Below are 69,695 nucleotides of genomic sequence, written 5' to 3' on the forward strand. Positions count from 1 at the left end.
CGATTGTGGTTGTTGCGAAATCTTAAATTAAAGAAACCACCGAAGACCACCGAACGATGTGTGATCGTTACACTTTTTTTTTTTTTTTTACAAGAAGTCCACAGCTGAGAATCCTTACCCAACAATATGGCCAGGCTACGATAGACCTCCAGAGAAGAAACGGTGACAACAGTTGTCACTGACAACACTATGACAGCAGGTTGGTATTTTCAGCTGAGCGACCAGGCGAGCAGTTTTTACGAGTTGACTCACAAAAAATTTAAATGTTATTAATTAGATGTTTCAGTGTCATTGCATGTCCAACCTTACAATGACAGCTATTGCTTTGTGCTTAACCCTTGTAGATGACTGCAGTCAAACAGGGACGAGTGGTGGACCTCCTCCACCCCAGGCCTCTGATGCTCAAACACAATGGATGGATCCTGTCCCGGAGGACCAGAGCAGTCAAACTATCCAGATCAGCAGTAACCGTGGAGATGACCCAAGTATCCAATGAGGGGTCGAAACCTTTTTTTGCCGACAGACTGGTTGCCAAATGTGCAGATTCTATTGTATATATACAGGACTACCATTGCTTGCCTTTCATACCCTTGTTTACAGCCTTTTTGCTCCTACATCAATTTCAGTGCATGTAGTGGACCAGGTATGGATGACGAGACTTAGACTCAACTTGGTCACGGCGCTTTGGTGTGTCACAGAGTCTAGCCGTAGTCAAGACAGTTGGAACTAGACTCAACTTGGTCACGGCGCTTTGGTGTGTCACAGAGTCTAGCCGTAGTCAAGACAGTTGGAATTTGGATAGATCACATGGTTGAGCATTGCAACTCTCTTGTTCCATGGCTGCCCAGGGACATAATGGGCTCCACCATGACACAGGTATTTAAGGAAAGATTTCCCAATGTGTCTAATTGACTGTTCAGAGAGTATTTTACAAAGAAGCAAAACATTTTGGAGTCACGGAGTGAATCTTACAGCCACTATTATGCCAGCAACACTGTAAAGTATCGAGTGGCTGTTGCCTCTTGTGGAGTAATTATGTTAATTTCAGAAGGTGTGGCGGGTGCAATGTTGAATACATAACACAGGACATGACATCATAATACCAGTGGTGGGAAAAAAAATCTAGATAAAATGTCATGTTATTTGTCACATGCAACAGGTGTAGAACTTACCGTGAAACGCTTCCTTACAAGCCCCTAACCAACAGGTGTAGACTTTACCGTGAAACGCTTCCTTACAAGCCCCTAACCAACAGGTGTAGACTTTACCGTGAAACGCTTCCTTACAAGCCCCTAACCAACAGGTGTAGAACTTACCGTGAAACGCTTCCTTACAAGCCCCTAACCAACAGGTGTAGACTTTACCGTGAAACGCTTCCTTACAAGCCCCTAACCAACAGGTGTAGACTTTACCGTGAAACGCTTCCTTACAAGCCCCTAACCAACAGGTGTAGAACTTACCGTGAAACGCTTCCTTACAAGCCCCTAACCAACAGGTGTAGACTTTACCGTGAAACGCTTCCTTACAAGCCCCTAACCAACAGGTGTAGACTTTACCGTGAAACGCTTCCTTACAAGCCCCTAACCAACAGGTGTAGACTTTACCGTGAAACGCTTCCTTACAAGCCCCTAACCAACAGGTGTAGACTTTACCGTGAAACGCTTCCTTACAAGCCCCTAACCAACAGGTGTAGAACTTACCGTGAAACGCTTCCTTACAAGCCCCTAACCAACAGGTGTAGAACTTACCGTGAAACGCTTCCTTACAAGCCCTTAACCAACAGGTGTAGACTTTACCGTGAAACGCTTCCTTACAAGCCCCTAACCAACAGGTGTAGAACTTACCGTGAAACGCTTCCTTACAAGCCCTTAACCAACAGGTGTAGACTTTACCGTGAAACGCTTCCTTACAAGCCCCTAACCAACAGGTGTAGACTTTACCGTGAAATGCTTCCTTACAAGCCCCTAACCAACAGGTGTAGAACTTACCGTGAAACGCTTCCTTACAAGCCCCTAACCAACAGGTGTAGACTTTACCGTGAAACGCTTCCTTACAAGCCCCTAACCAACAGGTGTAGACTTTACCGTGAAACGCTTCCTTACAAGCCCCTAACCAACAGGTGTAGACTTTACCGTGAAATGCTTCCTTACAAGCCCCTAACCAACAGGTGTAGACTTTACCGTGAAACGCTTCCTTACAAGCCCCTAACCAACAGGTGTAGAACTTACCGTGAAACGCTTCCTTACAAGCCCCTAACCAACAGGTGTAGAACTTACCGTGAAACGCTTCCTTACAAGCCCTTAACCAACAGGTGTAGACTTTACCGTGAAACGCTTCCTTACAAGCCCCTAACCAACAGGTGTAGAACTTACCGTGAAACGCTTCCTTACAAGCCCCTAACCAACAGGTGTAGACTTTACCGTGAAACGCTTCCTTACAAGCCCCTAACCAACAGGTGTAGACTTTACCGTGAAACGCTTCCTTACAAGCCCCTAACCAACAATGCAGTTTAAAGAAAATAGATTTAATATAATATTTACTTAATAAACTAAAATAAAAAATAATGACTATATACAGGGGGTACCGGTACCGAGTCAATGTGCAGGGGGTACAGGTTAGTGTCACACCCTGACCATAGTTTGCTTTGTATGTTTTATGTTTTGGTTGGTCAGGGTGTGATCTGTGTGGGCATTCTATGTTGTATGTCTGGTTTGTCTGTTTCTATGTGTTTGGCCTGATATGGTTCTCAATCAGAGACAGGTGTCAGTCGTTGTCTCTGATTGGGAACCATATTTAGGTAGCCTGTTTTGTATTGTGGGTTGTGGGTTATTGTCTATGTCTATACGTTGGTTGCTTGTGTCTGCACTTTCGTTATATAGCGTCACGTTCGTTTTGTTGTGTTTTGTAAGTTTGTTTAGTGTTTTTGTCCTCGTTAAATAACGATGTATGTATTCATTAAACCACGCTGCGCTTTGGTCCGATCCTTACTCCTCCTCAGACGAGGAGGATTACGACGTTCGTGACAGTTAGTCAAGGTGAATTGTACAGGTAGGGGTAAAGTGACTATGCATAGATAATAAACAGCAAGTAGCAGCAGTGTAAAAACAGGGGTGGGGGGGGAAAATGCAAATAGTCCAGGTGGCCATTTGATAAATTGTTCAGGAGTCTTACGGCTTGGGGGTAGAAGCTGTTAAGGTGCCTCTTGGACCTAGACTTGGTGCTCCGGTACCGCTTGCCGTGCGGTAGCAGAGAGAACAGTCTATGACTTGGGTGACTGAAGTCTTTGACAAGTTTTGGGGCCTTTCTCTGACACCGCCTGGTATATACAGTGGCAAGAAAAAGTATGTGAACCCTTTGGAATTAACTAGATATCTAAATAAACTGGTCATACAATTTGACCTGATCTTCATCTAAGTCACAACAATAGACAAACACAGTCTGCTTAAACTAATAACACACAAACAATTATACGTTTTCATGTATTTATTGAACACTCCGTGTAAACATTCACAGTGCAGGTTGGAAAAAGTATGTGAACCTTTGGATTTAATAACTGGTTGACCCTCCTTTGGCAGCAATAACCTCAACCAAACGTTTTCTATAGTTGCGACCTGCACAACAGTCAGGTGGAAGTTTGGACCATTCCTCTTTACAAAACTGTTTCAGTTCAGCAATATTGTTGGGATGTCTGGTGTGAACTGCTCTCTTGAGGTCATGCCACAGCATCTCAATCGGGTTGAGGTCAGGACTCTGACTGGGCCACTCCAGAAGGTGTATTTTCTTCTGTTGAAGCCATTCTGTTGTTGATTTACTTCTGTGTTTTGGGTCATTGTCCTGTTGCATCACCAAACTTCTGTTGAGCTTCAATTGGCGGACAGATAGCCAAACATTCTCCTGCAAAATGTCTTGATATTCTGGGGGATTCATTTTTCCGTCAATGATAGCAAGCTGTCCAGGCCCTGAAGCAGCAATGCTCCCTCCACCATACTTTACAGTTGGCATGAGGTTTTGATGTTGGAGTGCTGTGCCTTTTTTCTCCACATAGTGTTGTGTGTTCCTTCCAAACAACTCATCTGTAGTTTCATCTGTCCACAGAATATTTTGCCAGTAGCGCTGTGGAACATCCAGGTGCTCTTTTGCAAACTTCAGACGTGCAGCAATGTTTTTTTTGGACAGCAGCGGCTTCTTCTGTCATGTTTAGTGTTTTACGTATCGTAGACTCGTCAACAGAGATGTTAGCATGTTCCAGAGATTTCTGTAAGTCTTTAGCTGACACTCTAGGATTCTTCTTAACCTCATTGAGCATTCTGCGCTGTGCTCTTGCAGTCATCTTTGCAGGGCGGCCACTCCTAGGGAGAGTAGCAACAGTGCTGAACTTTCTCCATTTATAGACAATTAGTCTTACCGTGGACTGATGAACATCAATGCTTTTAGAGATACTTTTGTAACCCTTTCCAGCTTTATGCAAGTCAACAATTCTTAATCTTAGGTCTTCTGAGATCTCTTTTGTTCGAGGCATGGTTCACATCAGGCAATGCTTCATGTGAATAGCAAACTCAGATTTTGTGGAGTTCATATACTTTTTCCAACCTATACTGTGAATGTTTAAATTATGTAGAGGAGGAGAGAGAGAGAGAGAAAGAAAGAGAGAGAGAGAGAGAGAGAGCCTCTTTCACTCTGATAGAAAATAGAGAACAAAGAGTGTGAAAGTAAGACAGAGAGAAGAGAAAAGCAAGTGAGCAAAAGAGAGAGAGAAATAGAAAGAGGGAGGGACGGAGAGGGAGGGACTCAGTGGATGATGCAGAGAGAAAAGCAAGTTCTCAAGAGTTCTGTGGTGAGTCTTTGAGCGGTCGGGGCAGAAACAGACACCAGACAATCCGGAGCTGTGAGTGACTGATCTATGTGTGAGCTGTGTGTTGGGAGCAGTCAGAGTCGACCGTGAGATGTGTGTGTGTATTACTGTGAGCTGTGTGTGTGTGTATTACTGTGAGCTGTGTGTGTGTGTATTACTGTGAGCTGTGTGTGTGTATTACTGTGAGCTGTGTGTCTGTATTACTGTGAGCTGTGTGTGTGTATTACTGTGAGCTGTGTGTGTGTATTACTGTGAGCTGTGTGTGTGTATTACTGTGAGCTGTGTGTGTGTATTACTGTGAGCTGTGTGTGTGTATTACTGTGTGTGTGTGTGTGTATTACTGTGTGTGTGTGTGTGTGTATTACTGTGTGTGTGTGTGTGTGTATTACTGTGAGCTGTGTGTGTGTATTACTGTGAGCTGTGTGTGTGTATTACTGTGAGCTGTGTGTATTACTGTGAGCTGTGTGTGTGTATTACTGTGAGCTGTGTGTGTGTGTATTACTGTGAGCTGTGTGTGTGTGTATTACTGTGAGCTGTGTGTCTGTATTACTGTGAGCTGTGTGTGTGTGTATTACTGTGAGCTGTGTGTGTGTATTACTGTGAGCTGTGTGTCTGTATTACTGTGAGCTGTGTGTGTGTGTATTACTGTGAGCTGTGTGTGTGTATTACTGTGAGCTGTGTGTGTGTGTATTACTGTGAGCTGTGTGTGTGTATTACTGTGAGCTGTGTGTGTGTATTACTGTGAGCTGTGTGTGTGTATTACTGTGAGCTGTGTGTGTGTATTACTGTGAGCTGTGTGTGTGTGTATTACTGTGAGCTGTGTGTGTGTGTATTACTGTGTGTGTGTGTCTGTATTACTGTGAGCTGTGTGTGTGTGTATTACTGTGAGCTGTGTGTGTGTGTATTACTGTGAGCTGTGTGTGTGTGTATTACTGTAAGCTGTGTGTGTCTGTATTACTGTGAGCTGTGTGTGTGTATTACTGTGAGCTGTGTGTGTGTATTACTGTGAGCTGTGTGTGTGTGTATTACTGTGAGCTGTGTGTGTGTATTACTGTGAGCTGTGTGTGTGTATTACTGTGAGCTGTGTGTGTGTATTACTGTGAGCTGTGTGTGTGTATTACTGTGAGCTGTGTGTGTGTGTATTACTGTGAGCTGTGTGTGTGTGTATTACTGTAAGCTGTGTGTGTCTGTATTACTGTGAGCTGTGTGTGTGTATTACTGTGAGCTGTGTGTGTGTGTATTACTGTGAGCTGTGTGTGTGTGTATTACTGTGAGCTGTGTGTGTGTGTATTACTGTGAGCTGTGTGTGTGTGTATTACTGTGAGCTGTGTGTGTGTGTATTACTGTGAGCTGTGTGTGTGTGTATTACTGTGAGCTGTGTGTGTGTATTACTGTGAGCTGTGTGTATTACTGTGAGCTGTGTGTGTGTGTATTACTGTGAGCTGTGTGTGTGTGTATTACTGTAAGCTGTGTGTGTGTGTATTACTGTGAGCTGTGTGTGTGTATTACTGTGAGCTGTGTGTGTGTATTACTGTGAGCTGTGTGTGTGTATTACTGTGAGCTGTGTGTGTGTATTACTGTGTGTGTGTGTGTGTGTATTACTGTGAGCTGTGTGTGTGTGTATTACTGTGAGCTGTGTGTGTGTGTATTACTGTGAGCTGTGTGTGTGTATTACTGTGTGTGTGTGTGTGTGTATTACTGTGTGTGTGTGTGTGTATTACTGTGAGCTGTGTGTGTGTGTATTACTGTGAGCTGTGTGTGTGTATTACTGTGAGCTGTGTGTGTGTATTACTGTGTGTGTGTGTGTGTGTATTACTGTGTGTGTGTGTGTATTACTGTGTGTGTGTGTGTGTGTATTACTGTGACCTGTGTGTGTGTGTATTACTGTGTGTGTGTGTGTGTATTACTGTGTGTGTGTGTGTGTATTACTGTGTGTGTGTGTGTGTATTACTGTGTGTGTGTGTGTGTATTACTGTGTGTGTGTGTGTGTGTGTGTATTACTGTGTGTGTGTGTGTGTGTGTATTACTGTGACCTGTGTGTGTGTGTATTACTGTGTGTGTGTGTGTGTGTATTACTGTGTGTGTGTGTGTGTGTGTATTACTGTGTGTGTGTGTGTGTGTGTATTACTGTGTGTGTGTGTGTGTATTACTGTGTGTGTGTGTGTGTATTACTGTGTGTGTGCTTGGAGCTCAACCTGCTGCTAGTAGACAGAAGCGCTGTGGACGCATGAATTTCAGGTCACAATTTTCAGTCAGGACTGAACTGAACTGAGCTTGGATGAACTGAACAAGACTGGGCTTGGTTCATGCTGGGGCTGGAGTGGGCTTGGATGAACTGAACAAGACTGGGCTTGGTTCATGCTGGGGCTGGAGTGGGCTTGGCTGAACTGATTCGGTTCGGGCTGGGGCTGGACTGGGTTTCACTGGTCTGGTGCTGGTCTGGTGAAGACTGATAGCTTGTGTGTCGTGCCCTCCATGTCCTTTTCACATTGACAGTGTGGGAGAGCTGCGATCTGAGAGGGAAAACACACTAGTAGACGAACACACACACACACACACACACACACACACACACACACACACACACACACACACACACACACACACACACACTGTGGAAAGGATGCACACACACCGAGGAGACGACACGCACACGTCCTAATTTTGTCGAGACGATATTGACCTCTTGGGGAATCCCCCCGTATTTCTGTGCTGACGATGGCATCGTCGGTGGCTTATGTGTTGTTGCTGGTGGCCGCTGTCGTGCTGGGATTGTACCACATCTTGGTGGAAGGGGGGTGTGCTGGGAAGTGCTGCGGGGGTTCTGACATCACCTGTGTAACGGCAGACTGGAGGATGGACCGGGTATACAGAGCCTGCTACTGCGACGAGGGCTGCTTCAGGACCAAAGACTGTTGCTATGACTACCCCACCGAGTGCCCAGGTAAGGACGTATGGGATCAGGACAGGTCAGGAGGATGGATGGGGTCAGGACAGGTCAGGAGGATGGATGGGGTCAGGACAGGTCAGGAGGATGGATGGGGTCAGGACAGGTAAGGAGGATGGATGGGGTCAGGACAGGTAAGGAGGATGGATGGGGTCAGGAGGATGGATGGGGTCAGGACAGGTCAGGAGGATGGATGGGGTCAGGACAGGTCAGGAGGATGGATGGGGTCAGGAGGATGGATGGGGTCAGGACAGGTCAGGAGGATGGATGGGGTCAGGACAGGTCAGGAGGATGGATGGGGTCAGGACAGGTAAGGAGGATGGATGGGGTCAGGACAGGTAAGGAGGATGGATGGGGTCAGGAGGATGGATGGGGTCAGGACAGGTCAGGAGGATGGATGGGGTCAGGACAGGTAAGGAGGATGGATGGGGTCAGGACAGGTCAGGAGGATGGATGGGGTCAGGACAGGTAAGGAGGATGGATGGGGTCAGGACAGGTCAGGAGGATGGATGGGGTCAGGACAGGTCAGGAGGATGGATGGGGCCAGGACAGGTCAGGAGGATGGATGGGGTCAGGACAGGTCAGGAGGATGGACGGGGTCAGGACAGGTCAGGAGGATGGATGGGGTCAGGACAGGTCAGGAGGATGGATGGGGTCAGGACAGGTAAGGAGGATGGATGGGGTCAGGACAGGTCAGGAGGATGGATGGGGTCAGGACAGGTCAGGAGGATGGATGGGGTCAGGACAGGTAAGGAGGATGGATGGGGTCAGGACAGGTCAGGAGGATGGATGGGATCAGGACAGGTAAGGAGGATGGATGGGGTCAGGACAGGTCAGGAGGATGGATGGGGTCAGGAGGATGGATGGGGTCAGGACAGGTCAGGAGGATGGATGGGGTCAGGACAGGTCAGGAGGATGGATGGGGTCAGGATAGGTCAGGAGGATGGATGGGGTCAGGAGGATGGATGGGGTCAGGACAGGTCAGGAGGATGGATGGGGTCAGGACAGGTCAGGAGGATGGATGGGGTCAGGATAGGTCAGGAGGATGGATGGGGTCAGGAGGATGGATGGGGTCAGGACAGGTAAGGAGGGGATGGGGTCAGGACAGGTAAGGAGGATGGATGGGGTCAGGACAGGTAAGGAGGATGGATGGGGTCAGGACAGGTAAGGAGGGGATGGGGTCAGGACAGGTACGGAGGGGATGGGGTCAGGACAGGTCAGGAGGATGGATGGATGGGGTCAGGACAGGTAAGGAGGGGATGGGGTCAGGACAGGTCAGGAGGGGATGGGGTCAGGACAGGTCAGGAGGGGATGGGGTCAGGACAGGTAAGGAGGGGATGGGGTCAGGACAGGTAAGGAGGGGATGGGGTCAGGACAGGTACGGAGGGGATGGGGTCAGGACAGTAGTAATTGTTGTCATTATGTCCCAAATGGCACCCTATTCCCTATGTAACCACTGTACGTCTAAGTCTGATTTAGAACTTTAGGGCCCCTTTAGGTACAAAAAAATATATACAAATGTGATAAAATATTGAATTTGACCTTTACTACTATAGCCCAGAGAAACGCATTGAATAAAACATTCATAAATGGCAAAAAAGACATCATAAGATACAAGGTTTTGAAGTGTCTGTCCTTTATGTCGGAGAGATAAGAAAGCTCAGGAAATTGCGTATATATGCAGTATTTATATATACAGTATTTATATATACAGTATTTATATATGCAGTATTTATATATGCAGTATTTATATATACAGTATTTATATATGCAGTATTTATATATACAGTATTTATATATACAGTATTTATATATGCAGTATTTATATATACAGTATTTATATATACAGTATTTATATATACAGTATTTATATATGCAGTATTTATATATACAGTATTTATATATGCAGTATTTACATATACAGTATTTATATATGCAGTATTTATATATACAGTATTTATATATACAGTATTTATATATGCAGTATTTATATATGCAGTATTTATATATACAGTATTTATATATGCAGTATTTATATATGCAGTATTTATATATACAGTATTTATATATGCAGTATTTATATATACAGTATTTATATATTCAGTACCAGTCAAAAGTTTGGACACAACTACTCATTCAAGGGTTTTTCTTTATTTTGACAATTTTCTACATTGTAGAATAATAGTGACGACATCAAAACTATGAAATAACACATATGGAATCATGTAGTAACCCAAAAAAGTGTTAAACAAATAAAAATCTATTTTATATTTGAGATACTTCAAAGTAGCCACCCTTTGCCTTGATGACAGCGCTGCACACTCTTGGCATTCTCTCAACCAGCTTCATGAGGTAGTCACCTGGAATGCATTTCAATTAACAAGTGTGCCTTGTCAAAAGTACATTTGTAGAATTTCTTTCCTTCTTAATGTGTTTGAGCCAATCAGTTGTGTTGTGACAAGGTAGGGATGGTATACAAAAGATAGCCCTATTTGGTAAAAGACCAAGTCCATATTATGGCAAGAACAGCTCAAATAAGCAAAGAGAAATGACAGTCCATCATTACTTTAAGACATGAAGGTCAGTCAATACGGAACATTTCAAGAACTTTGAAAGTTTCTTTAAGTGCAGTCGCAAACACCATCAAGCGCTATGATGAAACTGGTTCTCATGAGGACCGCCACAGGAAAGGAAGACCCAGAGTTACCTGGGTCTTACCAGCCTCAGAAATTGCAGCCCAAATAAATGCTTCACAGAGTTCTAGTAACAGACACATCTCAACATCAACTGTTCAGGGGAGACTGAGTGAATCAGGCCTTCATGGTCGAATTGCTGCAAAGAAACCACTACTAAAGGACACCAATAATAAGAAGAGACTTGCTTGGGCCAAGAAACACGAGCAATGGTCATTAGACCGGTGGAAATGTGTACTTTAGTCTGATGAGTCCAAATTTGAGATTTTTGGTTTCAACCATCTTAGGTGAACGGATGATCTCTGTATGTGTGGTTCCCACCGTGAAGCATGGAGGAGAAGGTGTGATGGGGTGGGGGTGCTTTGCTGGTGACACTGTCAGTGATTTATTTAGAATTCAAGGCACACTTAACCAGCATGGCTACCACAGCATTCTGCACCGATACGCCATCCCATCTGTTTTGTGCTTAGTGGGACTAATTTGTTGTTCAACAGGACAATGACCCAACACACCTCAAGACTGTGTAAGGGCTATTTGACCAAGGAGAGTGATGGGGTGCTGCATCAGATGACCTGGCCTCCACAATCACCCGACCTCAACCCAATTGAGATGGTTTGGGTTGAGTTGGACCGCAGAGTGAAGGAAAAGCAGCCAACAAGTGTTCAGCATATGTGGGAACTCCTTCAAGACTGTTAGAAAAACATTCCAGGTGAAGGTGGTTGAGAGAATGCCAAGAGTGTGCAAAACTGTCATGAAGGCAAAGTTTGGCTACTTTGAAGAATCTAAATTATTTAAAATGTTTTTATTTTTTTAACACTTTTTTGGTTACTACATGATTCCATATGTGTTATTTCATAGTTTTCATGTCTTCACTATTATTCTACAATGTAGAAAATAGTAAAAATAAAGAAAAACCCTTGAATCAGTAGGTGTATATATTATACTTTTTCTTTTGCACATATTTCAGCCCTTTTTTGGGGGTAAGGCACAAAACTACCTTTATACTTCCAGTCACGGGTCCCGGGGCTCTTGTAGGGGTCGTAGAGCAAACAGACGGGTCCTGGGACTCTTGTAGGGGTCGTAGAGCAAACAGACGGGTCCCGGGACTCTTGTAGGGGTCGTAGAGCAAACAGACGGGTCCCGTGACTCTTGTAGGGGTCGTAGAGCAAACAGACGGGTCCCGGGACTCTTGTAGGGGTCGTAGAGCAAACAGACGGGTCCCGGGACTCTTGTAGGGGTCGTAGAGCAAACAGACGGGTCCCGGGACTCTTGTAGGGGTCGTAGAGCAAACAGACGGGTCCCGTGACTCTTGTAGGGGTCGTAGAGCAAACAGACGGGTCCCGTGACTCTTGTAAGGGTCGTAGAGCAAACAGATGGGTCCCGGGACTCTTGTAGGGGTCGTAGAGCAAACAGACGGGTCCCGTGACTCTTGTAGGGGTCGTAGAGCAAACAGACGGGTCCCGGGACTCTTGTAGGGGTCGTAGAGCAAACAGACGGGTCCCGTGACTCTTGTAGGGGTCGTAGAGCAAACAGACGGGTCCCGGGACTCTTGTAGGGGTCGTAGAGCAAACAGACAGGTCCCGGGACTCTTGTAGGGGTCGTAGAGCAAACAGACGGGTCCCGGGACTCTTGTAGGGGTCGTAGAGCAAAACAGGAAAACACCAATATGTTTGTGAGAATCTCCCCTCCCCTTTCTGTAGATCAAACCGTTCGGACACTACAGACGTTAACTCTAATCCCACTTACCATTTACGCTTCACCTCTGTCCTCTAATAGTTAATGTACTGTACTTGGCCAGAGAGTGTTTGCATCGCAAATGGCACCATATTCCCTATGTTGTGCACTACTTTTAACCATGTCCCTATGGGTCCCGGTCAAAAGTAGTGCACTTATAAGGGTTCCATTTGGGACACATTCGTTATACATTTACAAACAGCATGTACTGTAGGAGTCGAGTCAGACAAGCTGAGTGTACCTGATACACACACACACACACACACACACACACACACACACACACACACACACACACACACACACACACACACACACACACACACACACACACACACACACACACACACGCATGGCCTACATCAAAGACCCAGTACTCAGCGAGCGTGAGGAGAGCATTGAAAAGAGAACGGACTAAATGGGTCATGGACTGGAATCAGCCTTAGTTACATTTAGACCACTCAACGCTGTACAGAACACGAATCCTCTGGTCAAAAGTAGTGCACTACACAGGGAACAGGGTGCCATTTGTGACTCACACAATTCATTCTCTCATTGATTGAGTGTCATTTCTAGAATATTGAGCAGTTGGATGAGCTTACTGTACACACCCCTGGTTTACATTCTTCAGTCTTATGAGTATAGTTTGGTAAGTTACACACCCCTGGTTTACATTCTTCAGTCTTATGAGTATAGTTTGGTAAGTTACACACCCCTGGTTTACATTCTTCAGTCTTATGAGTATAGTTTGGTAAGTTATACACCCCTGGTTTACATTCTTCAGTCTTATGAGTATAGTTTAGTAAGTTATAGACCCCTGGTCGTCAAACAGGGATAGTTTAGTCAGTTATAGACCCCTGGTCGTCAAACAGGGATAGTTTAGTAAGTTATAGACCCCTGGTCGTCAAACAGGGATAGTTTAGTAAGTTATAGACCCCTGGTCGTCAAACAGGGATAGTTTAGTCAGTTATAGACCCCTGGTCGTCAAACAGGGATAGTTTAGTGAGTTATAAACCCCTGGTCGTCAAACAGGGATAGTTTAGTCAGTTATAGACCCCTGTTCGTCAAACAGGGATAGTTTAGTCAGTTATAGACCCCTGGTCGTCAAACAGGGATAGTTTAGTAAGTTTGTTCAAAACTGTTCAACTATTGTCTTTCTCTATCTTTGAGTCAACTACTCACTACATTTTATGCACTGCAGTGCTAGCTAGCTGTAGCTTATGCTTTCAGTAATAGATTTATTATCTGATCCTTTGATTGGGTGGGCAACATGTCAGTTCATGCTACAAGAGCTCTGATAGGTTGGAGGACGTCTTCCGGAAGTTGTCATAATTACTGTGTAAGTCTATGGAAGTGAGTGAGAACCATGAGCCTCCTAGGTTTTGTATTGAAGTCAATGTACACAGAGGAGGACGGAAGCTAGCTGTCCTCCGGCTGCACCATGGTGCTACCCTACAGAGTGCTGTTGAGGCTACTGTAGACCTTCATTGCAAAACAGTGTGTTTTAATCAGTTATTTGGTGACGTGATTATATTTAGTATAATTCTATCTAAAAAGGATAATATTTTAAATGTTTTACTATTTTTATTTGTATGAAATTCACTGAGGAGGATGGTCCTCTCCTTCCTTCTCTGAGGAGCCTCCACTGCTGCACACCCAGCCAATCTGCAGATCCAGGAGTGAAGAAGGAGTGGTCTAAAGTAGTGCACTACATAGGGAATAGGGTGCCATAGGGTCCTGGTCTAAAGTAGTGCACTACATAGGGAATAGGGTGCCATAGGGTCCTGGTCTAAAGTAGTGCACTACATAGGGAATAGGGTGCCATAGGGTCCTGGTCTAAAGTAGTGCACTACATAGGGAATAGGGTGCCATAGGGTCCTGGTCTAAAGTAGTGCACTACATAGGGAATAGGGTGCCATAGGGTCCTGGTCTAAAGTAGTGCACTACATAGGGAATAGGGTGCCATAGGGTCCTGGTCTAAAGTAGTGCACTACATAGGGAATAGGGTGCCATAGGGTCCTGGTCTAAAGTAGTGCACTACATAGGGAATAGGGCATCATTGGGGAGTGACCAGTGTGTCTATGTTGTCTCTTTGTCCAGCCCAGTCGTGTGTGGTGACCGAGTGGAGTCACTGGAGCGGTTGTGCCCAGCCCTGCCAGCGGTCCATGAGGAACAGGTGATTCCTGTGTTTTATGTGTTAGTGTGGTTTTGTCTTCATTTTGAAATGTTTTAAAGGATACAATTATTATTTATTTTTTTACCCAAAATCCATCAATCTTTCAAGGCAGCGCCACATTGTGCAGGAGCCCAAGAACAATGGAGAGCCCTGTCCCAGTCTGGAGGAGCAGGCAGGCTGCATGGACTACCAGTCACACCAGGGAGAGGTCTGCACTCAGAATACTGGTAACACACACACACACACACACACACACACACACACACACACACACACACACACACACACACACACACACACACACACACACACACACACACACACACACACACACATGGGGACTGTGAGGGTCTAGTTGTGGTGTTGACATGGGGACTGTGAGGGTCTAGTTGTGGTTATGACATGGGCACTGTGAGGGTCTAGTTGTGGTGTTGACATGGGGACTGTGAGGGTCTAGTTGTGGTGTTGACATGGGGACTGTGAGGGCCTAGTTGTGGTTATGACATGGGGACTGTGAGGGTCTAGTTGTGGTGTTGACATGGGGACTGTGAGGGTCTAGTTGTGGTGTTGACATGGGGACTGTGAGGGCCTAGTTGTGGTGTTGACATGGGGACTGTGAGGGTCTAGTTGTGGTGTTGACATGGGGACTGTGAGGGTCTACTTGTGGTGTTGACATGGGGACTGTGATGGTCTAGTTGTGGTTATGACATGGGGACTGTGAGGGTCTAGCTGTGGTTATGACATGGGGACTGTGAGGGTCTAGTTGTGGTTATGACATGGGGACTGTGAGGGTCTAGTTGTGGTGTTGACATGGGGACTGTGAGGGTCTAGTTGTGGTTATGACATGGGGACTGTGAGGGTCTAGTTGTGGTTATGACATGGGGACTGTGAGGGTCTAGTTGTGGTGTTGACATGGTCTCTCTCCAGGTCCAGGTTTCATCACCACCATGGATCTGTTTGGTAAAGGAAGAAGACAGCATGACATCACACCTCTGGACCCTGGGTATGCTGCGTCATGAATACTTAGATACTTAGTGTTATGAACACTTATATCAAGTCTTATAATGCTCTTTTTTTGATTCCACCTGCCTACTGTTTAGTTCAAAAGGTTTCCACCGTTTTTCCGAGTGGAAACATAAGCTTTTGCCCTCGTACCCATCATATACAGGAACAACAGTGTTTACCCACCTGGATATGAAGCTGACACACACACACACACACACACACACACACACACACACACACACACACACACACACACACACACACACACACACACACACACACACACACACACCCCTGGCGGCAGATTTAAGATCCTAAACGAAACCCTTTGAAATATAACACTAGTATTTAGCAGCTATGAAACATGAATAACGTCACATGTACAAAGGATGTGGATAACAAAGGCCAAGGTGCTCTGAACGCACAGCAACCACAGACACACCCAGGCCGCATCCCAAATAGAACCCTATTCCCTATATAGTGCACTACTTTAGACCAGGGCCCTATAGAACCCTATTCCCTACATAGTGCACTACTTTTGACCAGGGCCCATGACGTGTGGTCCCAAGTAGTGCACTACGTAGGGAATAGGGTGCCATTAGGGACCCAATCATACTGATGACCCAACCTAGGAAAATTCCTATTACACATACCCATTGATCCTTTGGGACTATATATAGTGCACTAGATCAAAGTTGATATCCATTTACTGCAGACCTACCAGTATGTCAACACTTATGGGGGAGGTCTTGGCTTATTATGTGAAGGTCCAGTCAGCACCCCCCGCCTCGGGCACCCCTTTAATTCAAGCCATCACTATTCAATGAAATAACTTTGTCTGCGTCTCAAAATGGCACCTTGTTACCTATGGGCCCTGGTCAAATCTAGTGCCATTTGGGACGAAGTTATAGTGTGAAATGTCACATATGATATTTCAAAACCCTCTGCCTGTCCCCTTCCTCCGTCCCCTCTGTCAGGTTCTGTATGGAGTATAAGATGGAGTCTCTGACTCCTCACTGTAGGGTGGAGAAGCGACCACACACCCACTGGATGCAGTATCTACGGGAGGGTTACGTGGTGTGTGTGGCGTGCCGACCACCCGCCGTGCGTAACCATAGCGGCAGCTGCCAGGGAGACGGGCAAGAATCCGACAGGTACGGGTCACGGGAGGGATCATTTTAAAGTCATTTGTTCTTATACAGACAGTAAAGTAAGCAATGTTCAAGCCAGAATGGCCCAATGTAGTGCAGATTGTGTAGTGTGAGGCAGCGTTGATGTCCAAGCCCCTGGAAAGGATCTAAGTTGATTTGTTATTGTAAAAAGGCATATTATTGAGGAAATGAGAAATCCACGTTCAAAATGATTTCACAGGAGTACAAGCTGAATCGAAAACATTTCTGTTTTAACATTTTTAAAAAACATGTTCGCGCGAGAAAGGTTTCACACACGGACGCACGGTAGTTGTGTGATCATCACAGTGTTCTCTTTGTGACCCCCTCCCTCACCTGTTAGAATGACCTTTCAGAACAGTGGTATTTCCAGGTATCTTCCTGTATCACTGTCTGTCTCCACCAATCCATTACTATTAGCTTTGTGGGAAGTACTGACCCAAGTATCGAGAAAAGTTTCGCTGCGGGAAAATGGAAACAAGGGTTTCTAACCTACGGTCTGTGGGGAGCTGCTCCATTGGCAGGCTGTGAGCCATACTAACCTACGGTCTGTGGGGAGCTGCTCCATTGGCAGGCTGTGAGCCATACTAACCTACGGTCTGTGGGGAGCTGCTCCATTGGCAGGCTGTGAGCCATACTAACCTACGGTCTGTGGGGAGCTGCTCCATTGGCAGGCTGTGAGCCATACTAACCTACGGTCTGTGGGGAGCTGCTCCATTGGCAGGCTGTGAGCCATACTAACCTACGGTCTGTGGGGAGCTGCTCCATTGGCAGGCTGTGAGCCATACTAACCTACGGTCTGTGGGGAGCTGCTCCATTGGCAGGCTGTGAGCCATACTAACCTACGGTCTGTGGGGAGCTGCTCCATTGGCAGGCTGTGAGCCATACTAACCTACGGTCTGTGGGGAGCTGCTCCATTGGCAGGCTGTGAGCCATACTAACCTACGGTCTGTGGGGAGCTGCTCCATTGGCAGGCTGTGAGCCATACTAACCTACGGTCTGTGGGGAGCTGCTCCATTGGCAGGCTGTGAGCCATACTAACCTACGGTCTGTGGGGAGCTGCTCCATTGGCAGGCTGTGAGCCATACTAACCTACGGTCTGTGGGGAGCTGCTCCATTGGCAGGCTGTGAGCCATACTAACCTACGGTCTGTGGGGAGCTGCTCCATTGGCAGGCTGTGAGCCATACTAACCTACGGTCTGTGGGGAGCTGCTCCATTGGCAGGCTGTGAGCCATACTAACCTACGGTCTGTGGGGAGCTGCTCCATTGGCAGGCTGTGAGCCATACTAACCTACGGTCTGTGGGGAGCTGCTCCATTGGCAGGCTGTGAGCCATACTAACCTACGGTCTGTGGGGAGCTGCTCCAATGGCAGGCTGTGAGCCATACTAACCTACGGTCTGTGGGGAGCTGCTCCATTGGCAGGCTGTGAGCCATACTAACCTACGGTCTGGGCGGAGCGGCTCCATTTGCAGGCTGTGAGCCATACTAACCTACGGTCTGTGGGGAGCTGCTCCATTGGCAGGCTGTGAGCCATACTAACCTACGGTCTGTGGGGAGCTGCTCCATTGGCAGGCTGTGAGCCATACTAACCTACGGTCTGTGGGGAGCTGCTCCATTGGCAGGCTGTGAGCCATACTAACCTACGGTCTGTGGGGAGCTGCTCCATTGGCAGGCTGTGAGCCATACTAACCTACGGTCTGTGGGGAGCTGCTCCATTGGCAGGCTGTGAGCCATACTAACCTACGGTCTGTGGGGAGCTGCTCCATTGGCAGCCTGTGAGCCATACTAACCTACGGTCTGTGGGGAGCTGCTCCATTGGCAGGCTGTGAGCCATACTAACCTACGGTCTGTGAGGAGCTGCTCCATTGGCAGCCTGTGAGCCATACTAACCTACGGTCTGTGGGGAGCTGCTCCATTGGCAGGCTGTGAGCCATACTAACCTACGGTCTGTGGGGAGCTGCTCCATTGGCAGGCTGTGAGCCATACTAACCTACGGTCTGTGGGGAGCTGCTCCATTGGCAGCCTGTGAGCCATATTAACTTCTACTTGCACACAATCCCGGATCCGGGAGCACCCTCATCAGTAAAAAAGCTGACTAGCATAGCCTAGCATAGCGCCACAAGTAAATACTAGCATCTAAATATCATGAAATCACAAGTCCAAGACACCAGATGAAAGATACACATCTTGTGAATCCAGCCATCATTTCTGATTTTTAAAATGTTTTACAGGGAAGACACAATATGTATTTCTATTAGCTAACCACGATAGCAAAAGACACAACTTTTTTTTCCCACCATTTTTTTACTGCATAGGTAGCTATCACAAATTCGACCAAATAAAGATATAAATAGTCACTAACCAAGAAACAACTTCATCAGATGACAGTCTGATAACATATTTATTGTATAGCATATGTTTTGTTCGAAACATGTGCATATTTCAGGTATAAATCATAGTTTTACATTGCAGCCACCATCACAACTCTCACCAAAGCAACTAGAATAACTACAGAGAGCAACGTGAATTACCTAAATACTCATCATAAAACATTTATGAAAAATACACAGCGTACAGCAAATGAAAGACAAAGATCTTGTGAATCCAGCCAATATTTCAGATTTTTTAAGTGTTTTACAGCGAAAACACAATATAGCATTATATTAGCTTACTACAATAGCCAACCACACAACAGCATTGATTCAAGCCAACAATAGCGATAACGAATAAACCAGCAAAATATATTAATTTTTTCACTAACCTTCTCTTACTTCTTCAGATGACAGTCCTATAACATCATATTACACAATACATATAGAGTTTGTTCGAAAATGTGCATATTTAGCGGCACAAATCGTGGTTATACAATGAGAATAGTAGCCAAGCTGCAAAGAAAATGTCGGGAGAAATCTTGGGAGAGGCACCTAATCTAATCAATAACTAATCATAAACTTGACTAGAAAATACAGGTTGGACAGCAAATGAAAGATACATTAGTTCTTAATGCAACCGCTGTGTTAGATTTTTAAAATTAACGTTACTACGACATACAGTGTGCGTTAAAGCGAGACCGCACCGAAATTAATGGCGGAATAGTAGTTTTACATTTTTCAACAGAACAACGAATTAACATCATAAATAGTTCTTACTTTTTGATGAGCTTCCATCAGAATCTTGAGCAAGTTGTCCTTTGTCCAGAATAATCGTTGCTCCGGCTGTAGAATGTAGTCTTCAGCTTAGGAATTAGCAGCAAACATTAGCTATGTGGCCCAGACGTGTCCAACTCCAATTGCGCAGCACAAAGAAAATTCAGAAAATCGCAATATACTGATATAAAATGATATAACTCGGTTTAAAATAACTACATTATGACGTTTTTAACACCTATATCGAATAAAATCAGAGCCGGATATATCTAAGGCCTATAACGAGAGCTTTCCAGAATGCCATCCTGAGGTCTGTCTCGCGTCATGGCGAACGTTGAAAAGAGTGCACCCCACGTTCCAAGACCATTTATATGGCCTCAGATCTGCCTAGCAACTCCATTCCAATTCTCACTGCTTGCTGACATCTAGGGGAAGGCGTATGCAGTGCATGTCGACCAATAGAATACATGCAAATTAATAAACTGACCCTGGAACAGATTGCCTGATTTCAGATTTCTCACTTCCTGACAGGAAGTTTGCTCCAACTTGAGTTCTGTTTTACTCACAGATATAATTCAAACGGTTTTAGAAACTAGAGAGTGTTTTCTATCCAATAGTAATAATAATATGCATATTGTACGAGCAAGAATTGAGTATGAGGCAGTTTAATTTGGGAACGAATTTTTACAAAGTGAAAACAGCGCCCCCATATTGAGAAAAGGCTAACCTGCGTCCTGTGTGTGTTGCAGTGAGGAGCTGCTCCATTGGCAGGCTGTGGGGAACTCTCGCTGTCGAGGAACATGGAAGAAGGTCCAGAGAACAGCACACTGCTCCTGTCCTCACGTCCACAGCTTCCTCTTCATATAAACACACAGCAAACCCCCAGTCCCAACTGGCATCCTGTTCATTATATAGACAGGTTGGCTGACAACGGCACGAACATGATGTGTGCCCATAGATGGGGAAGAAGGCAGTGTGTCATGATCGTGAACGGTCAAATAGCTAGCAACAATGACAAGGAGCTGCCATGTGAGGAACTGTACGTGGCTCATTTCAGGTAGTTAGTGTGGCTTGCGAAGCAAGAGTCCCCACTTTAAATCTTCAACATACACTACATGGCCAAAAGTGTGTGGATAACCTTTCAAATGAGTGGATTCGGCTATTTCAGCCACACCCGTTGCTGACAAGTGTATAAAATCGAGCACACTGCCATGCAATCTCCATGGACAAACATTGGCAGTAGAATGACCCATACTAAAGAGCTCAGTGACTTTCAACGTGGCACCGTCATACGATGCCACCTTCCCAACAAGTCAGTTTTCAAATGTCTGCCCTGCTAGAGCTGACCCGGTCAACTGTAAGTGCTGTTATTGTGAAGGGGAAATGTCTAGGAGCAACAACGGCCCAACCGCAAAGTGGTAGGCCACACAAGCTCACAGAAAGGGACCGCTGAGTGCGTGTAAAAATTGTTTGTCTTCGGTTGGAACACTCACTACTGAGTTCCAAACTGCCTCTGGAAGCAACGTCAGCACAATAACTGTTCGTCGGGAGCTTCATGAAATGGGTTTCCATGGCCGAGCAGCTGCACACAAGCCTAAGATCACAATGAACAATGCCAAGCGTCACCTGGAGTTGTGTAAAGCTCGCCGCCATTGGACTCTGGAACCGTGGAAACGCGTTCTCTGGAGTGATAAATCACACTTCACCATCTTGCAGTCCGACGGACGAATCTGGGTTTGGCGGATGCCAGGAGAATGCTACCTGCCCGAATGAATAGTGACACCTGTAAAGTTTGGTGGAGAAGGAATAATGGTCTGGGGCTGGTTTTCATGGTTCCGGACCCTTAGTTCCAGTGAAGGGAAATCTTGACGCTACAGCATACAATGACATTCTAGACAATTCTGTGCTTCCAACTTTGTGGCAACAGTTTGATGAAGGCCCTTTCCTGTTTCAGCATGACAATGCCTCATGCACAAAGCTAGGTTCATACAGAAATGGTTTGTCGAGATCGTTGTGGAAGAACTTGACTGGCCTGCACAGAGCCCTGACCTCAACCCCATCAAAAACCTTTGGGATGAATTGGAACGTTGACTGCGAGCCAGGCCTAATCGGCCAACATCAGTGCCCAACCTCATATATTCTATTATGGCTGAATGGAAGCAAGTCCCCGCAGCAATGTTCCAACATCTAGTGGAAAGCCTTCCCAGAAGAGTGGAGACTGTTATAACAGCAAAGTGGGGACCAACTCCATATTAATGCCCATGATTTTGGAATGAGATGTTCGACGAGCAGGTGTCCACATACTTCTGGTCATGTCGTGTTTTTCCTACTCATTATAGTTATCATTTGGAACGCTACTCCTCTTAAGCTAGAAAAGTGATTCAAACTTTAAAACGCGTAGACCGGTCTGGATTAATTTGGTTGTATACAACTTTTTGATATATTTTTTAACTATTAAGATTTTTGTATTTCTTTTTGTCATCCAACTCATTGGATTTTCTCAACATTCTAAAGACCCTATTGTGACATTCATTTCCTCAACATTCTAAAGGCCCTATTGTGACATTCATTTCCTCAACATTCGAAAGGCCCTATTATGACATGAATTCCCTCAACATTCTTACAAATGGACAATGACCCCAAGCATACTTCCAAAGTTGTAGCAAAATGGCTTCAGGACAACAAAGTCAAGGTATTGGAGTGGGCATCACAAAGCCCTGACCTCAATCCCATAGAAAATTTGTGGGCAGAACTGATGAAGCGTGTCCGAGCAAGGAGGCCTACAAACCTGACTCAGTTACACCAGCTCTGTCAGGAGGAATGGGACAAAATTCACCCAACTTATTGTGGGAAGCTTGTGGAAGGCTACCCAAAACGTTTGACCCAAGTTAAACAATTTAAAGGCAATGCTACCAAATACTAATTGAGTGTATGTAAACTTCTAACCCACTGGGAATGTGATGAAAGAAATAAAAGCTGAAATAAATCATTCTCTACTATTATTCTGACATTTCACATTCTTAAAATAAAGTGGTGATCCTAACTGACCTAAGACAGGGCATTTTTACTAGGATTAAATGTCAGGAATTGTGAAAAACTGAGTTTAAATGTATTTGGCTGAGGTGTTTGTGAACTTCCGACTTCAACTGGATGTATGATAGTTGAATTCCTCTGTCCCCCCCCCCCTTTTCATTGTGTAACAAGCCGTAATATCGGGTTAGTCCACTAGGGACTTTTCAGTGCATCATGTTAATACTCACTGTATAATCTATCCTGTGTGTGTTTGTTGATGTATTTCTGTGCGATTATTTCATTAGTTAGTAAATAAATAATTATGACAATTTGTGTATCGCTGATTCATCACGGAGACTTGGGTTCATGCAGATTTATAGGATATTATGACGTTCAGAATGGGACTGAAATAGGAGCAAATGATGGATGGTTTATCGAGATATTCTGATATTTTTGAGTTAATTCGGGAAACGGTAACTCGTTAAATAAACTTTTCCCGTGGTGCCCCAGATTACTACTTAATTAATTGTTACATGATTCATTTAATTCATAATGACAAAGCAAAAACAGGTTTAGACATTTTAGCAAATGTATAAAACAATTTAAACTGAAATATCACATTTACATAAGTATTCAGTCCCTTTACTCAGTACTTTGTTGAAGCACTTTTGGCAGCGATTACAGCTCGAGTCTTCTTGAGTATGACGCTACAAGCTTGGCACACCTGTATTTGGGAAGTTTCTCCCATTGTTCTCTGCAGATCCTCTCATGCCATTTTGCGCTGTTCTGTGAAGGGAGTTGTACACAGCGTTGTACGAGATCTTCAGGTTCTTGGCAATTTCTCACATGGAATAGCCTTCATTTCTCAGAACAAGACTAGACTGAAGAGTTTCAGAAGAAAGTTATTTGTTTCTGGCCATTTTGAGCCTGTAATCGAACCCACAAATGTTGATGCTCCAGATACTCAACTAGACTAAAGAAGGCCAGTTTTATTGCTTCTTTAATCAGAACAACAGTTTTCAGCTGTGCTAACATAATTGCAAAAGGGTTTTCTAATGATCAATTAGCCTTTTAAAATGATAAACTTGGATTAGCTAACACAACGTGCCATTGGAACACAGGAGTGATGGTTGCTGATAATGGCCTCTGTACACCGATGTAGATATTCCATAAAAAAATCTGCCATTTCCAGCTACAACAGTCATTTACAACATGAACAACGTCTACACTGTATTTCTGATCAATTTGATGTTATTTTAAATGGACAAACAATGAGCTTTTCTTTCAAAAACAAAGACATTTCTAAGCGACCCCAAACTTTTGAACTGTAGCGTAGGTAGTTCTGTCCTTGAGCTGTTCTTGTCTATTGATGTTCTGTATTATGTTTCATGTTTTGTGTGGACCCCCAGGAAGAGTAGCTGCTGCTTTTGCAACAGCTAATGGGGATCCTAATAAAATACCAAACTTGTCTGCCAGGCTGCTCCTAATCTGCAACTTTTTGGGACTATAATCCTGCAGGGAGAAAGCTATCTATTTAGGCATAATAAAACACGTGTTTTTCCAATCCCGAGTATCAACTAACAATGTACGTGTACGATTACGAGTATAGCAAGGTTGTCACACCCCTAACAACACAGTAGATTAATCTGATACGTAGGCTAATCGGGGAAAACGTATTTCTGTTTATAATTAAAACATTTTTGCGTGTGAAAACTTATTTCAGGTTTCACACGCAACAACTGTAGTTTAGACATTTTAATTCAAATTAGGGTAGTCAGTTCAGTCAGTCAGCGATTCCTACTTTCCTGTAACGTTCTGAAACAGCAACGGACTATCCCTGTCTGTGTGTGTCTCTACTTTGTGTAGTCGTTAACGATGATGCTAATGACGATGTCTCTTGGTAGAGATGGAAAGGCTATCCTAAAAAACCTTCTCAAAATGAAAATGTAAACTACAAAGTACCCTATGCTACCTGGCAGAAAGATATCATGGTTATTTGCATCAATTCAATGGTAATTTGTTTTGCAAACTCTGTAATCACATGAGCGCTACAGAAGCATTGCTAACCAAACAACCGTCTCCTGCTGGTGCACACTGGGTAACTACACACAACAATAATAAGACGTGTCCTATAGAACATCAAATGTTAAAAATAAATAATAAAGTTTGAGAGCGAAAATCCTAAAAACAATTAAAATAAAATCTGAAAAAACTAAAAGGAGAAAATATTTTTGGGGAAAAAAACATAACGGAATCAGGCAAAACATTCAATGGATTTCATAGTTCCCCTATGTATGCTATTGCTCAGTTAACTTGAGCCAGTGGGGCCCTCTTCCCACCGATCCTTCTCTAGCCCAGAGAGGACTTTGTCCAAATACATTGTCACAAAAGTGTATTTATTTAAAACTTCAACAATGCCTCCTTGTCTTCTGTAGTCTATTATTACAGTTATTTTATACTGTGGTAGTGTAGTAGGAGTGTATTGAAGTGTAGTTGTTTGAGTGTATTGAAGTGTAGTTATGTCTGATGAAATGTGTGATCTAACTGCCCCACAACCCAAAGTAAAAAGGTTGATATAGTACTATATTAAAGTAATCAGACCTATTATTGAACTTTTACTAAATTTAACAGCTGGTTTAAATAGCAAAGTGAAACTTTTTAAACTTCTATTACCACAAAATACTTAAGCGCTACTTTACTTAATGTAATTTGACCTTGTTCTTGATACCAGGTATTTTGACTGATTTCATGTCAATGCTAATATGGCACAAATTAGCTAGCTAACTAACAAATCTAACGATATATTTGAGATACAAGTGCTCAGTGTGCAAATGTATTTATGTTTTCAATAAACATTTGGTGCTGAAATATAGTTTAGCTGTTGTCAACAATGTAAGCCAACCCTGTCTGTATTAGTCCATTGTCGGTTGTGTTGCAACCAGTTTAGAACGCCTCAGACACCCAGGCTTCTCACAGTGGCTCTAGTGAACGAGACTAGGGCCCTTTGAGCTCTGGTTAAAAGTTGTGCTAACTCTGTAGGGAATAGGGTGACTTTTCAGACGCAGCCTCAACAAGATATATTCGTACTTAAAACAGTCAAAAATCACACACCAAATCAAAGTGAGCTTTATTTAACAGAATATTTTAAAGAAAACATTTGAGTATCTCCTTTCTATGTACAGACAAGATATGACATTCCAAAATGAGAGAGGACTACTTCACAATAGACAATTCTGCTTTTGTATCATCCCTGTTAATATTGCAGAAATAAATACACTGTAAAAATAAATAAAATAAACACAATGAAATAATTTTTTATAAATGTTTGACCAATTTGTTCAGATGGTTCTAATCTTTGTTTCTTTAGCCATTGATAACTAGAAGGATAAATGATTTTCTAAAAAAATGATTAATATACAAGTTTAAGTTCAGCTGCTATTGTCCACAGAAGGATATGTAGCTCCCTCTGCTGGTCACTGGTAGTAATATCACGCCAGCTACTGGTAGTTATCGGTTAACGGCATTGAAGCCTTGTGTTAAGAAAGGCCGGGATTCAATCCAGTTGCAGGTTGTAGACAATGCAGCTTTTTTAAATGTTCTCCTGTTTGTTTATGGAGAGTCATGGTAAACCCGGCATATTTCCACTCAATGGGAAATCGCCTCCATCGGATTGAATCACAGCCTTAGTTAAACTTACTCTCTCACTCACACACACAGCAACTCTGGAAATACAAGGACCCAAAAGCATAAACTATTTACAATTATATAAAACTGTACAGTGAGCGGTACTAAAACAGAGCTTAAAAGAGAAAACCAAGGGGCTTGAACTTTAACACTATTTATTAAAACTAGGCAATATTACTAACAGAGTACTGTATATAAACCCTGGAATCCACAGACTAAACTTAGTCCCAAGGTCACGTCCCAAACTGCACCCTTTTTTCTATTCAGGAGTTCCCATAGGGCTCTGGTCAAAAGTAGTGCACTTCTTAGGGAATAAGATACCATTTGAGACACAGCCTTAGGGGGAGTTGACTTTATGCGCCTTCTTGAGGACCCTCCAGCGGTCTTTGAGTTGAACCCCTGTGCGACCATGGAAGTCGTGTCCCTGGAGGATACGTGACCATTTCCCCTCCCCGTGACGCTTCACTCCCGCCTTCAGCGCCAGGTCCAGATCCCACGGCCATCTCTACACAGGAAATAGGGGCAATCTGGGGGTTGGTACATCCATTTTGGACTTTTTAAAAATGAACAATAGCCGTTGATACTTGAGGAAAATAACTTCTAAACGCCTCATGAGCTTAATTCAACTGTTGTACGCCATTAGAACGAATATATATAAAACATGTATGCATATATTTTTGGAACATTTAATTGTATAAATGACTAAAGTGTGCCCCCATCAGGGAAACAGTGCTCTAGTTGACCTACGCCATGAGTCTTCCTGGTTGTATTGGTGTTCAGAGTCGTGTTGCTAAGAGTGGTGGTGTTCAGGGTCGTCTCAGACGAGGCTCTTCGGTAGGTCAACCTCGTCGACACTGCATGGACAAACAGCATATGAGAGAGATAGAGAGACAGAGAGCGAGAGACAGAGAGAGACAGAGAGCGAGAGACAGAGAGAGACAGAGACAGAGACAGAGAGCGAGAGACAGAGACAGAGACAGAGACAGAGACAGAGACAGAGACAGAGAGAGACAGAGAGAGACAGAGAGAGACAGAGAGAGACAGAGAGAGACAGAGAGAGACAGAGAGAGACAGAGAGAGACAGAGAGAGACAGAGAGAGACAGAGAGAGACAGAGAGAGACAGAGAGAGACAGAGAGAGACAGAGAGAGACAGAGAGAGACAGAGAGAGACAGAGAGAGACAGAGAGAGACAGAGAGAGACAGAGAGAGACAGAGAGAGACAGAGAGAGACAGAGAGAGACAGAGAGAGTCAACTTCTCTTTTTTATGGTTTTATTTTTGGGTCCATCCACCCTCCAGGAGGACAAAAATAAACTTGTTTTCGTCTTTTATACATTTGACATACATGGCATTTTTGTCCCCCCCAGTTATTACATAGAAAGAATAAAGTAATTTGCTACATATTACATCTGGATAGATAGTAATTAGACATTGTGTAACTATTATAGAACATGCTCCTTTTGACCAGGGCCCACAGCCCGCTCCTTTTGACCAGGGCCCACAGCCCGCTCCTTTTGACCAGGGCCCACAGCCATCTCCTTTTGACCAGGGCCCGCAGCCCGCTCCTTTTGACCAGGGCCCGCAGCCCGCTCCTTTTGACCAGGGCCCACAGCTAGCTTAATGACCACATGAGGTTTGACCACGCTGGCACATGAGGGCCTTGTTTATAAGCGTTGCAAAATATACCCCAAAACATGAGTTCACCAGCTCAAGCAAAAGTTTATAAAGACAGAACTTCACGTTAGAAATGTGCTTGTCCTCCCACAAACGTCAGACCATGCGAACACACAGTTTCTTGTGGTTGTGTAACTATTATAGAACATGAGCATTTAAAGCCAACTTTACAGGGACAAACAGCATGATAAATAGATTGTACATTTTACATGTACAACATGTAGCTAGTTCTTCCACTTGGCATTATAACCATGTTCTTTCTCAAGAGCAATGGAGAATTACTGTGACGGAACAAAGAGCATTAAAAATCCCCCAAGATGTTAAATATACTGTACATACTGGAAGAGAGAGTGGTAGACCATACCCCGTTGTCTCATAAAAGTGAGTGCAGGCTTCTTGCCAGACTCTGGTTTCCAGGGATGAATATTCCTTGTTGATAGCAGCTTCTTCTTGGGTCTGAGGAGAAATGCAATATATCATTAGACAATGATGCTTCCTAAATGATGCTTCCTAAATGGCACCCTATTTCCTTATGCAGCCCACTCCTTTTGACCAGGGCCCGCAGCCATCTCCTTTTGACCAGGGCCCGCAGCCATCTCCTTTTGACCAGGGCCCTCAGCCATCTCCTTTTGACCAGGGCCCTCAGCCATCTCCTTTTGACCAGGGCCCGCAGCCATCTCCTTTTGACCAGGGCCCGCAGCCATCTCCTTTTGACCAGGGCCCGCTCCTTTTGACCAGGGCCCACAGCCAGCTTAATGACCACATGAGGTTTGACCACGCTCGCACATGGGGGGCCTCGTTTATAAGCGTTGCAAAATATACCCCAAAATATGAGTTCACCAGCTCAAGCAAAAGTTTATAAAGACAGAACTTCACGTTAGAAATGTGCTTGTCCTCCCACAAACTTCAGACCATGCACACAGTTTGTGTTTGAAATCTAGCATTTCAAAAAGTAGCCTTGAAAGAATATGTAACCAAATATAACAAGATGCAATCATTTGCTGTTAGTGAGAAAAGTGAAAAATCGATGTATCTTTGCATTGTAAAATAATTAGAAAAACACATCTATTTTCCATGATTTATTGAGTTTCCATGACCACCAGTCAGAAAATGAATTTATTCTGCGATGGTTTCACACTGGTGAAAATAGCCTATAGACCAAGAACGATGGATAGGGCTTACCATTCGTCTCATCTCTCATTTAAAAAACGGACCCACTTCACAGTGGTAAATAGAGAAGCCATTTCAAGCAGCCTAATTTTGCTCTACACGATCCGAAGCCCAGTTTAAAACGGTAGAACTGACAAACGGTTCACCTTTTCCAATTGACGACTGTTGGCTAGGTCTGAATAACTGTAATGTCTGGCGTAGACAATATTTCATTTATAAACATAATACATATATCATAAACATTTCATATTTTCTGGCCATGATGAGTTCATATTCCCCATGTAGCCATACAACAAATTAGCATCTCATTTTAAAATCGGGCCTATTAGATAGGTTAATATACATTTTAAGTGTTTGCTCCATGCAGAGGACAGGCTGCGTGGCTTATAACATACAGTAGAACTTAACAGGTTACCATTGTAAAGAGGCCTACTGTAGTTTTCCTTGTGTTCAAGTAGACAATATTTCTGAATTTTGTGGGCAGGGCAGCATATTTAGGGTCGGGAGAAAGTAAACACAAAATATTATTGAAACCCCCCCCCACCCCCGATCTGTTTACAGCTCCACAACAATTTGCATTTGTTTGTGTCTTTCAGAATCAACAAATGTCAGCGCAACAGAAAACATTTCTGACAACACCTCCCAAAGACATTTGATTTCGAAATGGCTATTTCCTTTAGATATACTGTCTGGGCCTAATTCCAATACTTCCAAAGTGTACAGAAAATAAGAGTGTTATCGTCACCATAAAAAGGTGACTGAAGGGTGTTTTCAGGCAGAGTTATGACGCTCGTTCACACGTGCAGTTCTCTGACAGGTCTGATTTATAAACAGGAAACATGAGTATGTGTGGTGGGCGGCAAGTTAATAAATCATTGTGTGTGTGTGCGCAGACATCAGTTATAAACGACGCCCCGGAAGCAGACATTGACCTACTAGCAAGGTCATAATCCCCCATAATCCCCTGGTCAAAATGAACGTGGTTTGACTTGAGGATGAGTGAGCACAACTTTTGACCACCGCCCAAGTCAGAAAGTTAAGTTTCTACCCCTTGACCTTTTCTATATTTTGTTACGTAACAGCCTTATTGTAAAATGTATTAAATTAGTTTTCCCCCCCCTCATCAATCTATACACAATACCTCATAATGACATCACAATACCCCATAATGACATCACAATACCCCATAATGACATCACAATACCCCATAATGACATCACAATACCCCATAATGACATCACAATACCCCATAATGACAAAGCAAAAACAGGTTAAATGTATTAAAAATGTAAAAAGGCATTCAGACCCTTTACTCAGTACAAGCTTGACACACCTGTATTTGGGGAGTTTCTCCCATTCTTCTCTGCAGATCCTCTCAAGCTCTGTCAGGTTGGATGGGGAGCGTCGCTGCACAGCTATTTTCAGGTCTCTCCAGAGATGTTCGATCGGGTTCAAGTCCGGGCTCTGGCTGGGCCACTCAAGGACATTCAGAGACTTGTCCCGAAGTCACTACTGCGTTGTCTTGGCTGTGTGCTTAGGGTCGTTGTCCTGCTGGAAGGTGAACCCTCGCCCCAGTCTGAGGTCCTGAACACTCTGGAGCAGGTTTTCATCAAGCATCTCTCTGTACTTTGCTCCGGTCAGCTTTCCCTCGATACTGGCTAGTCTCCTAGTCCCTGTCGCTGAAAAACATCCCCACAGCATGATGCTGCCACCACCATGCTTCACCGTAGGGATGGTGCCAGGTTTCCTCCAGATGTGATGCTTAGCATTCAGGCCAAAGAGTTCAATCTTGCTTTTATCAGACCAGACAAACTTTAGATGCCTCCAAGCAGGCTGTGATGTGCCTTTTTACTGAGGAGTGGCTTCCGTCTTGCCACTCTACCATAAAGGGCCTGATTGGGTGAGGTGCTGCAGAGATGGTTGTCCTTCTGGAAGGTTCTCCCACTCAGAGGAACTCTGTCAGAATGACCATCGGGATCTTGGTCACCTCGCCGGTTGATCAGTTCGGCCAGCTCTAGGAAGAGTCTTGGTGGTTCCAACGGGTCTTAATACTTATTTAGCAAAGTTAATTTTTTACAACTTTTAATACATTTGCAAAATAAAAACATTTAAAAAAGTTTCACCTTTGTCATTAATGTGTATTGTGTATACATTGACGAGGAAAACAATTAACTTAATCAATTTTAGAATAAGGCTGTTAAGTAATTGTTTTTTGAAAAAGTGAAGAGGTCTGAATACATTCCGAATATACAGTATTCACAGTTTCCATGTTTCAGAAGGTAACCTTCCTCCTCTCCATTAGCTGAAATAAGTCTTCAGTGTTTTTATTATTTTATCCCAACGGTCATTTATTCTAAGTAACGTACAACAACACTCACCTCATAAGGACACTGGTCTCCTGATTCCTGGTAGGAAAAGCAGCATACATTATTTTCACCTCAAAAATCATTTCTGAACTGAAAATATATGACAGTTTGAGGTTGTTCCCATAATGCTTCTGTTGAGCATCTTCATTTGATTCAGGCTCGTAGTCGACAAGACTGAAATACTCAGAATGCACAGTTAACGATGAAGACAATACAAAAAAAAATACTACACTCAATTGATTAAAATCCAATAATAAGAAGTCTAATCAAATGATTTGATTATGCATACAGGGTTAAAGTACGTTATACGTTACGTTATAGTAGATAAAAGACGTGCCGAACCAGTCCTTACTGTTTGGAGTGTTCAGAGGATTGGCTGGTAGTATATGACGCCTCCCGAGTCTCAGAATCCTCCCCTGTCTCCTGGCCTGCCTTGACCACCTTAGTGGCTGCCTGAAATACAGGGGGACAAGCAGAATAAAGACACTATACAGGGGTTCCTTCCCAAAAGGCACCCTATAACCCTAAGTAAGTAAGCCTTGTACGAGCCAGAAGGACCCATAGGACAGGAGCCTATTCCCCGTTTCTGTAGTTGATGCACCAGTACACCCCCCCCCCCGGCAGCTTGATGCACCAGTACACCCCCCCGGCAGCTTGATGCACCAGTACACCCCCAGGCAGCTTGATGCACCCCCCCCCCCCCGATCCCTTATTGATGTCACCCGTTACATCCACTTCAAAAATCTGTGAAGATTGAGGCGAGGAGACAGGTTAAATAAGGATTTTTAAACATTGCGACAATTGAGAAATGGATAGTGTATACTACCAGTCAAAAGTTTACAACATCTACTCATTCAAAGGGTTTTTCTTTATTTTTTACTATTTTCTATATTGCAGAATAATAGTGAAGACATTACAACTATGAAATAACACACATGGAATCAAGTAAAAACCAAAAAAAGTGTTAAACAAATCAAAATATATTTTATATTTGCGATTCTTCAAATAGCCACCCTTTACCTTAATGACAGCTTTGCACACTCTTTCATAGTTTTAATGTCTTCACTATTACTCTACAATGTAGAAAATAGTAAAAAATAAAGAAAAACCCTTGAATGAGTAGGTGTTGTAAAACTTTCGAACAGTAGTGTATGTCTTTGCAATTCATTTATTTTTGTTTGCGTCGTTAGCATATTTTGCTAGCAGCCTCCATGTAAAATCACTATTACTAGTGCTCATGATGTTAGCATTCTAATAATCGAAGCCCATTTGAGCTTTTTTTGGCGTCCCCTTGTGTACTAAACCGGTAAATCCAAAACTCCAGGGATGAGAGAAGAACGGTATGAAAATCTGGAGACTGCCCAAACCCTAGTCACTGGTTCAGCTCCCTACCTGGAGCAGGAAGTCCGATGGGTGTTCCTCCAGGAAGCGATCCAGGAAGGTCTGTATATTCTCCAGCAGACGGTTCCAGCTGAAGTTGAGCAGGAACGGGTGGTACGTGTCCCTCTTACTCACGATCAACGACAACTTGATTCCCAAGTTCTGTAAACGAAGAGAGGGACATATAGCCCGAGTGCCACTCTGTTTGTACAATCGTGCCAACTCCCTGTCACTCAATGTCATTCCAAATGGCTTGACAATGACAATAGAGTTGACAAGAGCACACACAGACCTGGGACCAATCATATTATAACTCATTATTTCATGGAAATCTGTAAACACTGGACAGGTACTTTAAAAGTCCCAGTCATATAAGTGCTGTGGAGGCATTGCTTACCTGTGGGATTTCACACTCCTCCTCGAGCCATTTGAGAGCTGATGATGCCATGACGCAGTTCCCTTTCTCCAGACACACAGCAACACTCTGGAAGAGAAGACCAGTGAGTCAGAAACACACAGCAACACTCTGGGAGAGAAGACCAGTGAGTCAGACACACAGCAACACTCTGGAAGAGAAGACCAGTGAGTCAGACACACACAGCAACACTCTGGAAGAGAAGACCAGTGAGTCAGACACACAGCAACACTCTGGGAGAGAAGACCAGTGAGTCAGACACACACAGCGACACTCTGGGAGAGAAGACCAGTGAGTCAGACACACACAGCAACACTCTGGGAGAGAAGACCAGTGAGTCAGACACACACAGCAACACTCTGGGAGAGAAGACCAGTGAGTCAGAAACACACAGCGACACTCTGGGAGAGAAGACCAGTGAGTCAGACACACAGCAACACTCTGGGAGAGAAGACCAGTGAGTCAGAAACACACAGCGACACTCTGGGAGAGAAGACCAGTGAGTCAGAAACACACAGCGACACTCTGGGAGAGAAGACCAGTGAGTCAGAAACACACAGCGACACTCTGGGAGAGAAGACCAGTGAGTCAGAAACACACAGCAACACTCTGGGAGAGAAGACCAGTGAGTCAGACACACAGCGACACTCTGGGAGAGAAGACCAGTGAGTCAGACACACACAGCGACACTCTGGGAGAGAAGACCAGTGAGTCAGACACACACAGCAACACTCTGGGAGAGAAGACCAGTGAGTCAGAAACACACAGCGACACTCTGGAAGAGAAGACCAGTGAGTCAGAAACACACAGCGACACTCTGGAAGAGAAGACCAGTGAGTCAGACACACACAGCAACACTCTGGGAGAGAAGACCAGTGAGTCAGAAACACACAGCGACACTCTGGGAGAGAAGACCAGTGAGTCAGAAACACACAGCGACACTCTGGAAGAGAAGACCAGTGAGTCAGAAACACACAGCGACACTCTGGAAGAGAAGACCAGTGAGTCAGACACACACAGCAACACTCTGGGAGAGAAGACCAGTGAGTCAGAAACACACAGCGACACTCTGGGAGAGAAGACCAGTGAGTCAGAAACACACAGCGACACTCTGGAAGAGAAGACCAGTGAGTCAGACACACACAGCGACACTCTGGAAGAGAAGACCAGTGAGTCAGACACACACAGCGACACTCTGGAAGAGAAGACCAGTGAGTCAGACACACACAGCGACACTCTGGAAGAGAAGACCAGTGAGTCAGAAACACACAGCAACACTCTGGGAGAGAAGACCAGTGAGTCAGACACACACAGCAACACTCTGGGAGAGAAGACCAGTGAGTCAGAAACACACAGCGACACTCTGGAAGAGAAGACCAGTGAGTCAGACACACACAGCGACACTCTGGGAGAGAAGACCAGTGAGTCAGAAACACACAGCGACACTCTGGGAGAGAAGACCAGTGAGTCAGAAACACACAGCGACACTCTGGGAGAGAAGACCAGTGAGTCAGAAACACACAGCGACACTCTGGAAGAGAAGACCAGTGAGTCAGAAACACACAGCGACACTCTGGGAGAGAAGACCAGTGAGTCAGAAACACACAGCGACACTCTGGGAGAGAAGACCAGTGAGTCAGACACACACAGCAACACTCTGGGAGAGAAGACCAGTGAGTCAGACACACACAGCAACACTCTGGAAGAGAAGACCAGTGAGTCAGCAACACACAGCAACACTCTGGAAGAGAAGACCAGTGAGTCAGAAACACACAGCAACACTCTGGGAGAGAAGACCAGTGAGTCAGACACACACAGCAACACTCTGGAAGAGAAGACCAGTGAGTCAGCAACACACAGCAACACTCTGGAAGAGAAGACCAGTGAGTCAGAAACACACAGCGACACTCTGGGAGAGAAGACCAGTGAGTCAGAAACACACAGCGACACTCTGGGAGAGAAGACCAGTGAGTCAGAAACACACAGCGACACTCTGGGAGAGAAGACCAGTGAGTCAGACACACACAGCAACACTCTGGAAGAGAAGACCAGTGAGTCAGAAACACACAGCAACACTCTGGAAGAGAAGACCAGTGAGTCAGACACACACAGCAACACTCTGGAAGAGAAGACCAGTGAGTCAGACACACACAGCAACACTCTGGAAGAGAAGACCAGTGAGTCAGACACACACAGCAACACTCTGGAAGAGAAGACCAGTGAGTCAGAAACACACAGCGACACTCTGGGAGAGAAGACCAGTGAGTCAGAAACACACAGCGACACTCTGGAAGAGAAGACCAGTGAGTCAGAAACACACAGCGACACTCTGGGAGAGAAGACCAGTGAGTCAGACACACACAGCGACACTCTGGGAGAGAAGACCAGTGAGTCAGACACACACAGCGACACTCTGGGAGAGAAGACCAGTGAGTCAGACACACACAGCGACACTCTGGAAGAGAAGACCAGTGAGTCAGAAACACACAGCAACACTCTGGGAGAGAAGACCAGTGAGTCAGACACACACAGCGACACTCTGGAAGAGAAGACCAGTGAGTCAGAAACACACAGCGACACTCTGGGAGAGAAGACCAGTGAGTCAGAAACACACAGCGACACTCTGGGAGAGAAGACCAGTGAGTCAGACACACACAGCAACACTCTGGGAGAGAAGACCAGTGAGTCAGACACACACAGCAACACTCTGGAAGAGAAGACCAGTGAGTCAGCAACACACAGCAACACTCTGGGAGAGAAGACCAGTGAGTCAGCAACACACAGCAACACTCTGGGAGAGAAGACCAGTGAGTCAGACACACACAGCAACACTCTGGGAGAGAAGACCAGTGAGTCAGCAACACACAGCAACACTCTGGAAGAGAAGACCAGTGAGTCAGAAACACACAGCGACACTCTGGAAGAGAAGACCAGTGAGTCAGAAACACACAGCGACACTCTGGGAGAGAAGACCAGTGAGTCAGAAACACACAGCGACACTCTGGGAGAGAAGACCAGTGAGTCAGAAACACACAGCGACACTCTGGGAGAGAAGACCAGTGAGTCAGACACACACAGCAACACTCTGGAAGAGAAGACCAGTGAGTCAGAAACACACAGCAACACTCTGGAAGAGAAGACCAGTGAGTCAGACACACACAGCAACACTCTGGAAGAGAAGACCAGTGAGTCAGAAACACACAGCAACACTCTGGAAGAGAAGACCAGTGAGTCAGACACACACAGCAACACTCTGGAAGAGAAGACCAGTGAGTCAGAAACACACAGCGACACTCTGGGAGAGAAGACCAGTGAGTCAGAAACACACAGCGACACTCTGGAAGAGAAGACCAGTGAGTCAGAAACACACAGCGACACTCTGGGAGAGAAGACCAGTGAGTCAGACACACACAGCGACACTCTGGGAGAGAAGACCAGTGAGTCAGACACACACAGCGACACTCTGGGAGAGAAGACCAGTGAGTCAGAAACACACAGCAACACTCTGGGAGAGAAGACCAGTGAGTCAGACACACACAGCAACACTCTGGGAGAGAAGACCAGTGAGTCAGACACACACAGCGACACTCTGGAAGAGAAGACCAGTGAGTCAGAAACACACAGCGACACTCTGGAAGAGAAGACCAGTGAGTCAGAAACACACAGCGACACTCTGGAAGAGAAGACCAGTGAGTCAGAAACACACAGCGACACTCTGGAAGAGAAGACCAGTGAGTCAGAAACACACAGCGACACTCTGGGAGAGAAGACCAGTGAGTCAGAAACACACAGCGACACTCTGGGAGAGAAGACCAGTGAGTCAGAAACACACAGCGACACTCTGGAAGAGAAGACCAGTGAGTCAGACACACACAGCGACACTCTGGGAGAGAAGACCAGTGAGTCAGAAACACACAGCCACACTCTGGGAGAGAAGACCAGTGAGTCAGACACACACAGCGACACTCTGGAAGAGAAGACCAGTGAGTCAGACACACACAGCGACACTCTGGAAGAGAAGACCAGTGAGTCAGACACACACAGCAACACTCTGGAAGAGAAGACCAGTGAGTCAGACACACACAGCAACACTCTGGAAGAGAAGACCAGTGAGTCAGACACACACAGCAACACTCTGGAAGAGAAGACCAGTGAGTCAGACACACACAGCAACACTCTGGAAGAGAAGACCAGTGAGTCAGACACACACAGCAACACTCTGGGAGAGAAGACCAGTGAGTCAGACACACACAGCAACACTCTGGAAGAGAAGACCAGTGAGTCAGACACACACAGCAACACTCTGGAAGAGAAGACCAGTGAGTCAGACACACACAGCAACACTCTGGAAGAGAAGACCAGTGAGTCAGAAACACACAGCGACACTCTGGGAGAGAAGACCAGTGAGTCAGAAACACACAGCGACACTCTGGAAGAGAAGACCAGTGAGTCAGAAACACACAGCGACACTCTGGGAGAGAAGACCAGTGAGTCAGACACACACAGCGACACTCTGGGAGAGAAGACCAGTGAGTCAGACACACACAGCGACACTCTGGGAGAGAAGACCAGTGAGTCAGACACACACAGCGACACTCTGGAAGAGAAGACCAGTGAGTCAGAAACACACAGCAACACTCTGGGAGAGAAGACCAGTGAGTCAGACACACACAGCGACACTCTGGAAGAGAAGACCAGTGAGTCAGAAACACACAGCGACACTCTGGGAGAGAAGACCAGTGAGTCAGAAACACACAGCGACACTCTGGGAGAGAAGACCAGTGAGTCAGACACACACAGCAACACTCTGGGAGAGAAGACCAGTGAGTCAGACACACACAGCAACACTCTGGAAGAGAAGACCAGTGAGTCAGCAACACACAGCAACACTCTGGAAGAGAAGACCAGTGAGTCAGAAACACACAGCAACACTCTGGGAGAGAAGACCAGTGAGTCAGAAACACAGCAACACTCTGGAAGAGAAGACCAGTGAGTCAGCAACACACAGCGACACTCTGGAAGAGAAGACCAGTGAGTCAGAAACACACAGCGACACTCTGGAAGAGAAGACCAGTGAGTCAGAAACACACAGCGACACTCTGGGAGAGAAGACCAGTGAGTCAGAAACACACAGCGACACTCTGGGAGAGAAGACCAGTGAGTCAGAAACACACAGCGACACTCTGGGAGAGAAGACCAGTGAGTCAGACACACACAGCAACACTCTGGAAGAGAAGACCAGTGAGTCAGAAACACACAGCAACACTCTGGAAGAGAAGACCAGTGAGTCAGACACACACAGCAACACTCTGGAAGAGAAGACCAGTGAGTCAGAAACACACAGCAACACTCTGGAAGAGAAGACCAGTGAGTCAGACACACACAGCAACACTCTGGAAGAGAAGACCAGTGAGTCAGAAACACACAGCGACACTCTGGGAGAGAAGACCAGTGAGTCAGAAACACACAGCGACACTCTGGAAGAGAAGACCAGTGAGTCAGAAACACACAGCGACACTCTGGGAGAGAAGACCAGTGAGTCAGACACACACAGCGACACTCTGGGAGAGAAGACCAGTGAGTCAGACACACACAGCGACACTCTGGGAGAGAAGACCAGTGAGTCAGAAACACACAGCGACACTCTGGGAGAGAAGACCAGTGAGTCAGACACACACAGCAACACTCTGGGAGAGAAGACCAGTGAGTCAGACACACACAGCGACACTCTGGAAGAGAAGACCAGTGAGTCAGAAACACACAGCGACACTCTGGAAGAGAAGACCAGTGAGTCAGAAACACACAGCGACACTCTGGAAGAGAAGACCAGTGAGTCAGAAACACACAGCGACACTCTGGAAGAGAAGACCAGTGAGTCAGAAACACACAGCGACACTCTGGGAGAGAAGACCAGTGAGTCAGAAACACACAGCGACACTCTGGGAGAGAAGACCAGTGAGTCAGAAACACACAGCGACACTCTGGAAGAGAAGACCAGTGAGTCAGACACACACAGCGACACTCTGGGAGAGAAGACCAGTGAGTCAGAAACACACAGCCACACTCTGGGAGAGAAGACCAGTGAGTCAGACACACACAGCGACACTCTGGAAGAGAAGACCAGTGAGTCAGACACACACAGCGACACTCTGGAAGAGAAGACCAGTGAGTCAGACACACACAGCAACACTCTGGAAGAGAAGACCAGTGAGTCAGACACACACAGCAACACTCTGGAAGAGAAGACCAGTGAGTCAGACACACACAGCAACACTCTGGAAGAGAAGACCAGTGAGTCAGACACACACAGCAACACTCTGGAAGAGAAGACCAGTGAGTCAGACACACACAGCAACACTCTGGGAGAGAAGACCAGTGAGTCAGACACACACAGCAACACTCTGGGAGAGAAGACCAGTGAGTCAGACACACACAGCAACACTCTGGGAGAGAAGACCAGTGAGTCAGACACACACAGCAACACTCTGGGAGAGAAGACCAGTGAGTCAGACACACAGCAACACTCTGGGAGAGAAGACCAGTGAGTCAGACACACAGCAACACTCTGGGAGAGAAGACCAGTGAGTCAGACACACAGCGACACTCTGGGAGAGAAGACCAGTGAGTCAGACACACAGCAACACTCTGGAAGAGAAGACCAGTGAGTCAGACACACACAGCAACACTCTGGAAGAGAAGACCAGTGAGTCAGAAACACACAGCAACACTCTGGAAGAGAAGACCAGTGAGTCAGCAACACACAGCAACACTCTGGGAGAGAAGACCAGTGAGTCAGAAACACACAGCGACACTCTGGGAGAGAAGACCAGTGAGTCAGACACACACAGCGACACTCTGGGAGAGAAGACCAGTGAGTCAGAAACACACAGCGACACTCTGGGAGAGAAGACCAGTGAGTCAGAAACACACAGCGACACTCTGGGAGAGAAGACCAGTGAGTCAGACACACACAGCGACACTCTGGGAGAGAAGACCAGTGAGTCAGACACACACAGCGACACTCTGGGAGAGAAGACCAGTGAGTCAGACACACACAGCAACACTCTGGGAGAGAAGACCAGTGAGTCAGACACACACAGCGACACTCTGGGAGAGAAGACCAGTGAGTCAGAAACACACAGCAACACTCTGGGAGAGAAGACCAGTGAGTCAGACACACACAGCGACACTCTGGGAGAGAAGACCAGTGAGTCAGACACACACAGCGACACTCTGGGAGAGAAGACCAGTGAGTCAGACACACACAGCGACACTCTGGGAGAGAAGACCAGTGAGTCAGAAACACACAGCAACACTCTGGAAGAGAAGACCAGTGAGTCAGAAACACACAGCGACACTCTGGGAGAGAAGACCAGTGAGTCAGACACACACAGCGACACTCTGGGAGAGAAGACCAGTGAGTCAGAAACACACAGCGACACTCTGGGAGAGAAGACCAGTGAGTCAGACACACACAGCGACACTCTGGGAGAGAAGACCAGTGAGTCAGACACACACAGCGACACTCTGGGAGAGAAGACCAGTGAGTCAGAAACACACAGCGACACTCTGGGAGAGAAGACCAGTGAGTCAGAAACACACAGCGACACTCTGGAAGAGAAGACCAGTGAGTCAGAAACACACAGCAACACTCTGGAAGAGAAGACCAGTGAGTCAGACACACAGCAACACTCTGGGAGAGAAGACCAGTGAGTCAGACACACAGCGACACTCTGGGAGAGAAGACCAGTGAGTCAGACACACAGCGACACTCTGGAAGAGAAGACCAGTGAGTCAGACACACAGCAACACTCTGGAAGAGAAGACCAGTGAGTCAGAAACACAGCGACACTCTGGAAGAGAAGACCAGTGAGTCAGACACACAGCGACACTCTGGAAGAGAAGACCAGTGAGTCAGACACACAGCGACACTCTGGGAGAGAAGACCAGTGAGTCAGACACACACAGCAACACTCTGGAAGAGAAGACCAGTGAGTCAGACACACAGCAACACTCTGGGAGAGAAGACCAGTGAGTCAGACACACAGCGACACTCTGGGAGAGAAGACCAGTGAGTCAGACACACAGCGACACTCTGGAAGAGAAGACCAGTGAGTCAGACACACAGCAACACTCTGGAAGAGAAGACCAGTGAGTCAGAAACACAGCGACACTCTGGAAGAGAAGACCAGTGAGTCAGACACACAGCGACACTCTGGAAGAGAAGACCAGTGAGTTAGCCAGCTCATCAGTGCTATAAACACAGAATGCAAGGCAATACCTAGAAATCCATGCCCGGTTTCACAGCTTGTATGTGCTGTATTCCTCTCAGAATAGGAGTGCTGATCCAAGGATTAGGTTTTGTTTGTCCATATTGCCAGATGACACCATTAAGCTCATTTACACTAAACTGCATTAAGATCGGAAGTCAATTATAGTTACATTAAAGACACCGTGGACTGGCACGAGATATGGGACAGAAAACGTACCTCAATGCAGGGATGGGATATGCCACTGTACTCCAAATGTTAACTTTATCCACACTGCTCCAGAGAAGATTTAAATACTACGGTTTTCCTGGAAACCTGCCCTTGTCATCCTCATGCTAGCTAGCATGTAACATTTTTCATTGGAATTTACAAGACAAAACTGACGCTAAAAATCACTCCTGCTTCCGAGACTCTTGATGCGGCTCCTGGTCTGGTTAGTGTGTGACTATAATAATAATGAATTGTTACATGTAGACAGACAGTATACACAGAAGGAATGTAGAGCACAGAAACCAACACATTAAATCACCTGAACATAGAGTAGATTGGTGATGTGCTCGAACAGTGAGACATTCGCCACAGTCTCTTTCTGAGACGCCCAGACACCGACAGCTGACATCAGAGGCGACAACCGCTCGTCTCTGTCGAAGGAGACGTCTACATAAAACAACACAACGAGATATTGTACTAGTTAATTTGAGGTATCTAGACATCTAAACGTAAAGACAACAATGAAGCTGATACTGATACCTGCAGTGTAAACAAACGAAAGGCAACAAAACGAAACTAAAATATAGCTAGTTAACTTACCTAAATGTTTCCCGTGCATTATCCGTGCGAGGAAGCCACATATCTGCCTTTTCTGTTTCTGTTCGGCGTTTAAATGGGGGGTACCATCAATGATCGCTAAAACAGAATGATGCAGACCCATTATAGCTAACTACATTAGCCCATATAAACTAAATTGACATTAGCCAGCAAACTTACTTTCCAGCGTCGAAATCGTTTGGTTGAATTCTTCAAATTTGCCCTCCTTGAAGAATTGACACAAACTAACAAAACTGAAATCAATCATCCATCTTTTAGCAACAGTTGCCACATCCGAAAAGCACACATTTTCATCTGTAGTGCTTGTAATTGTCAATGTTTTGTTATTTGGATCAGCCTCCATGGCTAATGTTTTCAAACTGTTTACTATAACAGGAAATACACTTTTTTTTTATTGATTCAAAATGTGCGCGTCCATCAGGTGGTGGGACGTTCTATGTTGAACAGAGCTCCCCCTAGCGCCTAGGAGTAGCTAACACAAGCAAAACGTTTATTTATTTTATTTCACCTTTATTTTATCAGGGAGTCATACAAATTTGCGGAGTCACGTTCTGATGGTTTCTTTTGGTCAATGTGTTTTCTATTTGAATTTATTTAGCATATGCCTAGAATTCTTAAGCGAACGTTGGGTTGTGATAACTGATTAATAAATATTTAGAGGGTGACCCCTCGCCCCAGTAATCTGCCTGTAGCCTAGGCCTACAACTGTACCATCCGATTATGGGGAAAATCCGGTCACGAGCATCAGGCGATAATTAGGCCACCTGTAGTCAAATGTGGGGAAACGGAATGCCCTGTTAGAGTGAAAGAGGACGACTTCCCCCACCAGTCCTCCAACTCCATCCCGGGCGACGACGAGGAACAAAGTGACAGCAGTGAGAGCAAGGCCAAAAGTGAAGACGAGAGAGAGATGAAGACGTCCCCTACAAAAGTGCAGACAGCGAATACACACACGACTCAACAGCAAAGAAGAAGATTCAGTATCCCTCCCTATCCCTGCCACTCGTTGCAACCTGGTCTCAGAGCATTTCATATTATTCTGTATGTAAATCAGAGACTCTCCATTAAGTATGATATGTTACGTTTTGTATGATATGTATTAATTTGTGGACCCCCCCTACGGCTATGCCTCTTTCCCTCTTCCCCTCCATCCTTATCCCCCAATGATGGCCGACTACCAGCACACCAATCATCACGGAACATCCGAAACGACAGAGGGTCTCCCTGGCAGAGGAGGGAAGAGAGAAGAAGAAAAGACAGAGAGTCTCCCCTGAGGAGGAGAGAAGAAGAAAAGATTGAGGGTCTCCCCAGAGGAGGAGAGAAGAGAGAAGAAGAAAAGACTGAGGGTCTCCGCAGAGGAGGAGGGAAGAGAGAAGAAAAGACACAGTCTCCCAGGAGGAGGAGAGAAGAGAGAAGAAGAAAAGACACAGTCTCCCCGGAGGAGGAGAGAAGAGAGACGAAGAAAAGACACAGTCTCCCCAGAGGAGGAGAGAAGAGAGAAGAAGAAAAGACACAGTCTCCCCAGAGGAGGAGAGAAGAGAGAAGAAGAAAAGACACAGTCTCCCCGGAGGAGGAGAGAAGATAGAAGAAGAAAAGACACAGTCTCCCCGGAGGAGGAGAGAAGAGAGAAGAAGAAAAGACACAGTCTCCCCAGAGGAGGAGAGAAGAGAGAAGAAGAAAAGACACAGTCTCCCAGGAGGAGGAGGGAAGAGAGAAGAAGAAAAGACACAGTCTCCCCGGAGGAGGAGAGAAGAGAGAAGAAGAAAAGACACAGTCTCCCCAGAGGAGGAGAGAAGAGAGAAGAAGAAAAGACACAGTCTCCCCAGAGGAGGAGAGAAGAGAGAAGAAGAAAAGACACAGTCTCCCCGGAGGAGGAGAGAAGAGAGAAGAAGAAAAGACACAGTCTCCCCGGAGGAGGAGAGAAGAGAGAAGAAGAAAAGACACAGTCTCCCCGGAGTAGGAGAGAAGAGAGAAGAAGAAAAGACACAGTCTCCCCGGAGGAGGAGAGAAGAGAGAAGAAGAAAAGACACAGTCTCCCAGAGGAGGAGAGAAGAGAGAAGAAGAAAAGACACAGTCTCCCCAGAGGAGGAGAGAAGAGAGAAGAAGAAAAGACACAGTCTCCCCGGAGGAGGAGAGAAGAGAGAAGAAGAAAAGACACAGTCTCCCCGGAGGAGGAGAGAAGAGAGAAGAAGAAAAGACACAGTCTCCCCGGAGTAGGAGAGAAGAGAGAAGAAGAAAAGACACAGTCTCCCCGGAGGAGGAGAGAAGAGAGAAGAAGAAAAGACACAGTCTCCCCGGAGGAGGAGGGAAGAGAGAAGAAGAAAAGACACAGTCTCCCAGAGGAGGAGAGAAGAGAGAAGAAGAAAATACACAGTCTCCCAGAGGAGGAGAGAAGAGAGAAGAAGAAAAGACACAGTATCCCCGGAGGAGGAGAGAAGAGAGAAGAAGAAAAGACACAGTCTCCCAGGAGGAGGAGAGAAGAGAGAAGAAGAAAAGACACAGTCTCCCCGGAGGAGGAGAGAAGAGAGAAGAAGAAAAGACACAGTCTCCCCAGAGGAGGAGAGAAGAGAGAAGAAGAAAAGACACAGTCTCCCCGGAGGAGGAGAGAAGAGAGAAGAAGAAAACAAGCAATAATAATAACAATAATAATTTATTCAAAGCTCTTCAATAACAAAAAACAAAAAAGTGATACATCACTAGTTGTCTAGTTATAGTTAGATCAACCAATACATCACCATGACTAGTCTAGTTATAGTTAGATCAACTAATACATCATCACTAGTAGTCTAGTTATAGTTAGATCAACCAATACATCATCACTAGTAGTCTAGTTCTAGTTAGATCAACCAATACATCATCACTAGTAGTCTAGTTAGATCAACCAATACATCATCACTAGTAGTCTAGTTAGATCAACCAATACATCATCACTAGTAGTCTAGTTAGATCAACCAATACATGGAACCCTGACCTGTTCACCGGACGTGCTACCTGTCCCAGACCTGCTGTTTTCAACTCTCTAGAGACCGCAGGAGCGGTAGAGATACTCTTAATGATCGGCTATGAAAAGCCAACTGACATTTACTCCTGATTATTATTTGACCATGCTGGTCATTTATGAACATTTGAACATCTTGGCATAGTTCTGTTATAATCTCCACCCGGCACAGCCAGAAGAGGACTGGCCACCCCTCATAGCCTGGTTCCTCTCTAGGTTTCTTCCTAGGTTTTGGCCTTTCTAGGGAGTTTTTCCTAGCCACCGTGCTTCTACACCTGCATTGCTTGCTGTTTGGGGTTTTAGGCTGGGTTTCTGTACAGCACTTTGAAATATTAGCTGATGTACGAAGGGCTATATAAAATAAACTTGATTTGATTTGATCATCACTAGTAGTCTAGTTCTAGTTAGATCAACCAATACATCATCACTAGTAGTCTAGTTAGATCAACCAATACATCATCATGAGTAGTCTAGTTATAGTTAGATCAACCAATACATCATCACTAGTAGTCTAGTTATAGTTAGATCAACCAATACATCACCATGACTAGTCTAGTTATAGTTAGATCAACCAATACATCATCACTAGTAGTCTAGTTATAGTTAGATCAACCAATACATCATCACTAGTAGTCTAGTTATAGTTAGATCAACCAATACATCATCACTAGTAGTCTAGTTATAGTTAGATCAACCAATACATCATCACTAGTAGTCTAGTTATAGTTAGATCAACCAATACATCATCACTAGTAGTCTAGTTATAGTTAGATCAACCAATACATCATCACTAGTAGTCTAGTTAGATCAACCAATACATCATCACTAGTAGTCTAGTTATAGTCAGATCAACCAATACATCATCACTAGTAGTCTAGTTATAGTCAAATCAACCAATACATCATCACTAGTAGTCTAGTTAGATCAACCAATACATGGAACCCTGAGAGACAGTTCATGTCTTGATCAGAGGAAGGTGGTCAGGGAGATGGAGAGGGACAGTTCATGTCTTGATCAGAGGAAGGTGGTCAGGGAGATGGAGAGGGACAGTTAATGTCTTGATCAGAGGAAGGTGGTCAGGGAGATGGAGAGGGACAGTTCATGTCTTGATCAGAGGAAGGTGGTCAGGGAGATGGAGAGGGACAGTTCATGTCTTGATCAGAGGAAGGTGGTCAGGGAGATGGAGAGAGACAGTTAATGTCTTGATCAGAGGAAGGTGGTCAGGGAGATGGAGAGAGACAGTTCATGTCTGGATCAGAGGAAGGTGGTCAGGGAGATGGAGAGGGACAGTTCATGTCTTGATCAGAGGAAGGTGGTCAGGGAGATGGAGAGACAGTTAATGTCTTGATCAGAGGAAGGTGGTCAGGGAGATGGAGAGAGACAGTTCATGTCTTGATCAGAGGAAGGTGGTCAGGGAGATGGAGAGAGACAGTTAATGTCTTGATCAGAGGAAGGTGGTCAGGGAGATGGAGAGAGACAGTTAATGTCTTGATCAGAGGAAGGTGGTCAGGGAGATGGAGAGAGACAGTTCATGTCTTGATCAGAGGAAGGTGGTCAGGGAGATGGAGAGAGACAGTTAATGTCTTGATCAGAGGAAGGTGGTCAGGGAGATGGAGAGAGACAGTTCATGTCTTGATCAGAGGAAGGTGGTCAGGGAGATGGAGAGAGACAGTTCATGTCTGGATCAGAGGAAGGTGGTCAGGGAGATGGAGAGACAGTTAATGTCTTGATCAGAGGAAGGTGGTCAGGGAGATGGAGAGGGACAGTTCATGTCTGGATCAGAGGAAGGTGGTCAGGGAGATGGAGAGACAGTTCATGTCTTGATCAGAGGAAGGTGGTCAGGGAGATGGAGAGACAGTTAATGTCTTGATCAGAGGAAGGTGGTCAGGGAGATGGAGAGAGACAGTTCATGTCTGGATCAGAGGAAGGTGGTCAGGGAGATGGAGAGAGACAGTTAATGTCTTGATCAGAGGAAGGTGGTCAGGGAGATGGAGAGAGACAGTTCATGTCTTGATCAGAGGAAGGTGGTCAGGGAGATGGAGAGAGACAGTTCATGTCTGGATCAGAGGAAGGTGGTCAGGGAGATGGAGAGAGACAGTTCATGTCTTGATCAGAGGAAGGTGGTCAGGGAGATGGAGAGGGACAGTTCATGTCTTGATCAGAGGAAGGTGGTCAGGGAGATGGTTGATGAAGTGTCTGGTGACGATCATTTAGAGTGCTACTCTGGGAACCAGCCTGAGTCATGTAGCTACTTCAATCTGTTTAGCACCCACTCGGGTGATGCCTCAGCAGCTCTGGGCACCAGAAAGCTAACCACACACAGTTCAGAGTAGTAGCCAGTCACCCTTATTACTCTTCCTCAGTACTGCAGTCCTCTACTTCATCTCCCATTCCTCTCAAGCTTCAGGTAACTCAAAAGATCAGGAACCAGCCGCCAGGTTAATCAAAAAATCTGATACAATGTCCAGATGCATCATTAGAACAAAAACAATTAGCCAGCTAGCTAGCCAGCTAGAGAACCAAGCCAAAACGAGTTGACCCGCCTGTCCATCTGAAAATCAGTGGGTCAAAACCACCTGAAATATGCAATAAAACTAAAATGTTATCAAAAAATAAAACAGCTGATTAAAAAACACACAATTAAAAACACACATGTACATATTTTTAGGAGCTCTCTGCTTAGGCTGCTACAACTAGGGTGCCATGGCAACTAGCAAAGTAAATAAGTAAAGGTAAACAAACTATGGATCATGTCATTATTCAAAGAAGTGCTATATAATCCCTGAGAGACTAATGTTTTGTTACTATTGGTAAAAAAAATATATAAAAGAGATTTTGGAAACTTAATGTGAAATGTCTGGAAAACAATGATATGCTAAATATTTTATTATTATTTAACTAGGCAAGTAAGTTTAGAACAAACTCTTATTTACAATGACGGTTTACACCGGCCAAACCCAGACGACGCTGGGCCAATTGTGCGCCACCGTATGGGACTCCCAATCACGGCCAGTTGTGATACAGCCTGGAATTGAACCAGGGTGCCTGTAGTGACATCTCAAGCACTGAGATGCAGTGCCTTAGACCGCTGCGCCACTCAGGAGCACACATTGAAGCACTGAGATGCAGTGCCTTAGACCGCTGCGCCACTCAGGAGCCCACATTGAAGCACTGAGATGCAGTGCCTTAGACCGCTGCGCCACTCAGGAGCCCACATTGAAGCACTGAGATGCAGTGCCTTAGACCGCTGCGCCACTCAGGAGCCCACATTGAAGCACTGAGATGCAGTGCCTCAGACCGCTGCGCCACTCAGGAGCCCACATTGAAGCACTGAGATGCAGTGCCTTAGACCGCTGCGCCACTCAGGAGCCCACATTGAAGCACTGAGATGCAGTGCCTTAGACCGCTGCGCCACTCAGGAGCCCACATTGAAGCACTGAGATGCAGTGCCTCAGACCGCTGCGCCACTCAGGAGCCCACATTGAAGCACTGAGATGCAGTGCCTTAGACCGCTGCGCCACTCAGGAGCCCACATTGAAGCACTGAGATGCAGTGCCTTAGACCGCTGCGCCACTCAGGAGCCCACATTGAAGCACTGAGATGCAGTGCCTTAGACCGCTGCGCCACTCAGGAGCCCACATTGAAGCACTGAGATGCAGTGCCTTAGACCGCTGCGCCACTCAGGAGCCCACATTGAAGCACTGAGATGCAGTGCCTTAGACCGCTGCGCCACTCAGGAGCCCACATTGAAGCACTGAGATGCAGTGCCTTAGACCGCTGCGCCACTCAGGAGCCCACATTGAAGCACTGAGATGCAGTGCCTTAGACCGCTGCGCCACTCAGGAGCCCACATTGAAGCACTGAGATGCAGTGCCTTAGACCGCTGCGCCACTCAGGAGCCCACATTGAAGCACTGAGATGCAGTGCCTTAGACCGCTGCGCCACTCAGGAGCCCACATTGAAGCACTGAGATGCAGTGCCTTAGACCGCTGCGCCACTCAGGAGCCCACATTGAAGCACTGAGATGCAGCGCCTCAGACCGCTGCGCCACTCAGGAGCCCACATTGAAGCACTGAGATGCAGCGCCTTAGACCGCTGCGCCACTCAGGAGCCCACATTGAAGCATGAAACACAGGAAATAGCCTTGAATAACATACATTTTTTAATTAAAGTGCAAATATTTAGAAAAAGCACAAAATAATAGATAGGCCAAAATGGAGATAATAAAATGATATCTTAGCTTGAATTTAAGAGGTACAACTACATTTAAAAAGAAAATACATTATATTAAATGATATAAAAAGATTCTTAACTTTTGAATTCCTTCTAATCTCAACCTTTATGAACTGTAAATGTGTTGGTTTTATGTTTTGATCCCAAACAACTAGAAACATAAACAACAACAACAACAATTGTTTTTGTATAATCACTGAGTGTAACACACCTGCTCTTCCCATGACACAGACGGACCAGGTGAATCCAGGTGAAGATATGATCCCTTATTGATGTCACTTATTAAATCCCACTTCAATCAGTGTAGATGAAGGGGAGGAGACGGGTTAAAGGATTTTTAAGCCTTGAGACGATTGAGACATGAATTGTGTATGTGTGACCATTCAGAGGGTGAACGGGCAAGACAAAATATTGAAGTGCCCTTGAACGAGGTAGTAGGTGCCAGGCACACCGGTTTGTGTCAAGAACTGCAATGCTGCTGTGTTTTTTTCACACTCAACAGTTTCCTGTGTGTATCAACAATGGTCCACCACCCAAAGGACATGCAGCCAACTAGCCTGTGGGAAGCATTGGAGACAACATGGGCCAGCATGCCTGTGGGAAGCATTGGAGACAACATGGGCCAGCATGCCTGTGGGAAGCGTTGGAGACAACATGGGCCAGCATGCCTGTGGGAAGCATTGGAGACAACATGGGCCAGCATGCCTGTGGGAAGCATTGGAGACAACATGGGCCAGCATGCCTGTGGGAAGCATTGGAGACAACATGGGCCAGCATGCCTGTGGGAAGCGTTGGAGACAACATGGGCCAGCATGCCTGTGGGAAGCATTGGAGACAACATGGGCCAGCATGCCTGTGGGAAGCATTGGAGACAACATGGGCCAGCATGCCTGTGGGAAGCATTGGAGACAACATGGGCCAGCATGCCTGTGGGAAGCATTGGAGACAACATGGGCCAGCATGCCTGTGGGAAGCGTTGGAGACAACATGGGCCAGCATGCCTGTGGGAAGCATTGGAGACAACATGGGCCAGCATGCCTGTGGGAAGCGTTGGAGACAACATGGGCCAGCATGCCTGTGGGAAGCGTTGGAGACAACATGGGCCAGCATGCCTGTGGGAAGCGTTGGAGACAACATGGGCCAGCATGCCTGTGGGAAGCGTTGGAGACAACATGGGCCAGCATGCCTGTGGGAAGCGTTGGAGACAACATGGGCCAGCATGCCTGTGGGAAGCTTTGGAGACAACATGGGCCAGCATGCCTGTGGGAAGCGTTGGAGACAACATGGGCCAGCATGCCTGTGGGAAGCATTGGAGACAACATGGGCCAGCATGCCTGTGGGAAGCGTTGGAGACAACATGGGCCAGCATGCCTGTGGGAAGCATTGGAGACAACATGGGCCAGCATACCTGTGGGAAGCGTTGGAGACAACATGGGCCAGCATGCCTGTGGGAAGCATTGGAGACAACATGGGCCAGCATGCCCGTGGAACGCTTTCGAGTCCATTGTGGCTGTTCTTACGGCAAAACGGGGTGCAACTCAATATTAAGGTGTTCCTAATGTTTTGTACACTTAGTAAAAAAACATTTTCAAAAATAAATAAATAATAAATAAAAATAAATAAAATATGGAATTAAGTTATGCTATAAAAAAAATAACAAAAGAAGCAACAAAACAAGAGATGCAAAACAAATGTCTGAAACAGAAGAGGAGCATAACTGTCTGTAACTCATCAATCAATCAATCAATCAATCAATCAATCAATCAATCAATCAATCAATCAATCAAATGTATTTATAAAGCCCTTTTTACATCAGCTGATATCTCAAAGTGCTGTACAGAAACCCAGCCTAAAACCCCAAACAGCAAGCAATGCAGGTGTAGAAGCACAGTGGCTAGGAAAAACTCCCTAGAAAGGCCAGAACCTAGGAAGAAACCTAGAGAGGAGCCAGGCTATGAGGGGTGGCCAGTCCTCTTCTGGCTGTGCCGGGTGGAGATTATAACAGTACATGGCCAAGATGTTCAAACATTCATAGATGACCAGCATGGTCAAATAATAATAATCACAGTAGTTATCGAAGGTGCAGCAAGTCAGCACCTCAGGAGTAAATGTCAGAGACAGCAGGTGGGTTAGAGAGACAGAGAGTCAAAAACAGCAGGTCCGAGACAAGGTAGCACGTCCAGTGAACAGGTCAGGGTTCCCTAGTCGCAGGCAGAACAGTTGAAACTGGAGCAGCAGCACGACCAGGTGGACTGGGGACAGCCAGGAGTATTCAGGCCAGGTAGTCCTGAGGCATGGTCCTAGGGCTTAGATCCTCCGAGAGGGGAGGGAGAGGGAGAGAGAGGGAGAGAGAGGGAGAGAGAGAAGTAGAGGGAGCATACTTAAATTCACACAGGAAAACAGATAAGACAGGAGAATTACTCCAGATATAACAGACTGACCCTAGCCCCCTGACACATAAACAATTGCAGCATAAATACTGGAGGCTGAGACAGGAGGGGTCGGGAGACACTGGCCTCATGCGACGATACCCCCGGACAGGGCCAACCAGGCAGGATATGACCCCACCCACTTTGCCAAAGCACAGCCCCCACACCACTAGAGGGATATCTGCAACCACCAACTTACTATCCCGAGACAAGGCCAAGTATAGCCCACGAAGATCTCACCCATGGCATGAACCCTTGCCATGGGTGACCCGGACAGGAAGATCACGTCAGTGACTCAACCCACTCAAGTGACGCACCCCTCCTAGGGACGGCATGGAAGAGCACCAGTAAGCCAGTGACTCAGCCTCGTCGTAATAGGGTCAGAGGCAGAGAATCCCAGTGGAGAGAGGGGAACTGGCCAGGCAGAGACAGCAAGGGCGGTTCGTCGCTCCAGTGCCTTTCCGTTCACCTTCTCATGAACTCATGAAAGAGAAGAGTAACAGAACTGTCTGTAACTCATAAAAGAGAAGACAAATATAGATATGTTTTTTAAAGCTGTATATAGCTCCATTCTTGTCTATTTTATTTTGTTTTATTTGTATTATAATGTTTTAACTCTGCATCGTTGGGAAAGGCTCATAAGCATTTCACAGTAAAGTCTACACCAGTTGTACTTGGCGCATGTGACAAATAAAATGTGATTTGATTTTGTAAAACAACGTTTTAAAAAAAGTAAAAGAGATTGCAGTAGCCAGGATCAGGGCTGTCCAGCAGGTCTCCTGTGTGGAGGCAGTGAACATTTCAGAAGAAGCAAGTGGAGATAAAATGAGAGAGATGCCCCACAGCCTGCAGTAGAGATAAGATGAGAGAGATGCCCCACAGCTTGCAGTAGAGATGAGATGAGAGAGATGCCCCACAGCCTGCAGTGGAGATAAAATGAGAGAGATGCCCCACAGCCTGCAGTGGAGATAAGATGAGAGAGATGCCCCACAGCCTGCAGTGGAGATAAAATGAGAGAGATGCCCCACAGCCTGCAGTAGAGATGAGATGAGAGAGATGCCCCACAACCTGCAGTGGAGATGAGATGAGAGAGATGCCCCACAGCCTGCAGTGGGGATAAGATGAGAGAGATGCCCCACAGCCTGCAGTAGAGATGAGATGAGAGAGATGCCCCACAGCCTGCAGTGGAGATAAGAAGAGAGAGATGCCCCACAGACTGCAGTGGAGATGAGATGAGAGAGATGCCCCACAGCCTGCAGTGGAGATGAGATGAGAGAGATGCCCCACAGCCTGCAGTGGAGATAAGATGAGAGAGATGCCCCACAGCCTGCAGTGGAGATGAGATGAGAGAGATGCCCCACAGCCTGCAGTGGAGATGAGAGGAGAGAGATGCCCCACAGCCTGCAGTGGAGATGAGATGAGAGAGATGCCCCACAGCCTGCAGTGGAGATGAGATGAGAGAGATGCCCCACAGCCTGCAGTGGAGATGAGATGAGAGAGATGCCCTACAGCCTGCAGTGGAGATGAGATGAGAGAGATGCCCCACAGCCTGCAGTGGAGATGAGATGAGAGAGATGCCCCACAGCCTGCAGTGGAGATGAGATGAGAGAGATGCCCTACAGCTTGCAGTGAAAGTCATTCATCACAGGGATCATGGGATACTAACAGTGAAGAAGGTAGACTTTGTTGTGTTATTTGCGCAACTGATGAACTGTGCTGTAAAAACGAATCCAAAATGAAAAAAACTATAAATCATTGTGAAGGCGGCAAAAATATTGTCGGATCTTCAGGACTTCATGGCGAAAACGTTACAGGGAATACTGAACGAAGAGGTTCCCCCTTCTCATGCTCCTGAACCTGTGTAGGTATTAAAGTTTATCAGTTGTCACCCATCCAGTAGGTGGCGACATTCACCTCTAACATTGTTGGAGGACCACCATAATACCATAGAAGAAGAAGAAGAAGAAACGGCGGGAAATTCTATAGAGACGCTTCTGTGACTGTGAGTTTACCTGTTTTCTACCACATCAGGCTAATGAGGGAAGGTTACTATAGGTCTACCTGTTGTCTACCACATCAGGCTAATGAGGGAGGGTTACTATAGGTCTACCTGGTTACTACCACATCAGGCTAATGAGGGAGGGTTACTATAGGTCTACCTGGTTACCACATCAGGCTAATGAGGGAGGGTTACTATAGGTCTACCTGTTTTCTACCACATCAGGCTAATGAGGGAGGGTTACTATAGGTCTACCTGTTGTCTACCACATCAGGCTAATGAGGGAGGGTTACTATAGGTCTACCTGGTTACTACCACATCAGGCTAATGAGGGAGGGTTACTATAGGTCTACCTGTTGTCTACCACATCAGGCTAATGAGGGAGGGTTACTATAGGTCTACCTGGTTACTACCACATCAGGCTAATGAGGGAGGGTTACTATAGGTCTACCTGGTTACCACATCAGGCTAATGAGGGAGGGTTACTATAGGTCTACCTGTTGTCTACCACATCAGACTAATGAGGGAGGGTTACTATAGGTCTACCTGTTTACTACCACATCAGGCTAATGAGGGAGGGTTACTATAGGTCTACCTGGTTACTACCACATCAGGCTAATGAGGGAGGGTTACTATAGGTCTACCTGTTTACTACCACATCAGGCTAATGAGGGAGGGTTACTATAGGTCTACCTGGTTACTACCACATCAGACTAATGAGGGAGGGTTACTATAGGTCTACCTGTTTACTACCACATCAGACTAATGAGGGAGGGTTACTATAGGTCTACCTGGTTACTACCACATCAGGCTAATGAGGGAGGGTTACTATAGGTCTACCTGGTTACTACCACATCAGGCTAATGAGGGAGGGTTACTATAGGTCTACCTGGTTACTACCACATCAGGCTAATGAGGGAGGGTTACTATAGGTCTACCTGGTTACTACCACATCAGACTAATGAGGGAGGGTTACTATAGGTCTACCTGGTTACTACCACATCAGGCTAATGAGGGAGGGTTACTATAGGTCTACCTGGTTACTACCACATCAGGCTAATGAGGGAGGGTTACTATAGGTCTACCTGTTACTACCACATCAGGCTAATGAGGGAGGGTTACTATAGGTCTACCTGTTTACTACCACATCAGGCTAATGAGGGAGGGTTACTATAGGTCTACCTGGTTACTACCACATCAGGCTAATGAGGGAGGGTTACTATAGGTCTACCTGTTTACTACCACATCAGGCTAATGAGGGAGGGTTACTATAGGTCTACCTAGTTACTACCACATCAGGCTAATGAGGGAGGGTTACTATAGGTCTACCTGTTCACTACCACATCAGGCTAATGAGGGAGGGTTACTATAGGTCTACCTGTTGTCTACCACATCAGGCTAATGAGGGAGGGTTACTATAGGTCTACCTGTTTACTACCACATCAGGCTAATGAGGGAGGGTTACTATAGGTCTACCTGGTTACTACCACATCAGACTAATGAGGGAGGGTTACTATAGGTCTACCTGTTGTCTACCACATCAGACTAATGAGGGAGGGTTACTATAGGTCTACCTGGTTACTACCACATCAGGCTAATGAGGGAGGGTTACTATAGGTTTACCTGTTGTCTACCACATCAGGCTAATGAGGGAGGGTTACTATAGGTCTACCTGTTTACTACCACATCAGGCTAATGAGGGAGGGTTACTATAGGTCTACCTGTTGTCTACCACATCAGGCTAATGAGGGAGGGTTACTATAGGTCTACCTGTTGTCTACCACATCAGGCTAATGAGGGAGGGTTACTATAGGTCTACCTAGTTACTACCACATCAGACTAATGAGGGAGGGTTACTATAGGTCTACCTGTTGTCTACCACATCAGGCTAATGAGGGAGGGTTACTATAGGTCTACCTGTTTACTACCACATCAGGCTAATGAGGGAGGGTTACTATAGGTCTACCTGGTTACTACCACATCAGGCTAATGAGGGAGGGTTACTATAGGTCTACCTGTTTACTACCACATCAGGCTAATGAGGGAGGGTTACTATAGGTCTACCTGTTTACTACCACATCAGACTAATGAGGGAGGGTTACTATAGGTCTACCTGGTTACTACCACATCAGGCTAATGAGGGAGGGTTACTATAGTCTACCTGGTTACTACCACATCAGGCTAATGAGGGAGGGTTACTATAGGTCTACCTGTTTACTACCACATCAGGCTAATGAGGGAGGGTTACTATAGGTCATACCTGGTGTACTACCGACCATCAGACCTGATGAGGGAGGGTTACTATAGGTTCTACCTGGTTACTACCACATCAGGCTAATGAGGGAGGGTTATATAAGGTCTACCTGGTTACTACACATCATCCTAATGGGGAGGGTTACTATAGGTCTACCTGTTGTCTACCACATCAGACTAATGAGGGAGGGTTACTATGGTCTACCTGGTTACTACCACATCAGGCTAATGAGGAGGGTTACTATAGGTTTACCTGTTGTCTACCACATCAGCTAATGAGGGAGGGTTACTATAGTCTACCTGTTGTCCTACCACATCAGGCTAATGAGGGAGGGTTACTATAGGTCTACCTGGTTACTACCACATCAGGGCTAATTGAAAGGGAGGGTTTCTATAGGTCTACCTGTTACTATCCAAATCAGGCTAATGAGGGAGGGTTACTATAGGGTCTACCTAGTTACTACCACATCAGACTACATGAGGGAGGGTAGACTATAGGTCGAACCATGTTGTCATACCCCATCAGTCTAATGAGGTAGGGTTTTACTATAGGTCTACCTTTCACTACCACATCAGGCTAATGAGGGAGGGTTACTATAGGTCTACCTGTTGTCTACCACATCAGGCTAATGAGGGAGGGTTACTATAGGTCTACCTGTTTACTACCACATCAGACTAATGAGGGAGGGTTCTATAGGTCTACCTGTTGTCTACCACATCAGGCTAATGAGGGAGGGTTACTATAGGTCTACCTGTTTACTACAACATCAGGCTAATGAGGGAGGGTTACTATAGGTCACCTGGTTACTACCACATCAGACTAATGAGGAGGGTTACTATAGGTCTACCTGTTGTCTACCACATCAGACAATGAGGGAGGGTTACTATAGGTCTCCTGGTTACTACCACATCAGGCTAATGAGGGAGGGTTACTATAGGTTTACCTGTTGTCTACCACATCAGGCTAATGAGGGAGGGTTACTATAGGTCTACCTGTTGTCTACCACATCAGGCTAATGAGGGAGGGTTACTATAGGTCTACCTGTTGTTACAACCACATCAGGCTAAATGGGGAGGGTTACTATAGGTCTACTGTTGTCTACACAATCAGGCTAATGAGGGAGGTTACTATGGGTCTACCTGGTTACTACCACATCAGGCTAATGAGGGAGGGTTACATAGGTCTACCTGTTGTCTACCACATCAGGCTAATGAGGGAGGGTTACTATGGGTCTACCTGGTTACTACCACATCAGGCTAATGAGGGAGGGTTACTATAGGTCTACCTGTTGTCTACCACATCAGACTAATGAGGGAGGTTTACTTGGGTCTACCTGTTTTCTACCACATCAGGCTAATGAGGGAGGGTTACTATAGGTCTACCTGTTTACTACCACATCAGGCTAATGAGGGAGGGTTACTATAGGTCTACCTGTTTACTACCACATCAGGCTAATGAGGGAGGGTTACTATAGGTCTACCTGTTACTACCACATCAGCTAATGAGGGAGGGTTACTATGGGTCTACTGTTACTACCACATCAGGCTAATGAGGAGGGTTACTATGGGTCTACCTGGTTACTACCACTCAGGCTAATGAGGGAGGGTTACTATAGGTCTACCTGTTGTCTACCACATCAGGCTAATGAGGGGAGGGTTACTATAGGTCTACCTGGTTACTACCACATCAGGCTAATGAGGAGGGTTACTATAGTCTACCTGTTGTCTACCACATCAGACTAATGAAGGAGGTTACTATAGGTCTACCTGTTCTACCACATCGGCTATGAGAGGGTTACTATAGGTCTACCTGGTACTACCACATCAGGCTAATGAGGGAGGGTTACTATAGGTTCTACCTGTTTACTACCCATCAGACTAATGAGGGAGGGTTACTATAGGTCTAGCTGCCTGGTTACTACCACATCAGGCCTAATGAGGAGGGTTACTATAGGTCTACCTGGTTACTACCACATCAGGCTAATGAGGGAGGGTTACTATAGGTCTACCTGGTTACTACCACATCAGGCTAATGAGGGAGGGTTACTATAGGTCTACCTGTTGTCTACCACATCAGGCTAATGAGGGAGGGTTACTATAGGTCTACCTGTTTACTACCACATCAGGCTAATGAGGGAGGGTTACTATAGGTCTACCTGTTGTACTACCACATCAGGCTAATGAGGGAGGGTTACTATAGGTCTACCTGTTGACTACCACATCAGGCTAATGAGGGAGGGTTACTATAGGTCTACCTGTTTACTACCACATCAGGCTAATGAGGGAGGGTTACTATAGGTCTACCTGTTGTCTACCACATCAGGCTAATGAGGGAGGGTTACTATAGGTCTACCTGGTTTACTACCACATCAGGCTAATGAGGGAGGGTTACTATAGGTCTACCTGTTGTCTACCACATCAGGCTAATGAGGGAGGGTTACTATAGGTCTACCTGGTTACTACCACATCAGACTAATGAGGGAGGGTTACTATAGGTCTACCTGGTTACTACCACATCAGGCTAATGAGGGAGGGTTACTATAGGTCTACCTGTTTACTACCACATCAGGCTAATGAGGGAGGGTTACTATAGGTCTACCTGGTTACTACCACATCAGGCTAATGAGGGAGGGTTACTATAGGTCTACCTGTTTACTACCACATCAGGCTAATGAGGGAGGGTTACTATAGGTCTACCTGTTTACTACCACATCAGGCTAATGAGGGAGGGTTACTATAGGTCTACCTGTTTACTACCACATCAGGCTAATGAGGGAGGGTTACTATAGGTCTACCTGTTTACTACCACATCAGGCTAATGAGGGAGGGTTACTATAGGTCTACCTGTTTACTACCACATCAGGCTAATGAGGGAGGGTTACTATAGGTCTACCTGTTTACTACCACATCAGGCTAATGAGGGAGGGTTACTATAGGTCTACCTGGTTACTACCACATCAGGCTAATGAGGGAGGGTTACTATAGGTCTACCTGTTTACTACCACATCAGGCTAATGAGGGAGGGTTACTATAGGTCTACCTGTTGTCTACCACATCAGACTAATGAGGGAGGGTTACTATGGGTCTACCTGGTTACTACCACATCAGGCTAATGAGGGAGGGTTACTATAGGTCTACATGGTTACTACCACATCAGGCTAATGAGGGAGGGTTACTATAGGTCTACCTGGTTACTACCACATCAGGCTAATGAGGGAGGGTTACTATAGTTCTAACTGTTGTCTACCACATCAGGCTAATGAGGGAGGGTTACTATAGGTCTACCTGTTGTCTACCACATCAGGCTAATGAGGGAGGGTTACTATAGGTCTACCTGGTTACTACCACATCAGGCTAATGAGGGAGGGTTACTATAGGTCTACCTGGTTACTACCACATCAGGCTAATGAGGGAGGGTTACTATAGGTCTACCTGGTTACTACCACATCAGGCTAATGAGGGAGGGTTACTATAGGTCTACCTGTTGTCTACCACATCAGACTAATGAGGGAGGGTTACTATAGGTCTACCTGTTTACTACCACATCAGGCTAATGAGGGAGGGTTACTATAGGTCTACCTGGTTACTACCACATCAGGCTAATGAGGGAGGGTTACTATAGGTCTACCTGTTGTCTACCACATCAGGCTAATGAGGGAGGGTTACTATAGGTCTACCTGTTTACTACCACATCAGGCTAATGAGGGAGGGTTACTATGGGTCTAACTGTTGTCTACCACATCAGGCTAATGAGGGAGGGTTACTATGGGTCTAACTGTTGTCTACCACATCAGGCTAATGAGGGAGGGTTACTATGGGTCTAACTGTTGTCTACCACATCAGGCTAATGAGGGAGGGTTACTATGGGTCTACCTGGTTACTACCACATCAGGCTAATGAGGGAGGGTTACTATAGGTCTACCTGTTGTCTACCACATCAGGCTAATGAGGGAGGGTTACTATGGGTCTACCTGGTTACTACCACATCAGACTAATGAGGGAGGGTTACTATAGGTCTACCTGGTTACTACCACATCAGGCTAATGAGGGAGGGTTACTATAGGTCTACCTGTTGTCTACCACATCAGGCTAATGAGGGAGGGTTACTATAGGTCTACCTGTTTACTACCACATCAGGCTAATGAGGGAGGGTTACTATAGGTCTACCTGGTTACTACCACATCAGGCTAATGAGGGAGGGTTACTATAGGTCTACCTGGTTACTACCACATCAGGCTAATGAGGGAGGGTTACTATAGGTCTACCTGTTGTCTACCACATCAGGCTAATGAGGGAGGGTTACTATGGGTCTACCTGGTTACTACCACATCAGACTAATGAGGGAGGTTTACTATGGGTCTACCTGTTGTCTACCACATCAGGCTAATGAGGGAGGGTTACTATAGGTCTACCTGTTGTCTACCACATCAGGCTAATGAGGGAGGGTTACTATAGGTCTACCTGGTTACTACCACATCAGGCTAATGAGGGAGGGTTACTATGGGTCTAACTGTTGTCTACCACATCAGGCTAATGAGGGAGGGTTACTATGGGTCTACCTGGTTACTACCACATCAGGCTAATGAGGGAGGGTTACTATAGGTCTACCTGTTGTCTACCACATCAGGCTAATGAGGGAGGGTTACTATGGGTCTACCTGGTTACTACCACATCAGGCTAATGAGGGAGGGTTACTATAGGTCTACCTGTTGTCTACCACATCAGACTAATGAGGGAGGGTTACTATGGGTCTACCTGTTGTCTACCACATCAGGCTAATGAGGGAGGGTTACTATAGGTCTACCTGTTTACTACCACATCAGGCTAATGAGGGAGGGTTACTATAGGTCTACCTGTTGTCTACCACATCAGGCTAATGAGGGAGGGTTACTATAGGTCTACCTGGTTACTACCACATCAGGCTAATGAGGGAGGGTTACTATGGGTCTAACTGTTGTCTACCACATCAGGCTAATGAGGGAGGGTTACTATGGGTCTACCTGGTTACTACCACATCAGGCTAATGAGGGAGGGTTACTATAGGTCTACCTGTTGTCTACCACATCAGGCTAATGAGGGAGGGTTACTATAGGTCTACCTGGTTACTACCACATCAGGCTAATGAGGGAGGGTTACTATAGGTCTACCTGTTGTCTACCACATCAGACTAATGAGGGAGGGTTACTATAGGTCTACCTGTTGTCTACCACATCAGGCTAATGAGGGAGGGTTACTATAGGTCTACCTGGTTACTACCACATCAGGCTAATGAGGGAGGGTTACTATAGGTCTACCTGTTTACTACCACATCAGACTAATGAGGGAGGGTTACTATAGGTCTACCTGGTTACTACCACATCAGGCTAATGAGGGAGGGTTACTATAGGTCTACCTGTTGTCTACCACATCAGGCTAATGAGGGAGGGTTACTATGGGTCTACCTGGTTACTACCACATCAGACTAATGAGGGAGGGTTACTATGGGTCTACCTGTTGTCTACCACATCAGGCTAATGAGGGAGGGTTACTATAGGTCTACCTGTTGTCTAGCACATCAGGCTAATGAGGGAGGGTTACTATAGGTCTACCTGGTTACTACCACATCAGGCTAATGAGGGAGGGTTACTATAGGTCTACCTGTTGTCTACCACATCAGACTAATGAGGGAGGGTTACTATAGGTCTACCTGTTGTCTACCACATCAGGCTAATGAGGGAGGGTTACTATAGGTCTACCTGGTTACTACCACATCAGGCTAATGAGGGAGGGTTACTATAGGTCTACCTGTTGTCTACCACATCAGACTAATGAGGGAGGGTTACTATGGGTCTACCTGTTGTCTACCACATCAGACTAATGAGGGAGGGTTACTATAGGTCTACCTGTTGTCTACCACATCAGGCTAATGAGGGAGGGTTACTATAGGTCTACCTGGTTACCACATCAGGCTAATGAGGGAGGGTTACTATCGGTCTACCTGTTGTCTCCCACATCAGGCTAATGAGGGAGGGTTACTATAGGTCTACCTGGTTACTACCACATCAGGCTAATGAGGGAGGGTTACTATAGGTCTACCTGGTTACTACCACATCAGGCTAATGAGGGAGGGTTACTATAGGTCTACCTGGTTACTACCACATCAGACTAATGAGGGAGGGTTACTATAGGTCTACCTGTTGTCTACCACATCAGGCTAATGAGGGAGGGTTACTATAGGTCTACCTGGTTACTACCACATCAGGCTAATGAGGGAGGGTTACTATAGGTCTACCTGTTGTCTACCACATCAGGCTAATGAGGGAGGGTTACTATAGGTCTACCTGGTTACTACCACATCAGACTAATGAGGGAGGGTTACTATAGGTCTACCTGTTGTCTACCACATCAGGCTAATGAGGGAGGGTTACTATAGGTCTACCTGGTTACTACTACATCAGGCTAATGAGGGAGGGTTACTATAGGTCTACCTGGTTACTACCACATCAGGCTAATGAGGGAGGGTTACTATAGGTCTACCTGGTTACTACCACATCAGGCTAATGAGGGAGGGTTACTATAGGTCTACCTGGTTACTACCACATCAGGCTAATGAGGGAGGGTTACTATAGGTCTACCTGTTTACTACCACATCAGGCTAATGAGGGAGGGTTACTATAGGTCTACCTGTTTACTACCACATCAGGCTAATGAGGGAGGGTTACTATAGGTCTACCTGGTTACTACCACATCAGACTAATGAGGGAGGGTTACTATAGGTCTACCTGTTGTCTACCACATCAGGCTAATGAGGGAGGGTTACTATGGGTCTACCTGTTTACTACCACATCAGACTAATGAGGGAGGGTTACTATAGGTCTACCTGGTTACTACCACATCAGGCTAATGAGGGAGGGTTACTATAGGTCTACCTGTTTACTACCACATCAGGCTAATGAGGGAGGGTTACTATAGGTCTACCTGGTTACTACCACATCAGGCTAATGAGGGAGGGTTACTATAGGTCTACCTGTTGTCTACCACATCTGGCTAATGAGGGAGGGTTACTATAGGTCTACCTGGTTACTACCACATCAGGCTAATGAGGGAGGGTTACTATGGGTCTACCTGGTTACTACCACATCAGACTAATGAGGGAGGGTTACTATAGGTCTACCTGTTGTCTACCACATCAGGCTAATGAGGGAGGGTTACTATAGGTCTACCTGTTTACTACCACATCAGGCTAATGAGGGAGGGTTACTATAGGTCTACCTGTTGTCTACCACATCAGACTAATGAGGGAGGGTTACTATAGGTCTACCTGGTTACTACCACATCAGGCTAATGAGGGAGGGTTACTATAGGTCTACCTGGTTACTACCACATCAGGCTAATGAGGGAGGGTTACTATAGGTCTACCTGGTTACTACCACATCAGGCTAATGAGGGAGGGTAGACTATAGGTCTACCTGTTTACTACCACATCAGGCTAATGAGGGAGGGTTACTATAGGTCTACCTGTTGTCTACCACATCAGGCTAATGAGGGAGGGTTACTATAGGTCTACCTGGTTACTACCACATCAGGCTAATGAGGGAGGGTTACTATAGGTCTACCTGTTTACTACCACATCAGACTAATGAGGGAGGGTTACTATAGGTCTACCTGGTTACTACCACATCAGGCTAATGAGGGAGGGTTACTATGGGTCTACCTGTTGTCTACCACATCAGGCTAATGAGGGAGGGTTACTATAGGTCTACCTGTTGTCTACCACATCAGGCTAATGAGGGAGGGTTACTGTAGGTCTACCTGGTTACTACCACATCAGGCTAATGAGGGAGGGTTACTATAGGTCTACCTGTTTACCACATCAGGCTAATGAGGGAGGGTTACTATGGGTCTACCTGTTGTCTACCACATCAGACTAATGAGGGAGGGTTACTATGGGTCTACCTGGTTACTACCACATCAGGCTAATGAGGGAGGGTTACTATAGGTCTACCTGGTTACTACCACATCAGGCTAATGAGGGAGGGTTACTATAGGTCTACCTGGTTACTACCACATCAGGCTAATGAGGGAGGGTTACTATGGGTCTACCTGTTGTCTACCACATCAGGCTAATGAGGGAGGGTTACTGTAGGTCTACCTGGTTACTACCACATCAGACTAATGAGGGAGGGTTACTATAGGTCTACCTGGTTACTACCACATCAGGCTAATGAGGGAGGGTTACTATAGGTCTACCTGGTTACTACCACATCAGGCTAATGAGGGAGGGTTACTATAGGTCTACCTGTTTACCACATCAGGCTAATGAGGGAGGGTTACTATAGGTCTACCTGGTTACTACCACATCAGGCTAATGAGGGAGGGTTACTATAGGTCTACCTGTTTTCCACTGGAAATGTCTAAATAATCTGTTCACTGTGTTAATGTTAAAGGCCTGTTGATCTTAGAAGTAATGTTGTTTTGGGACCTACAGCCAGACGTACGCACGTTGTCCTATAACTGCGTTTGCAAGTTCACCTGCCTTCAGGATCTATCCTTCACCATGGAGTTGAGTTTAGTCTGCTATGGTTACAGGGAGTTCACCTACCTTCACCACATCTGGCCAATGAGGGATCCCTACCAGACTAGTACAGGGGTTTCATCTCAATACGTTATCCTTCCTTTGAAGTGTGCACTTGTGTTCTTGTTGACTAAATGTGAAAGCATCTGATTGGTGTTATTATGAGCTAGATGGCCAGTCATTTCCTTTGAAAGCCACGAAGGGAAGTAAAACACGTAAAATCAAGCGCACACTTGGGAGAAATGAGAGCTTATTGGGACCACAAGGTGTGTTTAATAAGGTAGGTTAATCATCCCCTCCGAATTAATGCGCAGAAATATTACCGAGTGGGTAAGATTATTCACCTGTTTGTAGGAGACGGGTCCTGAAACCAGACATTCAACTTCTCCCCTTGAGAATCAGAGTGAGTTATTGACCATGACTTAAACAGGCACTATCAATTCACAGTGTGTATTTGAAATGTAATCCATTTCCTCTTTGTGATAAATTGTTCATCGTCATTAGGCACACAGACACACGTTATTGAACCCACTGTTGGAAATGGTAAACTTGTTCTGAGTAATTAAGTGATTGATTGAGGTGATTAATTAACTCACATTTTTGGTCGAAAGCACAATGATGCAATGAATGCTGTTCCTATCTTATTTAGCTCGGTTGCTATCTTATTTAGCTCGGTTGCTATCTGATTTAACTTGGTTGCTTCCCTGAAATATACAGTGGGGTCCCAAATTATTTACCCTTGATCAAGATGAGCAATAATGACTGTATCAAATAAATCATTAAAATACTGAGCTATATTGTATCCTCAACATTTGGGTAATTATAGTATACTAATACAATTGTTCAGAGAAAGAGATTTTTTTTCTCCCTTTTTCTCCCCAATTTCATGATATCCAATTGGTAGTTACAGTCTTGTCCCATCGCTGCAACTCCCGTACGGACTCGGGAGAGGCGAAGGTCGAGAGCCGTGCGTCCTCCTGAAACACGACCAAACCAAGATGCACTGCTTCTTGACACAATAACCGCTTAACCCGGAAGCCGGCCACACCAACGTGTCAGAGGAAACACTGTACACCTCCGCCACAGGAGTCGCTAGAGCGCGAAAAGGACAAGGACATCCTGGCCAGCCAAACCCTCCTCTAACACCGCTGGGCCAATTGCGCGCCGCAATCCCGGTCGCCCGGACTCAAACCAGGATCTCTAGTGGCCATGCAGTGATGCAGTGCCTTAGACCACTGCGCCACTCAGGAGGCCCATAGATTTAGTTTAACAAGTAATACTTATTTTGTCTCAAAATCATTGACACCCCAAAAGATTCTTATATTGTAAATGAAGTCGTCAAAAGTTGAGTATTTGGTCCCATATTCTTAGCACGCAATAACTACATCAAGCGGGTGACTCTACAAACATGATGGATTCATTTGCAGTTTGTTCAGATTATTTTGTGCCCAGTAGAAATGAGTGGTAAATAATGTATTGTGTAATTTTGGAGTCACTTTTAATTATAAATAAGAATAGAATACTGTGTGTTTCTAAACGCTTTTACAGTCATGTGGATTCTACCATGACAACGGATAATCCTGCACGAATAGTGAATAACGATGAGTGAGAAAGTTACAAAGGGTCAAAGATCATAACTCCAAGACATGCTAACGTCTCACCAATACCAATAACAGGGGAGGTTAATGATGAGGGAGAAAGTTACAGAGGGTCAAAGATCATAACTCCAAGACATGCTAACCTCTCACCATTACCAATAACAGGGTAATGGTGTAGTGGACTCTCTAACTATTTACCATTCATTTCTGTTGGGCACAAAATAATCTGAAACACAAAACGAACTCAGTATTTTACATTATTTATTTTACACTCATTATTGCTCATTTTTTATCAAGGTTCCAATAATTTGTGACGCTACTGTATGTGTTGTTGAATCTAGATACGCTGCAAACAATTTGTGCGTTCCAAATAGCACCCTAACCTGTACAGCCGCACACTGACTCTGTACCGGTACCCTCTGTATATAGCTTCGTTATTGTTATTTTGTGTTACTTTTTATAATTTTTTTTACTTAAGTTTATTTGGTAAATATTTTCTTAACTCTTCATGAACTGCACTGTTGGTTTAAGGGCTTGTAAATCAGCATTTCACAGTAAGGTCTACAATTGTTGTATTCGGCGCATGTGACTAATAAAGTTTGATTTGATTTTGTTTCAATTTCATTATTTCCTGCATAGTGTGTTACTTGGCTCTGGTCAAAAGTAGTGGACTATGTAGTGAATTGGGTGCCAATCTTGTAGAAGGAGACCAGACAGGACAGACAGGTGAGTTATATACATATTTATTTGTTATCCTGCATATGCTAGTAGACTTAACGGGGAACAGTGCTGTTTTAATCGCTACAGAAATGTTGACATATATGTACCTATAACAGTGTTCTGTGGTCACATCATTGTTGGGACTAGTAACATGCACACAAGGATATGTCAAACAGTCTGCAGCTGAAAAAGGTGTCTACTGATAATATCCTTTAACTAAACAAAACAAAATGTCATCAAAAACAAAACATTATCCCCAAAATAAGAGGCAGAATGGTACATAGACATGGGGATTAGACATATAGACATAGGGATTAGACATATAGACATGGGGATTAGACATATAGACATGGGGATTAGACATATAGACATGGGGATTAGACATATAGACATAGGGATTAGACATATAAACATGGGGATTAGACATATAGACATAGGGATTAGACATATAGACATAGGGATTAGACATATAGACATGGGGATTACATATAGACATGGGGATTAGACATATAGACATGGGGATGACATATAAACATGGGGATTAGACATATAGACATGGGGATTAGACATATAGACATGGGGATTAGACATATAGACATAGGGATTAGACATATAGACATGGGGATTAGACATATAGACATAGGGATTAGACATATACACATGGGGATTAGACATATAGACATGGGGATGACATATAGACATGGGGATTAGACATATAGACATAGGGATTAGACATATAGACATAGGGATTAGACATATAGACATAGGGATTAGACATATAGACATAGGGATGACATATAATCATGGGGATGACATATAATCATGGGGATTAGACATATAGACATATAAACATGGGGATGACATATATACATGGGGATTAGACATATAGACATGGGGATTAGACATATAGACATTGGGATTAGACATATAGACATAGGGATTAGACATATAGACATGGGGATTAGACATATAGACATTGGGATTAGACATATAGACATAGGGATTAGACATATAGACATGGGGATTAGACATATAGACATAGGGATTAGACATATAGACATGGGGATTACATATAGACATGGGGATTAGACATATAAACATGGGGATTAGACATATAGACATGGGGATTAGACATATAAACATGGGGATTAGACATATAGACATGGGGATTAGACATATAGACATGGGGATTACATATAGACATGGGGATTAGACATATAGACATGGGGATTAGACATATAAACATGGGTAACAAACAATGTAGCATTTCTTCGTTTGTGGGAAGGGAAGTTCGATAATATTACCCGTGGATGACACAAATATCCATTCTCTCAAAGAAAAGACAATCTTTTTTCTGCCATATTAGCAGAATCACAAATGATCAAGCGATGGTGAGACTGTAGTACCACATGGCACAGTCCTTCTGCTGAAAGCTCACAGAGTTAATTTCAGCATCAACGCACAGTCACACACACACACACACACACACACACACACACACACACACACACACACACACACACACACACACACACACACACACACACACACACACACACACACACACACACACACACACACACACACACACACACACACACACACACACACACGTGTCCTACATGGCTCCCTATTCCATACACAGGGCTCTGGTCTAAAGTAGTGCACTATATAGGGAATAAGGTGCCATAGGGCTCTGGTCTAAAGTAGTATACTATATAGGGAATAGGGTACCACAGGGCTCTGGTCTAAAGTAGTGTACTATATAGGGAATAGGGTACCTTTGGGCTCTGGTCTAAAGTAGTGTACGATATAGGGAATAGGGTTCCATTTCAGATGTTGCTCCATCCATACACCATCTGAGGAAACATTCTTTCTCACCCAGATGCCCCAGTGCTTCACTACTCTACCTGTGAAATGAATAATTACTATACAGTCACATGAGGACAAGAACAAAAACACAAAGAGAAAAACCCATGTAGAATGACAGTAGAAGAGTTTCAAAATGTTTAGTTATCATACCCTCCCTTTAAACAGATGAAAGAATAATGAAAACAATTCATTAACATAAAACTATCGGTGGAATATCAGATACCCTTCTTTTACATTTGTCAAACCTTTGTAAATACCAACGTGGCAGGTAGGTACTGTAGCCGCCAAGTATGCATTTAGCATGTAGGATCACTTTGAGAGAACATAGAAACATTGCATCATGTCCTCTCACATTTAGCAGATCAACGTTGGACAGAAAATGTAAAAAAATAAAATAATAAGATAATAATAAAAAATAAAAAAAGTAATCAAATGATTTTTGGAAGTCTGGAGATTGGAGACATCACAGAACATTGAGTGGGCCTCGACCCAACAAGTTCACCTCCTGTCAGTCTT

General features: G+C 45.4%; 2 protein-coding genes across 2 annotated transcripts; one reads left to right on the forward strand and one right to left on the reverse strand.

Annotated features, from left to right (window-relative positions):
• The first annotated feature begins 7,570 nt into the window (after positions 1–7,570).
• LOC120027762 (somatomedin-B and thrombospondin type-1 domain-containing protein-like) lies at positions 7,571–20,591 on the forward strand. The gene is made up of 6 exons (XM_038972782.1): positions 7,571–7,796; positions 14,327–14,402; positions 14,511–14,629; positions 15,330–15,405; positions 16,385–16,561; positions 20,474–20,591. Exons 1-6 carry the CDS (start codon positions 7,571–7,573, stop codon positions 20,589–20,591), a joined length of 792 nt encoding a protein of 263 aa, XP_038828710.1.
• A 5,275-nt stretch (positions 20,592–25,866) lies between these two features.
• Positions 25,867–42,872, reverse strand: terf1 (telomeric repeat binding factor (NIMA-interacting) 1). The gene is made up of 10 exons (XM_038973082.1): positions 42,683–42,872; positions 42,506–42,601; positions 42,225–42,352; positions 33,408–33,494; positions 33,023–33,172; positions 31,983–32,083; positions 31,643–31,669; positions 28,459–28,550; positions 27,168–27,274; positions 25,867–26,925 (listed from the first exon to the last, which is right to left on the reverse strand). The coding sequence occupies exons 1-10, from the start codon at positions 42,864–42,866 to the stop codon at positions 26,758–26,760; spliced, it is 1,140 nt and encodes a 379-aa protein (XP_038829010.1). The 5' UTR covers positions 42,867–42,872; the 3' UTR covers positions 25,867–26,757.
• Between the last annotated feature and the right edge of the window lie 26,823 nt (positions 42,873–69,695).

Source organism: Salvelinus namaycush, chromosome 33 (genome assembly GCF_016432855.1).
Source record: "Salvelinus namaycush isolate Seneca chromosome 33, SaNama_1.0, whole genome shotgun sequence".
In the NCBI taxonomy this organism is placed as follows: Eukaryota; Metazoa; Chordata; class Actinopteri; order Salmoniformes; family Salmonidae; genus Salvelinus; species Salvelinus namaycush.

Excerpts from the sequence above, each read along its gene's own strand:
- LOC120027762 (XM_038972782.1), top strand. The coding sequence starts at position 7,571 with ATGGCATCGTCGGTGGCTTATGTGTTGTTGCTGGTGGCCGCTGTCGTG. Across the intron at positions 15,406-16,384 it reads ATCACACCTCTGGACCCTGG|GTTCTGTATGGAGTATAAGA; the intron begins GTATGCTGCGTC and ends CCCCTCTGTCAG. Across the intron at positions 16,562-20,473 it reads GACGGGCAAGAATCCGACAG|TGAGGAGCTGCTCCATTGGC; the intron begins GTACGGGTCACG and ends TGTGTGTTGCAG.
- terf1 (XM_038973082.1), bottom strand. The coding sequence starts at position 42,866 with ATGGAGGCTGATCCAAATAACAAAACATTGACAATTACAAGCACTACA. Across the intron at positions 33,495-42,224 it reads CCAATCTACTCTATGTTCAG|AGTGTTGCTGTGTGTCTGGA; the intron begins GTGATTTAATGT and ends CTTCTCTTCCAG. Across the intron at positions 27,275-28,458 it reads CACTTTTATGAGACAACGGG|TGTCGACGAGGTTGACCTAC; the intron begins GTATGGTCTACC and ends TTGTCCATGCAG.